General features: G+C 49.7%; 1 protein-coding gene across 2 annotated transcripts; it reads left to right on the forward strand.

Moving 5' to 3' along the window:
- The first annotated feature begins 31,549 nt into the window (after window positions 1-31,549).
- ATP6V0D2 (ATPase H+ transporting V0 subunit d2) lies at window positions 31,550-60,644 on the forward strand. 2 transcript variants are annotated; one of them, XM_036264083.1, is made up of 8 exons: window positions 31,550-31,818; window positions 43,451-43,622; window positions 48,158-48,336; window positions 50,680-50,759; window positions 51,950-52,027; window positions 56,674-56,850; window positions 57,789-57,866; window positions 60,036-60,644. In XM_036264083.1, the coding sequence occupies exons 1-8, from the start codon at window positions 31,689-31,691 to the stop codon at window positions 60,195-60,197; spliced, it is 1,056 nt and encodes a 351-aa protein (XP_036119976.1). In that variant the 5' UTR covers window positions 31,550-31,688; the 3' UTR covers window positions 60,198-60,644. The 2 variants fall into 2 exon arrangements, with proteins under 2 accessions (XP_036119976.1, XP_036119977.1); XM_036264084.1 differs by lacking the exon at window positions 60,036-60,644 and adding an exon at window positions 59,863-59,937 and having other exon boundaries at window positions 57,789-57,892.
- Window positions 60,645-60,948: the final 304 nt, after the last annotated feature.

Here is a 60,948-nt window from a genome sequence, read left to right on the forward strand (position 1 = left end):
GCATTTGCCGCGGTCCCGTGTCGGGGCCGTGGCCAGGGCTCGGGATGTGTCCGTGGGAGTGGAGGGACAGGCCCGGACCGGACCCAAGCAGTACGAAAGCCCAGAGGGCGACAAGCCTGGGTTCCCGTGACGACAGGGTCAGGCGGAGCAGTCTGTAGGAGGTCAGAGTGTGCCACCACCCAGCCACCCTCCGTCCCCAGACAGGGAAGAGAGGCGGCATGAGCTCGGCAGGACCCCCTCTGCAAACATCCCCCCATGGGCCAAGTTCCTTGAATGAATGGGAAAGAGTAAAATGGAAATCAGGAGAGTTTAGGTTAGCTATCTGCTTTCTAAAACTATTTCTCAATTTGGTTTACGTTCCCAAGGGCCTTGTTTATTTGGCCTCTTTGGTTTATTTGGACAGAGCGAGAGGGTCCGGAAGGCAGGGCGCTCGCCGGGCCCACCCTGCAAAGACGCCCTGTCCCGTTCGGTGCGGATGTCTGGAATCCAAAAGAGGGGCCGAGCCAGGCGTTTTGTCCTGGTTTGTGCGTAGAGTCTCGGCTTGTTTCGCAAGCCTAAGGACTGCACGCCGAGTGCTCTCTGGAGCCGGGGCCAGGATCAGCTCCTCTTCCTTGCGCACACCCCGCTTCTGTCCCCTGCTCTGGATGCCGAGGAGACGGTCACGCCGAGGGGCATGCAGCACAGGTGCACACACTTAGCATCGACGATTGAAGCTTCATTTTCTGGGCATCGCACAGAAATCATCAAATATTTTGCATACAACCTCATAGGCAGAATCTGGTCCTTCTTAGAGTTTGTCTTGGCTGTTTCAAGTGGATGTGGACCACTGCCTGGCGACACCAGACGGAGGCCAGGTTTTCTCGGTCCTCCCCAACCCTGTTGTCTGGGGGCATCACTCTCCTGACTCTTGAAATAATGGATGTTTGTGAAACTTACAAATGGTTTATTTTCTTTCTTAGCTTCACTAGTTTCTCTTAGCCAGAAAGAATTGGACTCGGATGGTGTCATGCTGTTCCATCAATAACCTTTTAAATATACATGTTCTGAAAGCACACAGCCGGGGAGTTGGTGGGTCATTACGGAGCTTCTGGGAGAGAAGCCAGCGCCTTGTTCTGCCCCCAAGGGCAGGTCTGCGGAGCTGCGGCCGCAGTGCCTGCAGATGGAATCTGGTAAGTGCAGCGAGGAGGGGCAGAGAACAAGGTGGGGCTGGAGCCGCGAAGGCGTGCTGGAGGAGAAGGGAGTGAGTGGGCAGCACATTCAGTGCAAGAATAATGTGTTCCTTGCCAGAGAGAAGCAAAACTATTTCTTTGGGTAATACCGAACTTTGTTTTATTGATGAATCTGCAAGTGTGTGGGCTGTAACCAGGGTAACCGAGTGGGCAGTTGGTAAGTTCCTGGTGAGAGGCTGAGGAAGGATCCTTCTGTGCAGGTCCACCCTGCACACGGAGACCTGGTGCCCGCTCACCTGCGGCGGGCGGGGCTGCTGGCAGCCCAGGGATCCGGCCTCCCTCCTCAGGAAAGGGGAAGGGGGAGACAGAAAAGAGGAAATAGGAGGAAAGTAAAGTCAGGCCTGCTGGGGAAGAACTGGAGTCTGTTTTTAGACACACACACAACTAACTACTTAATAAGAGTCTGTGCGGAAACAGCCCTGGCATCACTGCCCATTGTCCCCCCAGTCCCTCTGCACACTCCACCTGCCGCCACACAACTGCTCCCCAGAGACAAACGTGCCCTTCTCCTGCGGCCCCCCCGCTGGCTGAGTTCTGCATGTGAGGCTCCAGCTACAGCCACCAAAGCCAGCTTCCTTCCTGGGCACAGGAAGGCGCCGGGGTTGCAGCAAGTGGCCCCTGCAAGGGATTTCTGGTTTGGGAAGGTTGGCGGTGTTTGACGGGCTAGAACCCGTGAGCTCTCCCTGCACACGGTTGAAACAGCCTGACCCGATGAGCTCACGCAGGAAGCCGCTGACGCTCAAGTCCCTCGCAGGAACCGAGGAGCTGCCTGAGCCCAGCGCCTGCGACCCGCCCGCTCAGCAGACACAGCGGAGACGGCTGGAGACAGGCGCCTGTGCCCGCGCCCACTTGCTGCTCAGGCGCCGGAAGGGAGAAGTTTCAGCTGTTGACTTCTCACTTTTCTTCTTTTTTTTCTTTTGAGGAAACATCCAACCATGTTGACTTCGGGGAAAAGCCCCCACAGCATCTGTGCAGAGAGCTGTGTAAACGCAGAGTGTGGAATACCACAGCCACGGTCACAGGCAGAACTCCGCCGAGCTGTGTCCACTGGGCAGGAGCTGGGCCGTCTGCTCCTGCGCACACGGTCCTTTGTTTAAAAGTAAATGGACTGGGCCCGGGCTGGGTTGGCTCTGCAGTTAGAGCGCCAGCCTGTGGACCGCAGAGTCCCGGGTTCGGTTCCCACTAAGGGCAGGTACCTCGGTTGCAGTTCGTCCCCAGCCCCGGTTGGGCTCATGTGGGTGGCAGCCACTCGATGTGTCCCTCTCACATCGATGTTTCTCTCCCCCTCCCCCCGCTCTATCTGAAGATAAATGCAAAAATGTCCTCCGGTGAGGATTAAAAAAAAAAGTAAATGGACTGGGTGACCCCAGCTGATAGGATCACACAGATTGTAAGTTATGGTCCCATGAGACACGATCCTTTTCACAGGTCTTGTCCTGCCGGGGTCCCGCCCGGCAGGAGCCGTAACACTGGGGGCCCTCCCCCTCCACGAGGACACACGACACGTGTCCCACAACCAAACCAACATGGGGTGTGTCCTTCCCGTGGTCCCTCCCCGAAGGTTTCTCCAGGGCTGTAAAGCAGAAGAATTCAGTTCAGCAGGCAGAATGAAAACGGAGAGGCAGCTCTTCTTACATATTTTTGAACCTGCTTGAGACATTTTCCTTCATTAGACAGGAGGAGACCGACAGAGACACAGGGGGGTGGAGAGAGGTTGTAAAGTCCATTGCAAATGGTGGGACAGCGTGGAGGCCGACGCCATGCACATCAGGAGCAAACGTCTCTGCGGCTCCCTCCGTGGGGAGGTGCCTCCCCTGGGTGCTCGCACCGAGCGCGTCTTCGAAGCTGCATGGTGCGACCCAGATGCCACGGGCCATTTCCTCACCGGCAAGGTCAAGGTGGTCTGCAGGCCGAGACTCATAAAGCTGAGCTAGACGGCCTCACAGGTCACCCGGATGGAGTCTTGAGGGGTTAGCTATCCCCCAGGACGACAAAGAAATGAGTAACTCGGAACGTGGCTCGTCTCTCAGCTGACAGACCATGTCTCAGCGTCGGTCACGGCCACCTGTCCTTGGAGAGTTCGTGGTTTCCGTTCCATTTCCAGTGAGCCCCCAGAACAACCCCTTTTCTAACCAGCAGCTCCACTGCGGACCAGGACAGAGCCAGGCTGCAGGCCCACGGGGCCGCCTCCCAGACGCCCCTCTTTCAGGCAGCGGGATGAGACTTACTGGAATCAACTTTGTCTCCTGGGCGTGTGGTCGGAGTCTGAGCAGGTGACGTTCCGGGAGAGATCCTGGATCACTGTTCTTCGCCGTGGACACTATACAGCGGCACTGAGTGGAGAAACACACCTCTGTTTTGTTCAACGTAACTGGGGTGTTTTCATCCCAATGGGGAAAAGTGGCCGTAGAAGGTGGTTTTCCCCTGAGGCTTATTGGCCTGGCCTCTAGGCCCTGAACTTCTCCTCCCTGGCTCCCCACAGGCCAGAGGCCACACCTCACTCTCTGGACACTGGCCGTCTCGAGACTCTGCGGCTCCTACAACCCGAGGCCGCGGAAGATAGGATCCCCCGTGCACTGCATCATGCTCCTTGGGACCCACCCCCGCCCTCCACCTGCTGCAGGGCCAGAGACACACCTGCAGGCACTGAGCAGAGGTGACGCCGCCAGACCCCGAGGCCAGGTCACCTTCCCTGTGAGCTGGGGTACTCCTGCTGGAGCCCTGGAGCCTCCTGGGAGCACCCGAGTGTCCAGGTGGCCATGCTGGGAGGAAGCCCAGTGTGACTCCATGGGGACACCTGGGGACGGCCAGGCCTCTGGAAGACAGCACCCAGCCACGGCCTCCAGCTGCCCGAGCGCCGGGCCGGACCGCCCCGCCAGGCTGGGTGCGAGAGACATTCAGTCCCTGCTCTAGGCCGAAGGTCACAAGCCTCACAAGCAGCAGACATGTGACGGGGACGTGGCATCTAACCGCGCAGAGGCCGCATGTTCAGAGCACCTTTGACTCCTTTCCCCTCCTCGTGCCGTGGCGTTGGCGGGCGTCAGCTGTTCATTTTATTGGCCACTTCATGTTTCTTCCGAGGAAAGGCTCCCTGCTGTGTCCGTCACTCAGGCCCCGTGTTCCAGACCTTAGGACACCGCCGGACCCCTGAACTGGCCTGTGTGATGCCTCCAAGGCTGGAGCCGACGTTCCCTCCCCAGGCGCTCGGCCAGCCGGGGCCCGCGGCCGGTCAGGCGCCCTCGGCGAGGTGCAGCTTGACGCTGTCTGGCCAGACGGCCCGTGTGAAAGTGAGCAAGAAGAGCGGACCTGTCGTGGGGCAGGCGACCTGGCAGCCGCCAGGGGGAGAAGGTGAGGGACGTGTGGCCTGTCCCCGGAAGGCTCCGCGTCTGAGGAGGGGACCGACTCAGTCGATGTCATTGGCGTGACAGGTGCTGGGAACACACAAGCCAGAGCAGGTCGTGATGGAGGGATCACACCCTCGGATCCTCACCTCCAGGAGGGCCAGCAGGGTGGAAGGCCACCTGCCAGACTCTGCCCAGTCTGTCGACACGCCCCTCACAACAGCAAGGTACCAAACACGCTTTGTTGAAGACCGTGAGCCAATCCAATTGCCCTTCCCCTCCAACAGCCTGAACTGCCCCAGCGCCCTCTCAGCCGTGGGTGCTGAGGGGCCGTCCCGGCGCCCCGCAGCCGTGATCACCCAGAACACACACGTTCATGGAAACGAAAGGCCTTGGGGTGACCTTCACGCAGATCCACCTTGGGACTGCTAACTACAGCACCTAATTTAGGTCACCCCCATTAATGGTCCACTCAGCTCTTACCGAACGAGATGTTGAGGAAACAGTAGCAGGTGCCAGTCTTGTCCTAGGTCTGTGCTCTGGTTCACAGCCCAGCTGAATATTAACCACCAGTTAGTGGTTCGGCGTAGGGCGGAGCCCAGGGTCACCCGAGTGGCAGGTTTGATGGAGACACCGGACATGCACTGAGGCAGCGTGGGGCCTTGCCGAGGCCCCGCTGGGACCCAGGTCTGGGCGCACACAGCCTGGCCTCCCTGTGTCCTTGCGCGGCCGTGGGAAGACAGGCAGGACCTGCACGGTGTGTGGACGCTCCTGAGTCCAGCCAGCACACCTGCATGACTGCGAGGGCTCCCCTCCCCTCTCCTTCCCTCCCCCGCCCCGCTGCCAGGGGCCCCTGACGGGAAGCAGTGCGCTGCAGCCGGCAGAGTGTGTCTGCCCCTGGCCGCGCTCCGGCACCCATGCTCGCCCTGTTCCTGACCCACAGAGCTGCGCGACCGACTTTCCATTTCGTACAAGAAAGGGGCGTTCAACAGCAGTATATGGCTTCCCTTTGGCTTTCAAATGTATGCTCATGGGATTTCCAAGAATGTTCCGGTCCTGTTCCCTGAACGGCCGTGACGCTTAGAATAGCACGATATAGGAACTGGTAACTAGCTATCGGTGCCACTTTATTACCAGTTAATAGAGGAAAATGAGATAAAAATAAGTATTTGCTGGTTTCAGTTGGTTCCAGGAAACAGGTGCTACAGTGATACAGTGACAGGAAGCAGGCGTTCGGTTTGTTGGAATTGGTCCCTCGATGTCTTTTTCCAGGGGCCACTCTGGCTGCAACTATGGGCATGCGTATTTCTGAGAGAGCAAACTCGGACCGCTTTCGGCTCTTACTCAGATCTTCCTGAGCTCAGATGAAGCAGCTATTAATGTTTATTCCAAAAGGAAACGGGGAGGACCCGGAAACCCAGGATCCCAGTTAGAGAGCCCCTGGGAGGGGTCACCACCCTCCACACGTCCCAGTCCTACGCTCTCTCTGCCCAATGTCTTCCTTCCGTCAGGGGCTGACTCCTCTGGAGAAGGGGTGGGCTGTTTGCATCACCCACGCACCACCTAGTGGCCACCAGTGGGAAAATCCACCCAGAAAGGTACCGCCTGGGAGCTCTCCGTAGCACAGCTGACACAGTTCAGCGCTTCATCTTTGGGATGACACCTAATTGGAGATGCTGCTTCTTAGAAGTCAAATGGTCTTTGATCACCTCTGAGCTGAGCTGGTCAGGCGATGAGCTCTGGCCAGGCAGGGAGTTTCTGGGGCAGACGCTGCATTTGCTGCGACAGCTCCAGCTGTGTCAGGCCCGTTTGATCACTGCACCCCCACCCCCCGGAGCCCGAGTCCTGCGGGGTCAAGTGCTCCGACTATGGGGCCAGACTGGCTGGGATCAGCTTTCTGGCTCTGCCCTCTGCTGCCAATGACCTCTGGCAGCACTGCCCGAGCGCTCGGGCCTCCTGTGAGCCGCGCCTGTGCCGAGGACACCAAGTGAGGACACACTGAAGTCAAGCATTTTCAAACATGTTTGAGACGCCGTTACGACTGTCATCTTAGGGGTTGTTAGGGATCGTGAACCTCAGAGAAACGGGGCACTCTTTCCCATCTACCCAGTGCTTCCTTCGACCGGCAGCAACCGGACGCCTTTCCCCACCACCAGCCTGCTGCCGGGCTGCTGGGCTGCTGGGCTGCCGGGCTGCTTCCGGAAGAGGCAGAATTTGCCAACGCCTGTGGGAACTTCCGAGGCCAGGAGGGCCACAGGAGCCCACTCAGGAACTGATCACCAGGGTCCTTCAGATAGTGGGGGGCTGCTGGCAAATGGATTTCTGTCTCCGTGGAGATGGGCCCCGAATGGGCTCCTCTATCAGCCTTTCGGCCCCTTCTCCAATTATGTATTTGACTATTTTTCTGCTTTCTGCTGGTTGTCCTTGAGCCATCAACTGCTCATTACAGGGAGAGTGACTTGCAATAAATTCATGTCACTGTTGCGGCTGGCGGGCCAGGGGACGGCCGGTCACTGCGGGACGCGGAGCTCACAGCCTGTGCCGAGCTCTAGTGCAGACAGCAGGACGTTCCAGGACCACACAGCCGGTACATGAGGTTATTTTATTTTTAATCTTTTCAATTCTCTTTTTTAATTCTCTTTTTTTTCTTCATTGACCCTCTCCACCCTGCCCGCATGCTCCTGCCCCCCATTCAGGCCGTCGCCGCACAGTTGTCTGTGTCCATGGCTTATGCACACGTGCATATAAGTTCTTCAGTTAATCTCTTCCCATCCCCCACCCCTCTTCCCTCTGAGGTTCCTCAGTCTGCTTCCTGCTTCCATGTCTCTGGCTCTATTTTGTTCATCAGATTATTTTGTTCATTAGATTCCACATAGAAGTGAGATCATGTGGTATCTCATGGTCTGTCTCTCATTGGCTTGTTTCACTCAGCATAATACTCTCCAGGTCCCTCCATGTCGTCTGAAAGGATAAGAGATCTTTCTTTCTTACAGCTGCGTAGTACTCCATTGTGTAATGCACCACCGCTTTTTATCCATTCGTCTACTGATGGACACTTGGGCTGTTTCTAGCTCTTAACGATTGTAAATAGTGCTGCTATGAACATAGGGGTGCATATATTCTTTCTGATTGATGTTTCAGGCTTCTTAGGATATGGTAGATGAGTTTTGATGGGCGGAAGTGTAGAGGAGCTGAATTCAGGTTCTGCTTAAAGAACTGAGGCCCACGGCAAGGTCCCAAGGACTAAGGTGTCCAGGGGGAGGTGTCTAGGCAGTTATGGGGCAGGGTGTGAGTACTGACTGCTGGGACATGACACACCGCAAATCCTCTATGTTTGTCCTCAGCCTGGGACCAGCCGTCGACACGTTGCTGTGGACACACGCTCTCGGTCTGGGCCCTGCCATCAGCTGCAGGCGGGAGCGCCGTGGCCTTGAGGGCTGGAGCACGTGCTCCGGCCGTGCCTCTGTCCAGTCTGTGCAGAGAAGAGCGAGTTGCCGTACGAAGTCAATGGCTCAGTTTCTATGCTTTGCTTTCTTAGTGTTGAAACACAGTCTCCCTGTTCAGACATCCGTCCAGCAGCTGTTTTTGAGCATCGCTCTGGGCTGAGCACGTAGGAGTGTGACCCACTGGGATTCAGTGACTCAAGTGGGTGAATGTCAGCTCTCAGGAAGCTTCCGTTCTGGGGGAGAGACAGATGAGATGACATGTAAAATAAACTAACAACGAACCACTGCGTCGTATGAGGGCGGCTTGGAGTCGAAGGGTCAGGAACTAACTCTTTCTGAGAACTTCAAACCTAACCTAAGATCTAAGAAGAGGAGCCAGGCATATAAACATAGTGATGTCAACATCCTTCCGGCCAAAGAATCAGCCAGCGAGAGACGGACACAGACATGTGCCCGGAAGAGAGCGTTCCCCACTGAAAGTCTCCTCTCTGCCTGGACGCCCTGCCTGGTCTCCGTGAGAGCCAAGGATGGGCAGCGACTGGTCTCTGGTGACTCCAATAATTTTCTGCCCTATTTTGAAAATGCCACTACAAAGAGGAGGGTGGGTCCTTTCTCGATGCTGCTCTCCTCCCAGCAAAAGAGCCTAGAACATGTTTCTGTAGCAGCTGTTGGGACTTAGTAACGTCCCTGCTCTGTGCTGGACCCTACAGGCCTGACGTGGTCCCAGGTCACTCTCGGGATAAGGAAAGAGTTTCCTCCAGTGTGCAGGTAAGTAAACCAGGGCACACAGCTGTCCAATGGCAACGCTGAGGTCAGACTCGGAGTTCTCTGGGGACTCCTTAAAGGACAGAGGAGAGGAGCTGAGGCCACGTCAGTGTTCTGGAACGCAAGCTCCGCCCTCTGGGTACGTACAGGTGGCTGAGGGCTGAGGGGGTCTCCAGCTGTGCACATGTGACCAGCACACACACATGCACACACACAAACACACACTGAAAACTCCAGCTGTCTCAACCCTTCTGATTTCTGGGGGTGCTACCCCGCGATGCCGATGAACGCTGCTGTTACCAGAGGCAGTACATGTCCAGAAAATCAGAGACTCGGAAGTTTAAAAACAAAATGCAAAGAAAAAGAAAACGAATTTAGAATGTGCAAAATGGGCAAAGGAAATGATCCATTAGAAATGGCAATGTCACTTAAAAATGTCATCTCAAGGTTTGTCATCTAGAAAAACAATTAAGCATAAGGAGCTGTCTTCGCTCAGGTAAGAAGTCACCTGAGAGTCAGGACTTACATGTTTGAGGAGGAAGCATCCAAGCGTCTCAAGGGACAGAGGAGAAATTTCAAAGAAAAAAATGAACAGTGTGCCCGGCCGGTGTGGCTCAGTGGTGAGCATTGACCCTGCACCAAGAGGTCACTGGTTCGATTCCCGGTCAGGGCACATGCTCAGGTTGTGGGCCCGATCCCCAGTGGGGGGCATGCAGGAGGCGGACAATTGATGTTCTCTCTCATCGATGTTTCTACCTCTCTCCCTCTCCCTTCCTCTCTCTCTAAAAAAAAAAAAAAAAATCAATGAAGAAAAAATTTATTAAAAAAAAATGAACAGTGGCACATAGAATATTCTAGTATCTGTTCAATATAAGCCAGCAGACATTTTTAAATGACCATAACCGACCCTCACACCCTTCCCTTTGATGTGAGCCCCGGGGTAGATTTACAGAGAGCTGGGAGATGTACTGTCTACCAATTTCCAGTTAAAGCCTGGGAGGGCTCCACTGACTTGTGCCTACAAGCTGGGACCCGGGGCCCCTGCGGTGTGAGCTCCACACCCCCCTCCTCAGGGACCCGGGGCCACTGCGGTGTGAGCTCCACACCCCCCTCCTCAGGGACCCAGGGACCCTGCGGTGTGAGCTCCACAACCCCCTCCTCAGGGACCCGGGGCCACTGCGGTGTGAGCTCCACACCCCCCTCCTCAGGGACCCGGGGCCACTGCGGTGTGAGCTCCACACCCCCCTCCTCAGGGACCCGGGGCCACTGCGGTGTGAGCTCCACACCCCCCTCCAGGATCAGGGCCACTGCGGTGTGAGCTCCACACCCCCCCGCAGGGACCCAGGGCCCGTGGCAACCGCGGCTTAGCTGACCAGCACAGCTTCTTTTGTGGCTAGCAGACCTTTCCTTGTCTAGGCTAGCCAATCTCTTAGCTTCGGGAGACTCCTGTTCTTCAAATCAGAAATGCTTGATGGCATTTTTAAACAATTGTTAACAAAAATAATTGGGCTTATACTCTAATCAACTGGCACATGCCACATTCAAAGCCAAGTAAATCACACACCGTCAAATGCGTAGATGTGTCAGTAGACTACATATTTCTATGTCCTTAGCGAGATGCCAAATATCAGATGGAGGAGCAATGGGTTTCTAGTTTTCTCTGGACCGCAGGCCGACGCTCTAACCGCTGAGCCAAACTGGCCAGGGCAGGTTTCTGGTTTTCTAAACAAGGAACACAGCGAGTAGAAACTCTGAGAAAATAAAAACGATTATAGCACACCAAAAAATGTTCAACAAAAGGCTAGCAGTAAGTACCTAATCATTGACGTTCCCAAGGGAAGAAAGAAGGCAGGTGAGCAGAAATCGTAAAGAGCAGAAATCAAGGGCATTTAAAATATTTCACAAAACTGAAGGACTTCGAGTTGAAACCAAAAGACTCCCTGAGGACCCCACATGATGAACAGCAACAAAAATCGGTGGTCGGGAAAGTTTGCAACACCGGGAATACAGCCGAGACCAGCGTTTCCCTGAGAACTCGAAGGTCATGACCTGAGGATCAGGTAGAAGATTAACTTTGTCCTCCTCAGGCAACAGCAGGAACAGGGCAAGTCATCACATTCTTTGCGAACAGAATGTCCAGTGCACATTCCATCCCAGCCACGCGGCCAATCAGGAGACGCGGCAGAGTAAATACCTTTCCAGACATCCGAGGTGTTTGAACTTCCGCCAAGGTATGTGGTCCTCCAGCTCCGGAGTTTTCCCAGGAATCTCTGGAGAATGTTCACCGAGAAAGAGAATAAGCAGAGAGAGGGGAAGACCTAGGGTCCAGGAGGAAAACAGGAAAATTAACAGAAAGCCCAAGTGCGGGGCCGCTTCACATCGGCCGGGAGAGCCGCTGGGCCAGACCGGGAGGATGACTGAGCAGTGTCCAGAAGAAAGCCAACGAGCAGAGAAAGGCAAGTGATAGATGTGCACGTGAGGCAAAGTCCATTAGGGAACCACTGCAGGACTTCAGAAGAGTATACAGAATGCGGTACACAGAAAACTAAGCAAATATAAAAAATAGCTCAGGGGAAGTCGGAAAGTTATGCAAAAATAGGAATGTAATCACAGCGCATTATGCGAGTCACACTGCGAGGTCACAGTAATGCAGTCGGTGCAGATTGATCTAACCCAGCGCTGCAGCCCCTAATGGACAGGGAGTGCCTGAGAGACCACACCCTCGTCTGTGTACAGGAACACTCTCATCTGTGTACAGGAACACCCTCGTCTGTGTACAGGAACACCCTTGTCTGTATACAGCCTGGTCTGTATACAGGAACACCCTTGTCTGTGTACAGGAACACCCTCGTCTGTGTATAGGAACACCCTCGTCTGTGTACAGCCTGGTCTGTGTACAGGAACACCTCATCTGTGTACAGGAACACCCTCGTCTGTGTACAGCCTGGTCTGTGTACAGGAACACCCTCATCTGTGTATGGCCTGGTCTGTGTACAGGAACACCCTCGTCTATGTACAGGAACACCCTCGTCTGTGTACAGGAACAACACCCTCATCTGTGTACAGGAACACCCTCATCTGTGTACGGCCTCGTCTGTGTACAGGAACACCCTCGTCTGTGTACAGCCTGGTCTGTGCAGAGGAACATCCTTGTCTGTGTACAGGAAAGGCGACAGCTGTTGCTGGGCCTCCAGACACAGGACCGCGAGGTCCTTGGAGAAACGGCCGGTTCCAGGTCTGGAGTGAGGACCACACAGACAGGCCCGGGACACCTCGTCAGGCCTGAGATTGCATAGTGGTGGCCGGGCGTTCACTGTGGTGATCTCTCTGCCTTTGTTTGTGCTTGAAACTGTCCATCATAAAAACTGAAAAGTGGTTTGGGAGTATCACGGGGGAGCAACGGGAGCGCTTCTAGCCAGTGAACTTCAGGACCGTGGGCTGGGTTACAATAGGGATATAAACTGAACAACGAATGAATTGTTAAGTGGTTAATTGAAGAGGCAGAATCAGCAAATCTGGGCAAATGAGTGAACTTTTCTGGGACTCAGATTTCCCAACGTGTGCGCACACACACAGGCGCACATACACACATACATGTACACATGCACACGCACACACACATACACACACATTGCATGTAGCCACACTTAATTATATGCAGTTTCTTGGAGAAGCCACCTCTGTTAAATAGTCCTGTGTCCACTCCCCACGCACCCCAGTCCAGGCTGGCAGGGCCGTAGCCCTTGTAGATAACGGGGGGAGGAGCCTGGCCGCCCATCGCTCTCTGTGCCTCAGTCTATTAGTTACGCTGCGTGAATTCCAAGCCCTGGGAAGATCAATCATGTCCAAGAAGTTATTAGAGCGAGAGACTGTGCCCAGGGGGCTGCGGGAGTCTGCGTGCTGCCTCGTGGTTAATGTCGTCACTTTGACTCTGGTTCCGGATGGATTTAGTTTTCACAGCAAAAAGAAAAGAAAAAAACAAGTCCAGAAACCTGAAACGGACCAAACTAAGAAATAAATGACCAGGAGAAGAAAAGCACGATTGTATTTTATCATATCATATTATATTATATCATATTATTATATTAATTCTATTGTATTTATTATATTTATATTATATTATGTTGCTGTCAGATTCTTGAGAGCAGGAACCGTATAATTCATCTTCATATCCAGAGATGATACTGAAAATGTTGAACAAATGATGTGGGCGAGGCTGACCGCCCCCACCCGTGGAGCTGCCTGGTGCTGGGAGACACGGCCCCGCCCACCCTTCGTGCCCAGCACTGTGCCTGGCATGGACAGAGGAATGAGCAAATACCCACATGCCCTTGGCAGACCACCCCAGCCGAGCCCGGCCCCCTAGGACACCTACTATCACTCTACTGTGTCCTTCAGACTCAGTGTCCTTGCACAAGGCTGGGGCGGGGGCTGCAGGACCACGGAGCCATGTGACCATCCCCAAACTGTTAGCCATAGACTCAGCTAGCCCAGGGCTCTGTGACGGTCACCAAAGCCTTGAGAATCACTGAGACTAATCTCAGTGACACAGAAAGCCGTCCAAGCTACATGGGCTCCCACCCTGCCCCTCCCTCAGGTCTAATCTTCCCCTGTGCCCCCTGCCCCGCCCCCACCACAGCCAGAGGCCTTGATAGCCGCCACCTGCACCGAAACCAGTGATTGCCTGTCGCCCTTTTCAGGGCACCGACTTTGCGGTCCTGACCAGCACCCTCCTGGGGCAGGGCCCAGACTCGCCTCGAGACTCCCCAGGCCTGGCTGTCGGCCTCCTGGGCAGCACCCCATTGCTGTCGTCAGGGTTTGCTTTGCGCTCTTCCTAGAAGAGAGGGATCAGGAGAAAAACTGAATAAAAGCAAGGAGAAAACTGGAAATATAAGAAAAATGCGTTAAGACCTTTAGGTCGTGTGTGGTCTGCGCCCTGGTGAGCCCGGGCCCTGAAGCCATGAGCAGGTCTGGCGGAGAGAGGAGGAGGGAGGCGGAGATGCGCCTGGGTGAAAGAGGCGGAGGGAGACGGGCTCCGGGATCTGGGGTGGGAGGCATTTGATTTTCTGGGTGGGACCAGAGCATAGTTTAGGGGCTTCAACCCACCGGGCATCTCAGATGCTGATGAGCTCTGATTTTTATTTTTTTGACGAGTATATAAAGAGTAGAAAAACAACTCATTTATCTCCTCTAGAAAGAAAAGACCATAGGGGTTCATTTAAATTATTTAAATCCTGTTTCCATAAAGACTGTTGCACAGATGGTGCCTTCGCAGCTGGTCGCTGGGGAGCACTGATGTCAGTGTGGCACCTCAGCAGGCACTCAGCGATTCCTTAGCCCTGGCGGAGGTGAACCCGTGCGCGCGTGTGTGCGTGTGTGCGTGTGTGGCGTTGCTCGAGAAATACTCTACGCAGGCCAGCTCTACAATGTACATGTAAGGAGAGACATGGAAGAATTGGAATGAGGATTTGCTTATACATAAACGGCATCCCCGCACCTGAGGGCTGGGGAGGGGCGGAGGTGATGGTGGAGGACCCACCCCCTCCCGGACACACACCTGCAATAGTCCAAGTAGGACAGCCGCCCAGGGAAAGCGGAGAGTAGGGAGGGCTGGGCAGGAATGGGCAGCCGGAATCCTCTCCTGGCATCTCTGACCAGCCTGTGGCCTTGATCACAGGAAGGTGTGGTACACACACAATGGAATACTACTCAGCCATAAAAAAGGATGAAATACCACCGTTTGTGACAACATGAATGGAGCTTGAGAATATCACACTAAGCGAAATACGTCAATTGGAAAAAGCTAAGAACCCTAGGATCTCACGCATACGTGGGAGATGAAACTGAAACCCATAGACACAGACAACAGTGTGGTGGTCACCAGAAGGGAGGGAGCAGGGAGTTGTAAAGGGTAAAGGGGGACAAGTATGTGGGGTCAGAAAGAGATTTGACTTTGGGGAGTGGACACAGTGCAATATACAGATGTGCAATATACAGATGATGGATCATAGAAATGTACACTTGAGACCTAGACCATCTTATTAGCCAATGTCACCCCAATAAATTGAATTAAAAAGTTACTTTAAAACTGCGAGCACTGACTGGGAGCGGGAGGCGCCGGAGATGAGTGTGTGCCTTCCGTGGTGCCCACACTCACCGCTCACAGGGACACTCCGCTGAGGCCGCCTGTTTGCGGTCGCTCAGTACGTCCCGTGATTCTGTGCTGGTTCTGCTGCTGGCCAGGCTTGTCCAAGCGCAGGGTTGGCGTTTTCCCTCCCACACTCCCCTTTGCCTGTGAGGACTGACGTGCTCACCCTCTGCTGCAGGAGATCCATGTGTCCTGCGACCCACCCGGGTCATCGTGTGCCCTGCAGTGAAGGGACAAATGCGTCAACAAGCTGGGCTTCCCGGAGGGCGTGCCAGCCTCGCTGGGCACCAGGCACGGGGTCTCAGCCCTGCTGTGCCCAGCTCCTCCCACAGGGCCCAGCCCCCTTCTCTCCTGCACCATCCCTCCAGTCTCCTGTGAGAAGTCCCTCCCCAGCCCCTCCTCTTCCTAGACTCCCTCCTTCTGAGCTAGGGGAAGGGAGGAGCAGGGCTGAGCTAGGGGAGGGGTACAGCCAGGGCTCCTCCATTTTTTCCAAGTCCATTTGAATTCATAGCACCGGGCTGTTGGCCTCGGGGCCTTCTTCCTGAGCTCGTCCAGAGTGTGGCTTGTGTGACCCAGAACAATAAGGAGGACAAGCTGTGTCTCCACCTTTTGTCCCCAGAAACCATCTCGAGTCCATGGGAAGAAGGGCCAGAGCAAGTCGGCGGGGGCAAGCAACCACAACGTTCACAGCTCGAGAACGATCTTACCAGGCGCGTTTAAATCATTCATGGGCACTGCAATCCCTTAATAGTAATGGACTCAGAGACATTTTAAAACAGCATTTAGTAAAATATTTCCAAGTCTGACAGTGCGACAGTGGGGCTTACTCCTCCAGACAGGCTTCCTGGGCCGGAGAGCCTGCTGTGGTTAAACTGAAAGCTTTGCAGCCTTTTAGACAAAAACCTGAAATTTAAAAAAATCGATGTTGTCCTTTCCCAAAACCATTTACCAAATAAATGAATTACTGTGCTATTTTGAGCGCGAGCTGACCTCCACGAGGCCCGGGGGACACTTTAATACACTCACTGTCTAACAAAGCAGACAGCCGGACAGAGAACAGGAGGGTCATTCTGTGTAAAGAAACGCCGGATGGCCAAGAACACCAGGAGCTTTTCACCGAGCTGGGTGCATGGTTTTCAGAGGAGTGAGCTCCTCAGGGCCCCCGACTCGAGGAGCGTCCCGTCCACACTGAGATCCCACGTTTCACTGGGACCGCGCTGCCAAAGGCTGGCACGTCCTGGAAGCCCATCCCAAAAGCCACATCAGTGACCTCTTTCACCCACAAGTGTGCCAGCCATTCATTCCCAAGGTCTGTGTATAGGAGCAGCTCAGGCAGGGCCCACAGCAAACGGCCCTTTCTGCTTTCGACGGAGCCTCCGCTCAGCGCCTGGTTGGATCCGAGGTCCCTTCATTTCAGGTGATGAACCTGAGCTTGCCTGACCTTTCAGCGCCCAGGGGAGGCTCCGAGTCCAGGAACCGTGACTCACCCTCCTCTCCCGTCCACTGTGACAAAATGATGACTATCAGCACAGCCGTCACACGGGGCTGCCACGAGACCTCGGATTCTTTCTTCCTTCTTTTAATGGGCACGTGGGTCTCCTTGAGGTTTTGGAGACACTGGCAATAAATAAATCAATAGTATGTAAATAATTACATTTAGACGACATTCTAGGAAAAGCAAAACTGTAAGAACAGTGGTCCCAGGGGTTGAGTGTGGGGGCGACTTCAACATGTAGCAGGAGGGAGTTTGGGGGTGATGAAGCTGTTCTGTATCTTGATGGTGGGGGTACCCAGGACTCAGCATTTGTCAGCAGTCATAGAACTGCACACCCCAAAACTGAAGTTCTCTGTATGTAAATTTTTTTTTTAAAAGTGCACAGAGGAGTTTGGAAAAAATAGTTGAAATCACAGGCTTTGTCTCCCATTCTTCTTATGACATCTGGGGAGGGCATCTCTTCTGCTCTGTTATTCAGATATCGCCTGATCGTCTTCTGTAACTGACTACTGTGGCTGTCACAGCGTTTACAGCAGAGCAGGTGCGCCCAGCCTGTCCAGCACGAGCAGGACGTCTTCGTTATTTCTGACCTCCATCCCCTCCTGACCATCCTCCTTGAGCCCTTGCCGGCCACCACGCTTTCCCCTGAAAGTGTCTGTTTGTTTTCCATCCTGAAACTCTGGTGTTGACCAAAACGCCCCCCTCCCCTCCTCGCGTCATGGAGAGTAATCATCTGACCACGCAGATTGTTTACTGATAAAAGTCAGCGGGGTTTGGAGTTCTCACTCATGCCGGTGTCTCCTGAAGCCAGGCTGCTCGTGTGCCCGAGCAGAACGGCCCCTTGGGTGGAAACTGCGAGTTAATGAGGCACCTGTCTGCAGCTCCGGGCACGGTGCCCGTGTGCCCGCCTGCTCCTTCCTCGGGTCCATCTGAGCGCCTCCCATCCCCCCGAAACACCAAATAATGGGACTGTGGTCAGTCCATTTCCTACAGAGAGTGTGTGTGTGTATGTGTGTGTGTGTGTGTGTGTGGAGTTCCATCAAAAGAATGAGGAATGGAGTTTTCTGGAACACCTCTGCAAAAATCTCTCTGACAGAAGAAACAGTACCTTTTCTTTCCAATAAAGGAAGTTCCTAGTTGGTACATAGTGTCGCTGAGATCAATCTAGGGTACTATCTCTCCCAGTGAGAGGAGCCTTGGGTCATTTAAGTAGCTATTCCTACAGAATATCCCTCACAGTGCTTCTGTGTGGTCAATAGAAACAAAACACTTGGCGGTCCCCCAGCTCTCTCTCCTGCTGGCCCGTTTTAGGATCTCGTGGTGAGTATCAGATGTGTCGGCGTAGAGCTACATCAGTTTGCCTTTGTACTCTCCACACCGTGATTTTCCTTGAGCTCCTCCCCTGGGAACCACTTAAACTCCTGCGGATAATTAGGGACCTGTTCCTACATTCACAGGGAAAGCAGTTTGGCCAGAAAACAGTAGGTTGATTGGAGTTTTGGGCTCATAATTGCAGAAACTTCAAAGCCACCAGAGCCCCGCAGAACCTCTGAGAGGCTCACTTGTCCCACAGATCTGTATTCTCTCCACCGACTCAGGCCGGGATTGTATTTCTCTGTGGCCTCGAAGCGCCACTGTTGCCTTGACGACAAGGGAGCCACTGACGGGAACAGAAGGGAGTGGGGGCCGTCCCAGCACCATGGCTCCCGGTACCTGCTGCAGTCTCTGAACCCCGACTGGCCGAGTGCCTCGTGGGGACTAATCCAACATTCACCCACGTCAGCGGTGGGTTGTTACAAAACGTTCGACCTGTGACCACAGCCCTCCCACAGTGATCCTGACAGACCGAAGGCCCTGCCCCGAGCTTCGAGGCTCCTCAGGACCTCAGTACGTTTTTGAACTGAGATCATATTCTTTGACCATGAATGTATGTTGTCCTAACTGATTTCCCACCATGGTTAATGAAAAAAATATTTGGACATGTGCTTACACAATTACATAGAGATATGTGTCTAATGACAGGAAACTGAAAAACAGGCAGTTTCCCTGTGTTTCTGAGTTTCTCTCACTGGTCTTGCACTTGATCTTGTTCATGTTTCATGGATTTCTAGGATTAGAAATGCAAAGTCAATAACATCATCTTTTACTCTGAAGTATATCATAATAATCTCTCCAAAGTTACTATAAGAAGAATCCCTGGTGTGTAAGACATCCTGAGATCAAATATGTCGGTATCGGTCACTGTCAGATTCTCCATCCAGTTTCCAAACGCCAGAGCGAGGTTTTGGAGCGAGGCGAGCCTGCCTTCTTCAGAATGCCACTTTCGGAACCGCGGGGTCATCACGTCTTAGCATCAGTGAGTATCCGCGTTAGTGAGACCGAGTTCTCGTCTGTCGGGAGGGGAAACATCACACAGAGCAGAGGTCACCGTACTAGTCACAGTCTGGCCTCCGAGAGTCGCCCCAGACCAACCTATACCTTGGCAAGGCGTCACCTTGCTCCTGCAGGGGGCGCCTCGGTGCCCCCAAATCAGGCCCAGTGCTTGTCCCCCGAGGCGCCGACGACTTGCACCTGCTTCCTCAACACGTTAGCTCCCATGTGTGCTTTTGAATATAAAACGCCCCAGATGGCTCCTCCTTTTTTAAGTCAATGCTCATTCATTTTTTAAAAAATCGCCAGGAAGCCCTAACCAGGTCCAGGCGCGCGCTCGGCACTGGGAATGTGTCCGTGAGCGCGGCGGACGGAAGCGCCTGCTGCGGGGACGCGCCGCCTCGGAGAGAGACGGGTCGTTCAGAGCGGCTCGTTCTCGGGCGGCATCTTCCGCGCAGCCACCTGCTAAAAGTCATTTTCACCAATAAACCGTCGCCCCGGCTGGTGTGGCTCCGTGGACAGAGCGTTGACCCTCAAACTGTAAGGTCAAGGGTTCGAGTCCTGGTCAAGGGCATGTACCTGGGTTGCAGGTTTGATCCCTGGCCCTGGTTGGATCATGTTCCAGAGGCAACCAATCTGTGTCTCTCACGTCACATCAATGTTTCTCTCTGTCTCCCCCAAACCCCTGCTTCCACTCTCTAAAATTCCATGGAAAAAAATATCCTTGGGTGGTGATTAACAAAATAAATAAATAAATGAATAAATCATAACTTTTATGTTGCTATAAAAGATTAAAGATTTTATTCAATTCCATCAATGAGGTACCACAGAGATGTTACAGCTGATCCAAAAGAGAACCCAAAAAGCAGACCCAAACTTTACAAAAACAGATAGTGCGACATTCTCTTTGGGAAAGTTCACCAGAGCCAAATTACTAAGTTTCCCTTTCTGAGATTAACGACTTTGAGTCTCAAACCCCAGAAGCCCGGGAAACCTGACAGTCCAGTGCCAGACCAGTGGCAGGGCCTCAGAGCCTCAGCAGGAGGTCAGGCCTGTCGCCAGTGTTCTGTGTTCATCACACGTATCCTATTTGATGATAAACACAATCCACAAGGAAGTCTGGGTAGCCGCACGCTTCTTGCTAAGTAATATAATTCAATAAGGCTCAAAGAGCAGGGAATTAAGTTACCGGCACCAACCTGGCTTCCAGAGTGCGACCGAGCTTCTTTGGTAAACTCTGCGTCGGAGAACGTGCCCCTAAGCAGCACCAGAGCCTGGCTCTGTCGCCGACGTGGCACTCCTCACAGGAGTGTCTGCTCCACAACACAGACCAGAACGGCACGGAGTCCGCACGGAGCTGCGTCTGCTCCAGCTAACAGTGTGCCCGAGGGGCTGGGTGTCCAGCTGATGTCCCCATGCACTCTCTCGACCTCGGGCTTGGAGAAAGCACTGTGACCTCGCTGTGTCCTGAAGTCACGGCTATTTATTGAATACTTACCATACGTATGCACATATACACAATGTAATCCCCTCAACAACTCCATTGTGTAGAAATCGGTCGTCATCCTTGTCGTCAGACAGGAAGTGGTGTATCTGAGACCAAGGTCAGGTGATGTTAGTGGAACATCTAGACCCCTCCCTTTCCTCCAGTGCATCTCACTGTGCTCACGGCAGACTCAACAAGGTCCAGGGGCTGTGGAGTGTTGAAAAGAAGTATGGAAGCCCCGGCCAGGTGCTCAGCTGGTTAGAGCATTGTCCCGATACAGCAAGGGTGCGAGTTCGATCCCCGGTCAGGGCACATATAAAAAGCAACCAATGAATGCATAAATAAGTGGAACAACAAATCTATGTTTCTATCTCTCTCTTCCTCTCCCTCTCTCTATAAATCAGTAAGTAAAAATTTTAAAAAGAAGTGTGGAGTCCTGGCCAGTTTGGCTCAGCATTTAGAGCGTTGGCCCGCGGACCCGAGAGTCCCAGGTTTGGTTCCTGCTAAGGGCACGTACCTCAGTTGCAGTTTGTCCCTGGCCCCAGTTGGGGTCGTGTGGGTGGCAACCACTCGATATGTCTCTCTCACATCAATGTTTCTCTCTCTCTCTCTTCATCTCTCTCTCCCTCCTGCTCTATCTGAAGATAAATGCAAAAATAAATAAATGTCCTCGAGTGAGGATAAAAAATTTTTTTAAATAAATAAAAAAAAGAAGTGTGGAGACTTATCAATATCCTGAAAAATGTGAAGCTTTGTTTGGGTAATGAAATTATAATAAAGAATTGCCGAATCCCAAAGTGTTTGCCTCACGTCAGGCCCAGTCCTAAATTCTTGACGTGTCATTTAAACCCTACAACAGCAGTTCTCAATCATGGGTCACAACCCCTTTGGGGGTCGAACAGCCCTTTCACCGGGGTCACCTAAGACCATCGGAAAACACATACTTCCGATGGTCTTAGGAACTGAGATACTGCCCCTCTATCCGTCTCCAGGCGGGTCTGCCCACATGCAGATCCGCCCACATGCAGATACACCCACATACAGATACACCCTCATACAAGTACCCGGCATGATGACATCATCGCACCAACCCCATCACATACACCCCGTACAAATACAGGTGCATGTGACAGGGTTGGTGCCATAGTGTACTGATGTGGACCAGTCACACATGTGTAGAGAGCAGCTACAGTGTAGAAAGCAGCTACTCTGTTAAAAGCAGCTACTGTGTTGAAAGCAGCAGTATTGGAGGTAAAACGACACTTCATGAATTATAATTACTGGGTAAATGTAAAATCATTTTCTGTAAAATCATCAAATTACTGCAAAAAAAAATATATCTACACCATGGAAACTTAATCTGGATGTTGATCAGTTTTTTTATATTCAGCAGTGGTTGATGTGAATATTGCCCCCTTGTGATAGTAACAGGTATGTAAAAAAAAAACAACAACACAGAGAATGGTAAATCAAAGGAAACTTTAATGAACCCTATTGACTAAACTATGCCATGTATCATCTTTTGTATTATTAAAGCTATTGTTATATATTATTTTCATTAGCAAACCATCCCATTCATTAGCAAATCATCCCATGATCGTATAGAGAAGAACATTAAGAAAATATAGTGAGGATTTTTTACAGTATGGTTTTACCTCAATAATTACAGCAGGAATTGAGAAACCACAATGGGTTATTTGTTGTGAAGTTCTATCAGCCGAATCTATGAAGCCAAACAAACTAAAACACCATTTTGATAGCAAGCATCTGAGCTTTGCTGGTAAAGAAACCAACTATTTTAGAAGCAAAGCTGATGGACTCAAGAAAGCCAGACTTGACACTGGTGGCAAGTACCACAAACAAAACGTAGCAGCCGTTGTGGTACCCAGAATCGCCAGGGCTATGAAACCTCACACCACTGCTGAGGATTTACCGTTGCCAGCGGCCAAAGACATTGTTCAAGTTATGATCAGAGACAAATTTGTTAAGAAATTGAGTGCAATTTCCTTATCTAATGACACTGTCCGCAGAAGTGTCATACATGACATGTCTGCTGATATTCTTGATCAGGTAATCCAGGAAATTAAATCTGCTCCACTTCCAATATTTAGCATCCAGCCTGATGAATCTACAGACGTTGCAAACTGTTCACAGTTACTGGTTTACACGAGGTATATTAATGATGGCAACTTTAAAGATGAGTTTCTTTTTTGCAAACTTCTTGAAACAGCAACTACTGCACATGATGTATTTGACACAGTTGGTTCATTTCTGAAAGTGCATAAGATCTCTTGGGAAGAGGTGTGTACAGATGGTGCTTCAGCTATGCTAGGATGTCGATCTGAATTTCAACATTTGGTACTAAATGAATCATCAAAAGTCATCAGAACTCATTGTATGATTCATCGGCAAATATTAGCAACGAAGACGCTGCTACAAGAGTTACACGGAGTAACAAAAAATATCATAAGTTCTGTCAATTTTGTAAAGGCGAGCACTTTAAACAGTCAACTGTTTTCGCAACTGTGCAATGAGTTGGGTGCACTGAACAATGCTCTGCTATTTCACACTGAAGTGAGAGTGGTTGTTGACAGGAAAAGTTTTAAAATGTGTTTTTGAGCTTCGTGATGAACTCAAACATTTTTTTTTTATCCTCACGTAGGACATTTTTCCTTTTTTTTTTCAGATAGAGTGGGAGGGAGAGAGAGGAAGAGAGAGAGAGAGAAATATTGATGAGAAAGGGACACATCGAGTGGCTGCCACCCACACTACCCAACCAGGGCCGGGGACAAACTGCAACCAAGGTACGTGCCCTTAGCGGGAACTGAACCTGGGTCTCTCTGGACCGCAGGCCGACGCTCTAACCGCTGAGCCAAACCGGCCAGGGCTCTAAACGTTTTGTAATCAGAAAGCAAGACCTCAATTCGAAGCACTTTTCAGTGAAAAAAGTGAACTGCAGAAAATAGCATACTTGGTTGACATCTTTGCCATCTTGAATGAGTTAAATTTGTCACTGCAAGGATCAAATGCAACATGCCTAGATTTGTCTGAAAAGATGCGATCATTCCAAATGAAACTTCAGCTTTGGCAAAAAAAATGGATGAAAATAAAATTTACATGTTGCCTACCTTATCTGCTTTCTTTGAGGAACATGACGAACCAGACAAAAGGATGACAATGATAATTTCTGTGAAAGAACACTTGCACATGCTTGCAGACAAAATTTCATCGTACTTTCCACATCTACCTGCTACCCATTTGCACTTGCCAGATGCCCATTCACAGTCAAAGTTGAAGATGTTCCTGAGACAGCACAAGAGGAGTTCATTGAACTTATTAACAGTGATGCAGCGAGAACTGATTTCTCTACAATGCCAGTTACAAAATTCTAGATCAAGTGTTTGCAATCATATCCTGTTCTGTCTGAGACTGTGTTGCGCCTTCTTCTTCCATTTCCAACAACATGTCTTGTGAAACAGGGTTTTCCAGCTTGTTGGTTGTCAAGTCTACATACAGAAGTAGACTCACTGTAGAAGATGATCTTCGCTGTGCTCTTGCAAAGACTGCCCCGAGCATTTCTGATCTGGGGAGAAAGAAGCAATCTCAACCTTCCCACTGACGTGGGCTTTTTACTCATACTGTTGCAAAATGCAGCAATGTAGTTTACTGTTGTTATATTAAGACTGTTACCCATGCTACACCATGCTTCAAGACAAAATTTCATTTATTTGTAATTGGAAATAAATATTTCACAATATATAATTATATATTGCTTTTGTGATTAATCACTATTCTTTAATTCTGTTCAATTTGTAACAATGAAAATACATCCTGCATATCAGATATTTACATTACGATTCATAGCAGTAGCAAAATTACAGTTATGAAGTAGCAACAAAAATAATTTTATGGTCGGGGGTCCCCACAACATGAGGGGCTGGTTAAAGGGCCGCTGCGCTGGGAGGGTGAGAACACTGCCCTACGACGACCAGCTGGGTGGCCGCCATGACTCCTGTCTCAGATGAATGTCAAGTACTATTAAGCCACGCGGGGAACTGAAACCTTATTTACCGTGGGCAGAAAGGCATTTGGAGGACGAATCTAGAAATAGGTCAAATTCCCTTCTTTTCTCTGCCCAGCACTAGAACGGAGACCCCACCAGTACCCATTCCTGCAGCACTGGCAGGACTGGGGAACGGGCACAGAAACCCTGAGTGAGGTTGAGATGACATGCTGGAGCCCGCTGCCCTGTCCTACCCGTCATTCAGCAAGAGATCATCTTCCAGAGAGCTGCAGCCAGGGACACAGGAGAAATAAGAAGCTTCCTTTTTGCATAAACGTTTGTTCTCCCGAAGCACTCTGCGTGTATTTAAGCAGCTACAAAATGCAGACTTAGAGCCATGGCTCTTCCTTGGGACTACCTCACAGCCGGGATGGGACTCTGAGAGCCACCAGCACTTTAAGGGCACCTGAGGTGTGTCTTAAATGATTGTGGATAAGACACGCCCCAGCGCGCTGGCCCCACGTGGAGCCACACCGGCAGGAAGCGTGGCTGACAGCGGCTGGAGGCCGGGCAGCGTCCAGAAGACAAAGGGGACAGGAGAACCAGGCTGACCCATGACCCCTCGAGACTGAATTGTTTCCTTCTGGAGAACTCGGACAAATCACCAGCCTCGTCCACCGCGCTTTCCTGCCTCTGAAAGGGGAGTGATGGGACCTCTGTTTCTGGGGGTCCTGGGGATCCACGTGATGAGTGGAAGGACTGAGAGGTGTTCTGTGCCTGAGCATCACCAAACAACACTCCCCATTTATCTTGCTGCTATGAGGGGTTTTGATCTGAATTTCAAATAATAAGGTTCATCCCTAGAAAATCAAATCAATCAATCAATCAAATCAGATACCCATGAATAAATACGGTGAAAATATAAAACCAAGGTGATGTGATGAGAACTACTCTGAGGAGGCCCGGATGTGAGCTTGGACCTGAGTCAGCGTCCTGAGGCCAGTGCAGAGGCAGGGCCCAGGCAGGACACTGTGGCTGTCATCAGGACTCAAGGTAGCACCCAACAGTGAACTGTGCCTGTCCCCCAGCCTCAGGAAAGTCACTGCCTGAACTTCTGTCTCATCTTCCTTAATACATCGTTTGGGCTACCGAAGTCATTTGCAAGTCAAACATCTATACTGCTCTCCCATATATATGCTCTTTCGACTTTGGATGACATTGCCATGTAGTTATGACTTCATCAAGATTGCCCCTGCTAACATGGTGGGCCTTGTCCGATCAGTTGAAGGCCTAGAGAGCCTTCAACTGTGAGATTTCCCGGAGAAGAAATTCCCCCTCAAGATGGTAGCAGGGAAATGCTGCCTGAGTTTCCAGCCTGCCCACAGCCCTGCACACCTCCCACTCAAGACTACAACATCCACTCTTGCCTCCTGTTGGTGACTTGGTAGTTGAGCCTGTTTACTACCCTAGACCCTCACAGGAGGTCCCACATTATATGTGTTCAGTAGCCTGCCATCTAGTGGTGGCAATAGAGAAGTACTCTCTGGGGGACAGTTTTCCTTCCAGAAAAAAACAAAAATAACCCATTTGAGAATATGGCTCTAAGGTTAATTGTATAATAATAAAGTAATATTTTTCAAAAATTATGAATAGTTTATAAATCACTTTTAAAATGGTGGAATGAATCACAAGCCAGGAGTCAGAATATCTTTCTTTTATCCCCCAGTTCTGCCCTTATTGATGTATGATTCTGATATTGCTTTAAAGCAATAAGGCTGTTTTTGATGTTCCTAAGTTTTTTGTCATTTCCAAGACATTTTACAATTCTCTCTGTGTGGCATTTGACTAATTGCCATCCGTGTGACCCCTACCAGGGCCAGGAGCGAACTGCAAACGAGGTGCATGCCCTTGGCCAGAACCAAACCTGGGTCTCATTGGTCCGCGGGCTGACGCTTTAACTGCTGAGCCAAACCAGCCAGGGCTCTGGGTGGCATTTGAAACACTCCTACATCAAAAAATTTCCAGAAAAAAGATATTATTTCAAATATTTTTAAAGCTATTTTGTAATAATTTTTAGAGAAATTGGCAAACCAAATAAAATCATCACTTTTAAAAACCTTGTATCTTGCACAAATAGAACTAGTTGATTGACATTGTATGGAGGTACTCTTTTCTTTACTAGGAGATAGATATTTCTAGTACTTGGACATTTCTGGAAATGTAATGAGTAGCCTCAAAAAAAGCCATGAATTCATCCCAATCTCTGCAGCTGTTATGACATATCAAATGACCCCTGAGGTCCCCTCCTTATTCTAAGATTGTACATTTTTTTAGTAAAAAAAAACCTTTCTAATTACAGATATTTCTGTGACATTTTTCTAGACTTCTAATAATGTAAAATAATTAATTTACTACCTGTAGTAATTAATTTTTCTTAGTTAATCATACTTTCTCATAGAAATACTGTTCTCAGCATAATAATGCCATCTGTCCTTTCTGCTGGTGAATTTTCATCACTAGTTCATGCAGCCACCATACAAGCGACCACTGTAGCAAAATAGGTCCTGGGATGTCTGCCATTAAGACTAAAAAAAATTAAAAATGTGAAATATTTGGAGAGAAGAAGAAAATATTGAAAAGCTAATAAATTTTAAAATACATATGTTGCCCGGCTGGTGTGGCTGACTGGTTGAGCGTCGACCCATGCCGACGAGGTCGCCAGTTCGATTCCCGGTCAGGACACATGCCCAGGATGTGAGCCCGATCCCCAGTGGGGGCCATGCAGGAGGTGGCCATCTCTCTCATCGATGTTTCTATCTCTCTCTCCCTCTCCTTTCCTCTCTAAAATCAATAAAGGAAAAGATAAATAAACCTTTAAAATGCATATAAATTCAAAAAGATATAATTTCTTTCAAGTTGAAAATGAATGCTTCTATAAGAGTGTGGTGTATGAGGTGTGCAACATTTAAAAAAATAATTAATGTTATAAATCAGAATCTCCCAAAGAATACTACTTCTTCAGGTTGCTAGAGGCAGGACGGGCCCACACTGAGGGACCAATTGGTTGTCTAATTGGTTGTTTGAAAAATGCTGTTTCAAGGTGAAGCAAAGGGCTTCTTCTCAGAGCCTTCCCGCGGTAACGCGCCCTCTGACGCGCCCAGGTGGTGCCGGTGGGGACTGATCTCCCAGACCTGTCTGTCCACAGGGCTTTTCACCCCCCCACCCCCGTTTCACTGACCGTCTCTCTACATGATCCATCTCTGTGAATAAATATGGTAAATGAAACCAGACTGTGACATAACGGACGAAAATATTTTTTTCATAGTCATTTGCTGTTTAGGAGGAAAGAAGGGTTTTCTTGCATCAGTGACGAGCTTGGGGAACAGCGGGGCTCCGGAGTCTAAAGAAATCTCTGAAAGTCAGCAGCTGGAAGCCCCGTTGAAACTGTGTGACAATTTCCCCGAATGGAAGGAAGATGAAGCCACTGCAAGGACATTTGCTGTGACACGCTGACCCCTTGTGGCTGTGCACCAACATGACCCTTGGAAAATAATGGCACATATTTGGGAGCTTGAATATTTTGGAGTTCACCCAAACTGTGATTAGTGTCAGTTCTTCGGATTGCTACTAGGGGCAACCCTACCTCAGATATTCCGGTATGCATTGCTGTGGTGAGCAGAAACAAAAAACAATAAACATAGAACAAACTATAAAATATAGAGAAAAGAAATTTTTTTAAAAAAAGAGAAGAGAAATCATCTTGCTCAGGCAATTGTTCATTTCTCTGCAAGTCGGAATATAAAATTTGGATGAAAGTGTTACTGGAAAGGGGACCGGGCCGAGAGGATCTGCCCCCTGCTGGCCGGTAGGGTGTGGGTTCTTGACTTTGTGTAGGAAAAGATTTGCAGCACAAGTCCAGGTGATTTTGGGAGTGTGTTTATTAGAGCCAGGACAGTGAAACAAGGAAGGGCCTAGGGTAGGAGAAGCAGCAGGAGAGTGGGGGGGGGCTGCTTTGGCTCCCTAGAGAAAGGGGGGGGCAGGTCGAGCTGCCGCTGCCCACTGCTCCCCTGGTTGCAAGCCTCCTGGGTCCCTGAGAGCTTAGGAGATGCTCACCTGTCAGGAAGAAAAGGGGGAAGGGAGAGGCGGGGATGTGGTCCCAGGCGGGAGAGCATGCTGGTCCTCTGTTTTGGGGGTTTTAAAGGCTGGGAGTATAAGGGGGTGTTGTGGGAGGCTCTCAATAGAGTATTTATCAGCGTTTCCAGCTGTGCCCTTTCAGGGTCCTGGTCCTCACTGATGGGTCAGTGCCAAGGCAGGGGGTCATAATCACTGCAGCTAATCCTGGCTGCGCCCACCTGGTTTGGCTGCTTTCTGGGCCTGGAGCTGAAATACAACCGAGGCCTAGAGGTCATCTCCAGAGTGGGGCCTCTGCATCCACTGTAAACTGCTTGGATGGTTTGTTCAGCTCGTCTCAGTTTCCCCATTCCACGTGGCAAGGAATGTCCCTGTCTTCTCACTCTCCTGCCTCCAAAGTACTAATGAATGAGCTTTTGAAATAAACAGTCATTCCAGGATTTTGAACTTTTTACCTTTGCGTTACAGTGATACCTACGTAGATACTGTATCTAAACACTAAGTGACGGCTGACTCCTTCCTAATGGGTTAAAGCTCTTGCCATTGGAGCAGTGTTGTTTCCAGAATCGAAAGAGGGTCACTGGAGAAGGGGAGACCTTCACCATACCTGGCCCGGGGGCAATTCACACTCTATAAAGGCAAATACGGTTTCGGTTTCGTTAAAACACAAAATTAGGGCACACAGCACATTGCCCATCGCTGAGGGCTCAGAGCTCACAGCCAGCCAGCTCCTGAAATACCCAGCCTCTTGGGGAAGAAGAAAATGCTAAGACACCTTTCAAAGCTTGTATTCCCGCAAATCAACAAAGTGTAAAGAGTCCCATCCCTCAGCTCAAGCATAAGAACCCTTGTGGCTGCCAGGGACGGTCCTGGCGACTGCAGAGCCTCCTCCGTGAGGAGAAAGTGAAGGCAGGAGTGCCCCCATGTGAGGCCGCATAGAATAGGGCACCTGCTCTCGGGTTGTCCTCACTGAGTCCCCCTGGAATCCAGCGGGGCTTTCTTGAAGAATGCACCAGAGTTGATTCATGTGGTTTCAACACTCAGTTCTTTGGCACGATGTTTTCCTTGGACCGGTGTGGGAGGTTTGTTTTGCTTTGATTTGTTCTAATCAGAAAAAGTCAAGTACTGGAGGAAGAAGTTAAGCAAAGGTGACCTTGGCCCACCCGAAGCCCGGCCGAGCGGAGCTGGCTGCGCCTAGCACCACCGCCTGGGCGGCCACCTGGCCTTCCCGCAGCGTGGGTTCACGCCGCTCTCCTCGGGGCGCAGTCGATGCAGATGCTGGTCTTCACCCCAACACCCCTGAAGACAGGCAGGGAAACGGCAGGTGCAGGTCTGGGAAAATCGTGCACCACGAGCCTGGCACAGAGACTGCCAGAGTTAAACCCAAACTGAAGGACAGATGACAGGGCAATGAAACAGAAAACATACAGCTAAAGTACCGTGAGAACATGTAATTAAAATTTTCCTGCTCACTGACCCCTAGAAACCAGGGACCTTGAAGGAGGAAGAAACCTTCAATCTTGTCCATGTCCTGCAAGAATAACTGCCCCATTGTGAGACTAAGGTCATTTACTCCCGAAGCAGGGCTGCGAGCCGCTGACACCGCTTCCGCACTGCTTGCTTGCCAGGTGCCATCACGCTCTCGCCACCAGAACCCCGCTGTCTATCCAAGCGGGCCTCCCGCTGGGCTGGTAGGAGGGGACAGCCCCGCGCTGATAAAGCGCCCTGGAGAGTGGGGAGTGAGCGGGAGAGGGAAGCACTGGTCCCGCCCTCATCACCGGAACCAGGCGCCGAGAGCTGACGCCGAACGTGTGGGGTTTATAGAAGTGTCCCAGCTGGTGACTGAAGAAAGGAGGATGGACTGCAAGCAGTCATTGTGTGGCCCCAGAAGAAACCGGGTGTGTGGTGATCCTCACAGCTGCTGACGCCCAACACCAAAACAGCGAACACGGGGCGCTCCAGGGATCCTGCTGCACGTATTCAAACGTGTAAAGTGTTCTTGAAAAAAAAAAAAAAACTAACATCAAGTGATCCCTCTTCCAGATCTAACTACCACTTACAGGAGCGAGAGGAGACAGGTAAGTTGAAGGACACCTCCAGATGGCATCAGCAAACCCAAGCCGTGAGCACCCCGTCGAACAGGTGACCCAGTTTCTTCCACAGGAAGCAGGGGGAGTGGGAGGGGAGGGGACCTAAGAGAGCTCAGGGACACATACATCGATGTCACCTCTCCTCAATCAAATACATCAAGCGTAAAAAAAAATTTATGTTGAGAACATTTGAACATTGACGATATACTTAGTATTAAGGGATAACTTTGTTATAAGAGAACCATGATGACATTTCGGACTCCTTCCTGGAATGTTTATGGATAAAATCACAGGATGGCTTGTATCTGTTGGACAGTGGTTCAGAGTGGGGAGGAGGGGCGAGGGGTTGGCCAGCCGACCAAGAGGCCAATCTGCCCTCCACTTGTTTTCGTAAATAAAGTTTTGTTGAAACGCAGTTGTGCTCATTCATTGACACATGGTCTGTGGCTGCTTCCTCCACAGTGGCCAGGTTGAGTGCTGGCCACAGAGGCGCTCTGAGCCCACAGGCCGGGAATACTGACGCTGGGACCGTTGCGGAGAAAGCCTGCCCACCCAGGTCAAGCCAGCACGTTGGCCCTGAGCGGCCATCACTGAGGCTGAGGGATGGACACCTGGGGGTCAATCGAGGTATTGGTTCCTTTTGTGTAGGTTCGAAGTGTCTTATCACAGAAAGTTTTACATTTTTAAACAAACACAAACACACCCAAAGGGCTGGGTTTGCTCCTCAGGATTCTTTAATCCGCCTGCCCCCAAGGGATTCATTTACATAACTTAGTTTTCTTTCAAAGGCCCTCTCTGTCTTCACAAAACAGCCCTGAAGAAACTGAGTACTTACTTTGAGCTCAGCTGAGGGGATATTTACAAAACATCCCGTGTTTCCCCCTTTCGGGGCAAAGCTGGGGAGGCTCTGGGTGGAGCCCAGCCAGCCCTGACCCTCCTGCTGCCCGTCCTGTAGCAGCAGCTTCACAGGTTGACAGTCGCAGAGTCACTGTTGCTGTCAACACTGCTGAGCGCTCTGTGGTCAGAGCCACTGAAACTGGAGGAAACTAGTCACCCAAACCCTGACTGTCAGCTGAGGAACGGCTTCCTGGTAACTCCTGTGCCCCGCGCTCTCCCAGACCAGTGCCAGTCTGAGGGCTCCCAAGACGCCGCTGTCCCCGCCTGGCCAGCCCTGACCTGTCCCCATGCTGGAAACCGCAGAGCTGTGCTTCAACGTGGACCATGGTTACCTGGAGGGCCTGGCCCGAGGCTGCAAGGCTGGCCTCCTGACCCCGCAGGACTACGCCAACCTGGTCCAGTGCGAGACCCTGGAGGGTAAGCTGGTCTCCCCGGCTGGACAGGGAGGGTGCTGCTGCCCACGGACGAGGACCCAGGTGGGGGCAGGGAGCTGGGCGCAGGTTCTTATTCCCAGGCCCAGACCTCAGGGGCCGGAGAACTTGGACCAGAGAAACAGTTACATCTCTGTGTTCAGTATTCTCTATGTGAAAATTTTATTTTCCTTTTATCATAATGTAGGTAGGTACTTTGTCACCAATAGAAAGTCAATATTTTATACACTTCTGGTAGGTGCTTTGAAATATCACTTATGTTTTTACTATTTCAAAAGTGTGGTAGCTATTCCTTTCCTTAATGGTGATGTTTAACATCTTAATAATGTTGTGGCGCGAGAGAACCCAGAGACCACCGGAGCCAAATTAAAGCCAAATGGAGAGCAGAGCCGGCCGGCGACGGATCCCGAGTTCTCGGCAATCAGCCCCGACTTTCAGCTACTATTTTATTTCATAGGGGGCTTGTTACAACCTCTGCAACTGGCGTTTCTTGTTGGCCTTGGGGGAGAGCAAGCCAGTGCAGAAGCCGAGGCAGTTGGCGATACGCGGGAGGGGGCGGAGGTGGGAGGGAGCTGGGGGAACTGGGTCAGCACACATCTATCCTGCTGTTCATCCTGCTATTCGTTCTATTTTCTAAGTTCTAAAAACTAACAAGTTCGCTTAGAGGACACACTCATTCAGAGGAGCACAGGCCGGCTGGCCCTTCCTCAGGTCGCCTCTGCAAGCTCCGTGGTTGGCCTTTTGTTGATCTCATCAGGACGAGGTGATAGGAGCCGTCCATTCCCCGCCGGTTTCAGGGGAATCGATTCATTGTTTCCTCACCTGACTTTTGAATTCTCTGGTAATGGGTGTTTAGGACCATAAGTTTAACTGTCTGGGTTCTTTCTCTGATATATCTAGTCAACCAGTTAATAATTATGGGGCCAAAAAGTAGCCCTAAGAGCAACAATAGAAGAGGTCCTGCTATCGCTGATAAGAGGGTTGTAACCAGAGACCAATGATATAGCCCCTCGAACCAGCTGCTCCTGATTTTCTTAGTTCTTCTCTGTGTTGGAGCCTTTGCCCAACTAGGGAGAGGCCGTCTCGTGTGATGCCGGAGTGATTAGCGCAGAAACAGCAGGTCCCCCAGAGCCATGCACAGACCTCCTTGTACTAAGAAGAGATCAAGTCCCCTTCTATTCTGTGATGTCAGCTAAGGAATTTAGGGACTTTTCTAATAGGTGATAGAGCTTTCTAGATTGAGGGGTCTCGATCTATCTGTTTACTAAGTGCCTTAAAATTCTGGTCTCCCGTGACTAGTGCAGTTGTACCAACGGCTGCAGGGCCTGCTGTTCCTAAGCTCGCTAAGAGGAACTAATATGGGTGTTGCCCGTTTTTCCTTCCAGCTGAGATTCCAAAATGTTCGTGCCGCCTTCACCGGAGTAAGAGTAGACCTGCAGGATTACATAAATTAGAATACACAGTCCAAAGTCATCATGTGAGTTAATACGGGGAGTCAGTCTGGTAGTGCACGTGAACCAAGTCTCTTCTGGGGCTACGAGCAATCTGGGGTGTCTGTCTTCTCGGGGGTCCTCTGGCAGAGGAATTAAAATATAAGCTCGGGGTTCCACAGGATGTGTTAGTGGCAGTAACGTATCCATCGTGGGTCCGAATAAGGCTCCACAGATACTACGTCGGCTGCTGGGGATCCCCCCGCAAAGAAGCCAGTGCACCCGGTCACATCCATGTCCGTCCGACACCGGTCCTCCCATACACAGGACGCAACAGCCAGGCTCCGAGAGCCGCCCGCCCCGCCAGCAAGGCAGGAGGAAGCGGCAAAGAGTCATCTTTTTTATTCTTTCATGTCAATTTTCCATTTTCTATCATTCATAAATCTTAAATCCTTATTATCTTCACAATTTCTTTTTTACATGTCAGTAAATTGTTGCACCATGAAAGAAAAAACTTTCTCAGTTAAACCGAAAAGAGCTTGATCTTCAGGCCTCTGAGGTTTAATCACGTTCTTTCTTTAAATAATCCAAGCATGACTTTACCAAATATCTCATAGTATAAGCCCCTTGAGAGTGAGGACTGTTTGTCTGTTGTCCCCTCACCGTGCTCCAGTGGGGAACAGACTGTGCTAAGCCATCTGCACTGATTGGTTTCCTTTCATAGGAGAGAAAACAAATCCTTGAGGAATTCCAGGTCCTATTGGAAGGACTCAAAACTAATTCCAGATCAAGAAAAAGTTCTTAAAATTCAAATCCTGAGAAGGTTGTCAAACATATTTGACCAAAAGATTATATAGTATTATTATGAAACAGTACTTAATTATTTATTTATTTGAAGTGATAACAACAGATGTTAAACATAAACATAGGTCAGTGAAACTTCAGTTCTTATGATTAAGAAAATGGGTCTTTAAGGAATCAGGTACCTGATTAACATAACATAGAAACATTTCAATAATATCACTTTTGCTTCCCAGGCAAATACTGGGGAACAAAAACTTTCCTTTTGGCTGAAAAAGAAGCAAATAAATTCTATATTATTTTATATTCATGTATATTATTAAATTCATTATTTACCTTATGATTTCCTTCTAAGATTTCTCTTAACAAATCTTTTACCTTTCGATTGGCAAATATATTCATATTTTCAATAGACATTTTTTGAATCTACAGATCATTAACAGATCCAAATCTATCCTCTAGCTTTTCTGTAAGAAGAACCCAAAGTAGGCAAACTCAGGTTAATTAACATTTTAGTGTATCCTCAGGAGGGTCCTGAAGGACGGATATATTTTCCTCAAGGACCCGGGAGGAGTTAACTGTTCTTCAGGGCAGGCAGAGGCATTGTTAACAAAACTGTTTTTCCTTTCTTTTGAACCTCTGGACACTGACATTTCTTAATATAATTGGGTTTGTCTGTAGTTATATCAATCCAAATGTCAATATATGGCATTTGATCCAGGTGTCCAGGGCTCCTGTATATTTTCTGATGGACCATAAAAGCCAATTGCAAATTGAAATTACCTTTGGGTGGCCATTAACCCCGAAGGCAGGCCATTCAAGTTCACATAGGGTTTGTAAGGTCCCAGAGCTTACCGGGACATTATATTACTGGGACATTATAGCTTTTGCCCTAGTTTTGAAATCTTTAAAATTATCCAATAGGCATTGCAATGGAGGTTTGTACCAGACTGACTTTGGCCCATGACAACAAAAGGAAGTGCAACCAGACAACAGCAGGCAATCCAGAGGGCCAATAAACAAACAGAAAAACAATACAGACAGGGCTGAAACCGAAGTTACTGAAACCAAAACAGAACTGACAACTGACATAAGTTCCAGAACCGACTGAAGACTGAAGTTAATGGACTGAAGTTCCCTGTGACGTCTCGCAGGGGGACCTGGCCGGGGAAGTAATGCCGTGTCCAGCCTTCCCCTTGCCACTGAAAGGCGCCTACCAGACTGAACAGAAAACAGTACTCACCGGTGACATTCCAGATGACTCAGAGGAGTCCAGCCACTCTCTCAGAATTCAATTTAGAGCAGGATTGGAGACCGGGCTAGGGAAACTGGGAGGGCAGGCTGAGTCCCGAGGCAGAGGAATGTCCCTCCGAGGCCTTCCCCCAGAGCAGTCCCCCCTGCAGTTTTGATAGCTGGCCTAGTGGTCTGGTCTGGGGCTTCCCTGTAAGGGAAGGATCTAGCTGGGGCCTCCAAATGTTGTGGTGTGAGAGAACCCAAATTAAAGCCAAATAGAGAGCAAAGCCAGCTGGCGACTGATCCCACGTTCTCGAAGATCAGCCCCGACTTTCAGCTACTTTTCTATTTCATAGGGGGCTTGTTACAAATCTCTGCAACTGGCATTTCTTGTTGGCCTTGGAGGAGAGCAAGTGAGTGCAGAAGCCGAGGCAGTTGGCGATAAGCAGGAGGGAGTGGAGGCGGCGGAAGGGAGCTGGGTGAACTGGGTCAGCACACATCTATCCTGCTGTTCATCCTGCTCTAAAGTTCTGAAAACTAACAAATTTGCTTAGAGGACACATTAATTTAGAGGAGCACAGGCCGGCTGGTCCTTCCTCAGGTCGCCTCTGAAAACTTCATGCTTTGCCTTTTGTTTATGTAATCAGGACGAGGTGATAGGAGCAGGCCAGCACAATAAGGGAGCACAGTGTTATACATTTTTAAATGTCTTGATAACTATATTGTAATACATTTGGTTTCCTTTGAAATCCTATCTATTTTCATTCTGCATATTTATAAATATTCTTAGGAGAAAAACATCACCAGATTGCTTAGGGATCTATGGCCAAAAAAAGCTAAGAACTTTGGTCCAGAGAATTTTATTCTCTCGCTAGTCTCTCTGTATCTATTGACAAGAGAGCTTATTTGAGGTTTGTCTTTAATTGAAGCTTTAAGAAAATCCACCGAGGTGAGGCCAGGGTCCTGCCTTGACCTCTGCCAGGTCAGGGGCCGAGCTGGGCTCTAGCCTGAGCCCAGAGTTCTCACGTGTAACACGTACCGGTCGCGCACGCTGTGTTGAGCTGTTTGTAGAAATAAATGAGGTTGTACATGGGAGAGTGTTGTTAGAACTGGGAAGCACTATAAATGGAAATAGTCTGTGTTTTGAAATCAGCTTATTGAGGTCTGGCTAATATATAAAAGCTGTACGTATTGAATGTAGACATTTCAATGAGTTTAGAGAGAAGTCTGCACCCGGGAAACCATCACCACAGTCTATGAAAACCTATCCATCAGCTCTAAATACTTCCTCCCACTTTGTTATCGAGGGGGGTGGGGGTTAACTACGGGTCTGTGCTGCACCCAAGATCCGCAGGACTTACTCATCTTGTAAAACAGAAACTCTCTCTCCTTTGACTCCACCCCATTCCTACCTCTCTGGAAATTATCTTTAAATTACAATATTTTCAAAACCTTACCAAAGACTTCACATCTATGATATAGTATTTTTATTCTTAAAACAGCTATAGTTGCTCCTTTTGAAACATACTCATAAAATCAGTAGTGTATATGTCCAGAAAGAAGTGCTTTAGACTTCCAGATTATTCTAGAAAAAGCCAGAAAGCAGAGATCATGCAGGCTGCCGGTAGTCAGGAGAGCACAGAGAAGGCGGACAAGCCCAAAGGCGACTGCCGAGCATCCTGCAGTCTTGCTGGTGGTTCTGGGCTGTGACGGCCAGAGCTGAGGCCCAGCTGCCCAGGCTGAGAGGGGCCATCTCCTCTCATCAGCCATGGAAACAGCCAGAAAACGCTTCCAGATGCTAACTAACTCTGTTGGCTACAAATAATTACAATAGTCCCAACTCCTAAGGCACTAAAGCATATTACATGAGGAGTTTGGGGACTGCAGAGTCTCAGCCACATATTGAAAATCCGCATCAATTGAGGTAGAAAAACATTAATGGGACCCAGGGCAGAATGAGTGTTTCTGAGGGAAGTCATTTGAATACATTCTATTTAGTTTTGTCAAGCTTTCAAATGGGCTAAAAATGCAAATTTAAACACCAACAATACACAAAATGTCTTCAGGATACATAACAAGGTTTGGGCAGCTCACTAAAGAATTCAAAGAGGAACCACCTTCAGCTTCAACTGGGAGTGAAGGAAATGTCGGACCCTTGACCTGAAGAATAACATTCTTAGTAAAATACAGACGGGTGCACACACACAGAATTTTCCATCTGATGTCAGGGGTTGAAGGAGTCATCCCTGCACCCTGGTTGAACGCCCTCTATGTCCACATGGCTTTGCTGTTTTTCTGTCTCGTGTGTTTCTTTTTTTCCTCCCAATAATTTTTTTTTCAACCATTTTTTGCACAGTTATGTCTTAATCCGTGCCAACCCACCTTGTGGGCACTCTCAGGAATATCAGTGTGAATCAGGAAACTATGGGTTATAATGACTGCTGAGAAAATCAGTCTAAATACAGTAAGGGTTTCATGTCCTCCGTGAAGAGCAGAAGCTGTGGCTAATCTGACGCTCCTGACATCCTGTCAGGAATGGAGGACAGAGATGTTGTTCACTAAAACATCTGTCTCTGAGTTCTAGTTAAGATCCGCGAATGAGTCTTGTTTGTCAACAGCTCCACTGTGACACAGAAAGTAATGTCTGCCTTCCTGATTATTTCATAGGATGTTGGTTAGTAGGTAACCTGTGAATGGTCATGTACCTGTTGCACTGAGAGACCATCGCCACCTCCCTAGCCTCCCTATCGTGATAAAAGTTAAGGATTTGGTATTGTGTTGACTTCTCTATACAATATGCACCATAAAATGAATAAACAAGAGTGGTAACAGTGTCACGAGCATGCTGTGTACTAAAGCAACACTTGCTGTAAAAGAGAACCAACTGGGCAACGATAAATCCTCTAGTCCTCAAAAGGAAGATATCTTGTTACCAGCCTATTGTTTTAGAAACACATAAGGTTTCAGGTGGGTTTGGAAGAGAGAAAATGCAGATTGTCCAGACAAGCTGTGCAAAGCCCTAGGGCTAATATTCATGCAGACCTGTGCGAGTGTGGTCAGAGGGACTCATCTGTTCCCAGGCCTGCCCCGTGTGACAGTGAGCTGAGCCCTGGCGGGGACCCTCTGACTCAGTCCCTCCAGAGGACAAGAGAGGGAAGTTAGTCTCCTGGCCTGTGCCAAGGGTCTGGTAGGAGGCTGTGTCCACACAGAAGACTTTAAGTTCTTTACAAGAGACTTGAACCAAAATAATGATGATGAAGGGGCATAAAATATTCTGTAAAAGAATGAACACCACTGTTTGTATGAAGACGTGATTTCTCGCTGACCCCGCCTCCGGGGCCACTGACCTCTGCTGTCTCCGCAGTGTTGCTTTTCCAGAAGGTCCAAGCGGCGGCCCCGCCGACTGAGGTCCAGTGAGGTGCTCTGTGCCTTTTCGTGGCAATGCTATCTTTATAGATCTTAAAAAGGACCAATGAGCCTGTTGCAAGCATTCTTTCCTCGTCAGAAAGACAAGGTGGTGTAATGAATACTTTGGAGTGCGAGAATTTAGGAACAACATCTTTTCTACAATGTTTGGTGGACGTGTCCCCAGCTCTCGGGTGTGGTGAGAGGGCTCTCTACCATCCTTCTGCGGACGGGACAGAGAGGAGCAGACTATGCCTCACTAACAGTGACGTCCCACGAAAGGACACGAACTTCATTCCTTTCCAGCTGTGCCTTCAAGTACCAGTTAATTCAACAAGTCTGTAGTGAGCATGTTCTAGCTGCAGCCAAGAAAATGTAGATACAAAAGGTACAGACCCGGCCCTGGCTGGGTAGCTCAGTTGGTTAGCGCATCGCTGGATACACGGAGGTTGTGGGGCAATCCCTGGTCAGGGCACATATAAAAATCAACCAATGAATGCATGAATAAGTGGAACAAAAAAATCCATGTTTCTCTCTCTCCCCCCCTCCTCTCTCTAAATCAATAAAAGATAATTTTATTTTTGTTTATTTTATTTTCTGTTAATCCTCACCAGAGGATATTTTTCCATTGATTTTACATAGAGTGGAAGGGAAAGAGGGAGAGGGGAGAGAGAGAAACATCCACGTGAGAGACACATCTACTGGTTGCGTCCCGCATGACTCCGACAGGGGTTAGAGATGGAGCCTGCAACCCAGGTATGTGCCCTTGACCCGAAATCGAACCTGAGACCCTTCGGTCCACAGGCCAATGCTCTAACTGCTGAGCCAAACCAGCCAGGGCAATAAAAAAAAAAATTATTTTTATTTTTTATTAATTAATATATTTATTTTCGTTACAGATGTTTCTCCTTTTCCCCCCACTGATTCCCCCCTCCTCCTCCCTCCCTGCCCTGTCCCCAGCTTTGTGTCCATGTCCATTGTTCATGCACACATGCATATAAGTTCTGTGGTTTATCTCTTCCCCACCATCCCCTCTTCTGGGGATTGTCAGCCTGTACCCCACTTCCACGTCTCTGGGACTACCCCATTCCTCAGACTGTTATGTTCATTATATTCCACAAATAAGTGAGATCATATGATACTTGTCTTTCTCTGTTTGGCTTGTTTCGCTTAGGATAATACTTTCCAGGTCCCTCCATGTCGTCTCAAAGGATAAGAGATCTTTCTTTCTTACAGCTGCATAGTACTCCATTGTGTTTATGTACCACTGCTTTTTTATCCATTCGTCTACTGATGGACACTTGGGCTGTTTCCAGATCTTAGCTATTGTAAATAGTGCTGCTATGAACATGGGGGTACATATATTCTTTCTGATTGGTGCTTCAGGCTTCTTAGGGTATATTCCTAGCAGTGGGATCACTGGGATCAAATGGCAGTTTCATTTTTAACTTTTTGAGGTAACACCATAGTGTTTCCACAGTGGCTGCACCAGTCTGCATTCCCATCAGCAGTGTACTAGAGTCCTCTTTTCTTCACACCCTCTCCAACACTTGTTGTTTGATGATTTGTTGATGGCGGCCATTCTGACAGGTGTGAGGTGATACCTCATAGTTGTTTTAATTTGCATCTGTCTGATGATTAGTGATGTTGAGCATTTCTTCATATGTCTCTTAGCCATGTGTATGTCCTGTTTGGAGAGGTGTCTATTTAGTTCCTCTGCCCATTTTTTAATTTGGTTTTTTGTCTTCCTTTTGTGGAGTTGTATGAGCACTCTATATATATTGGAAATGAGCCCCTTATCTGATATATCATTGGCAATGATGCTCTCCCATACAGTGAGTAACCTTTCTGTTTTGATGATTGTATCTTTTGCTGTGCAGAAGCTTTTGAGTTTGATGTAGTCCCATGTGTTCATTTTCTCCTTTGTTTCTATTGCCTTAGGTGATGTATCAGTAAAAATTCTGCTGCGTATGATGTCTGAAATTTTGTTGCCTACAGTTTCTTCCAGGATTTTTATGGATTCATGAGTCACATTTAAGTCTTTTATACATTTTGAGTTTATTCTTGTGTAGGGTGTAAGTTGATGGTCTAGTTTCATTTTTCTGCATGTAGCTGTCCAATTTTCCCAGCACCATTTATTAAAGAGGCTGTCCTTACTCCACTGTATGCTCTTGCCCCCTTTGTCAAATATTAATTGAGCATATTGCCTTGGGTCCATTTCTGGGTTCTCTGTTCTGTTCCACTGGTCTATATGCCTGTTCTTGTGCCAGTACCAGGATGTTTTGATTACAGTGGCTTTGTAGTATAACCTGATATCTGGTAATGTGATCCCTCCAACTTTGTTCTTCCTTTTCAAGATTGCTGAGGCTATTCGAGGTCTTTTTTGGTTCCATATGAACTTTTGAAATAATTGTTCTAGTTCTGTGAAGTATGCTGTTGGTATTTTGATGGTTATTGCATTGAATCTATAGATTGCTTTGGGTAGTATGGACATTTTAATGATGTTAATTCTTCCAATCCATGAACAGGGTATGTGCTTCTACTTTTTTATATCTTCCTCTATTTCTTTTTTCAATGACCTGTGGTTTTCTGCGAATAGGTCCTTTATTTCTGTGGTAAAGTTTATTCCTAGATATCTTAATTTTTTTGCCGCAATGGTAAATGGGATTATTTTCTTAGTTTCTCTTCCAAAAAAAATTTTTAAAGATACAGTCTCTGCCCTACAAGGACTTCCATGCTAGAAAAGAGCTCCCCCTGGAGGCCATCTCCCTGGCCTACATCCCATTTCCAGGGCCATCACAGACTTCTGAGGACACTCTGAACCGTACATCATAAGAATTCCTGAGAACCCCTGAGTACCCTGAACTGCAGCGTACCCTGAACTGCAGCATACCCCCAACGAGAATTCCCTCTGTGCTAGAATTTCTGAAAGAATTCTTCCCATTTTACCATTGTGATTACTGGTGTTTGGGATATGATTCCAAAGTTGGGGGACAGTAGGTTGGGAAATGCCAGTGACATGGGTGCTGGGGAGGCGAGTTGAGCTGGGAGACATTCTGGGCCCACGGACAGCTAATGCGCTACTGCTAAGGAAAAGGAAGCGCTGTGGTGGGCGCGGTGGGCGCAGCCGGCCTGGCGCGGTCCTCGGCACCTGGGGGGAGGCTGGAACTGAGGCGGGGAAGCGTGAAGCACCCAGGCCCGATGGCCGGCTGCGAGACACTGAATGAGGATGGGCCTGTCTGGGCTTCAAACACTGCACGTGGAGACTGCGACCAGTTATTTCTCTGGGCCTCCGCTTCTCCGTCTATGACCTGGAGTTACTGTTAAGGCTGAGAGACAATGTCGGCCACACTGCCGTGTCTGTGAAGAGGCCGTCGGGTGGCCAGACCCCCGGGTTCTGCACCAGGCGTGTGAAGGGTGGTCTCAGAGGCCGTCACTGGAAAAGTAGGCAACATCTCGTCACTTAAGGCGGCCGTAAACAAGCAACCACAAGAAAGAAGTCGGGTTTTACAGACATTGATATATTCATTAAAATCAAAGTAATCATAACACATGATGGTCAATTTCAATATGTTGGTTGAAAAAATTATGGTTTAGGGAGTAAACAGCACAGTCCTTAGCCAACTGAGTCAAACGATTTGGGATGTAGTGCCTACAGGCGAGAAGAGGTTGACATTACGTGGCAGGTCTACATGCTGGCTCCCCTCTGCCGTCTCGTTCAATCCCCACAGCAACCCCGAAGCATAGATTCTGCCCCTTTTGTAGACAGAAGACTGCAGGGCGTGGGGAAAGCAGGGCCTGAGTTGGGACGCACCCTTGACAGGTGTCTCCTTGGCCTAAGCCACCTGCAGAGTGAAAGTTTGCACACTCCCTTTTCTTTTTTAAGTCCTCACCCGAGGGTATTTCTCCACTGATATTCAGATAGAGAGGGAGGGAGAGACACATCGATTGGTTGCCTCCCACTCAAGCCAACCCCCAGGGGGATCGAACCACTGCCCTTGACCCCACTCAAGCTAACCCCCAGGGGGATCGAACCACTGCCCTTGACCGGAATGGAACCCAGGACTCCTTGGTCCACAGGCCTATGCTCTAACCACTGAGCAACCGGTCATGGCTGCACTTCCCTTTCACAGAGGCCCAAACAGCCACGGAGAGCTCAGGGCTCGCTCAGGAGGAGGCCACCATCAGTGGAATCGAAGCCCATGATCTGGCAGCCGAGCACATGGTTGTTTAAAGGCTCCTGGCCTGGGCCTGTGGAAAAGATGTTAGGTAAGGGAAGGAGGCCCACCTGGGCACGCTCCGCTGCTGTCTAACTCCACCCGGGCCTCGGTGTCCTCATCTGTAAGGAAGCACACCAGTCCCGCAGTCCTGGCGGATGTTACTGACCAACGTCTCTTTCCCGTCAAGCTGGCCGAGCAGCGGTTCCCAGCAGCACATCCGGTAAAACACACTTGCCACCTCTGCCTGGGGTGCTCGTTAGCGTCCTTTTTAGCTGTGTGCAAAAATTCCAGGTTTTCTAGGTCATGGAAACTGTCCACTGTACTGGAACACCCATATTGATGAGGATTGTTTACTGCTTTAGGGAGATACACTTGTCTAAATCACATATAGACCTTAGGTTGCGGTCTGCTCAGGTAAGAAGAATTAGATATGTTTTTATCTTAAAGTTAGTATACATTAATTAATGTTGCAAAGGTCATTCTTGTGTGTTTCGAATCTCACCTGCTTCGGGGTTTTATTCTACTTCAGATCTGAAAGTTCATCTGCAGACCACTGATTATGGCAACTTTTTGGCGAATCAAACAAACCCTCTCACCGTTTACAAAATCGACATGGAGATGAGGAAGAAGCTGTGCAGAGAGTTTGAGTACTTCCGGAACCATTCGCTGGAGCCCCTGAGCACATTTCTCACCTACATGACGTGAGTGGTGGCGGGAGTCCCGGTGGGAGGCGCCACGTGTGCAGGTGGGGTCTTAGCTGTGGTTTGGGGCTAAGACCTTCTCTGTGTTTGTGAGTTTGAATACATTCACACCGCAGCAACTGATAAACTCAGGGAACCGCATTCCCCCTGTTGGAAAACAGATTTCACCCACTTCTCAGCATGACCAGCAGGTGGCGGTGGTCCAGACAGCAGTTTTCCATTTTCATTTTTGAGATGACCCATGGAGCTGATGATTCAAGTGTTTGGGTGGTTGAGACCGCCAGCAGACACCATGTGACATTTTTGAAATCTTCTTTTCCTGTATTGATTTTAGAGAGAGAGGAAGTAAGTGAAAGGGAGAAAGAGAAACATCAATGAGAGAGAACATCGACTGGCCGCCTCCTGCATCCCCCCACTGGGGATTGGCCCACAACCTGGGCATATGCCCTGACCAGGAATTGAACTGGCAACCTCTTGGTGCAGGGTTGATGCTCAACCACTGAGCCACACCAGCCAGACACCATGTGACATTTTTGGATCACTTGTCAGGGTGGGGCTGAAATGTCACAAATTGTTCTTCAGGCCACCTCAGCCCTTTCCTGGCCCCCCGGCGACAGGATAAGGAGCCCCCACCATGGTTATGCATGTCCGTGTTTATCGTTCCGTCACCAGGCTACCGTCTTTCAATGTGAAGGCCGTTCATTCTAAATCATGTGAACTTGGACACGATAGGAAACGGCACTTTCATTCACCCAGCTAATAAATTATACCCAGTGCTCGAAACGTGGAGCCCTCCAGCTGACAAGCTGGGATCAAAGGTGGGTGGGAGCTGAGCTGTAGGCTAGGTATTTACAGCGGTCTGCCCAGTGGGTGACTGATCTGTCCTTGGCTCTGTGCCAACTTTCCCTGTTGGCTTCAGTCAGCCCCCAGGGGTCGTGACTGACCGCAGTAACCTGTCTGCAGAGTACTGGCCGTCACCTGTGCCAGGAAAGAGGTCTGAGGCCCTGCTGGAATGGCCAGAGAGACCCAACTCCGCCTTGCTGCTGAGCCAGACCGCTCCTCCTTTGATCTTGTCAGCTTTATCTTTTCAATGGATAAGAAGAACATGTACATTTTTTTAATAAATTTTTTTCCCATTATTGATTTTAGAGAAAGAGGAAGGGAGAGAGAGAGAGAACATCGATCAGCCGCCTCCTGCACGCCCCCACTGGGGTTCGGGCCCACAACCTGGGCATGTGTCCTGACCGGGAATCAAACCAGTGACTTCTTGGTGCAGGGTCGATGCTCAACTACTGAGCCACACCAGCTGGACAACATGTGTATTTTTTAAGACTTTTTTTTTATTTATTGAATTTTTTGAGGTAACATTGGTTAATAAAAGTCATATAGGTTGCAGGTGTACAATTCTTAACACATCATCTGTATATTGTATTGTGTGTTCACCACCCCAAGTCAAGGCTCTCTCCTTGACCCCCTGTTCCCTCTTCTCCCTGCCCACCCCTTCCCTCTGGTATCACCACGCTGCTGTCTGTGTCCATAAGTTTGTTTGCTTATTTAATCCCTTAATTTATGTAGTGCTCACTACAAACCAGCACTCACAGTCACTGTATGCGTATTGATGATTTAGTATTTACAGCAACCTCCTAAGTGGCACTGATGTTCCTGGCACTTCACAGACGAGGGGACAGCCAAGACTGGGCTTTGGCACACGCTCTCCGAAGGCCAGAGGCCGGAGCTAGCCCCTCCCAGACTCGCTGCATTTCCAAACCTTCTTTTGTAAAGAAAAGATACGTATGTGTGCAAACAAATATAAGTATATGTGTGTGTATATACTTATACATACATAGTTGGTTTATTGTTTGTTTTAGAACAGAGAGATCTCTTGTGTGTATTGCATAATTCAAGTTGTCTTTTCTTATATAATCTATTAAAAATTTTCTAGATAGTACATATAGAGCTATCTTTTCTTTTTCTAAGATTTTTATTCATTTTTACAGACATGGGTAGGGAGATGGAGAAAGAGAAAAACATCAACACGAGAGAGAAATATTCATCAGCTGCCAACCCGGGCACGTGCCCTGACTGGAGATCGAGCCAGCGCCCTCTCAGTGCAGGGCTCAAACCAGCTGAGCCACACCAGCCAGGGCCCTATAGCGCTGTCTTATTCGAAGCCTAGCTTGTGTCCCATTGTGTTGGGTGTGCCATCAGTTATTGAACTGGTCCCCTTTGTTCACCGAGATGGTTTCATTTCTTTGCTATTTCATTCAGTTCTACCACAGACTTCCTTGTACATACCTCAGGGCTTTCTCGTGCCGGGATTTCTTTAGCGCGGATTTCGGCAGCAGCATTGCTGGGTCACTGGATCTAGAGTTTAGATTCTTCCAGCAGATGCTCTCCCAAACTTGTGTGTCTCCCATCCCTTCAGCCCTGTCTTTCCTTCCTTGCCATAAGAAATATGGTTTTCTCAGACCTGTCACGACTGTCGTCGTGAGCACGACAAAGGCAAGACTGCTCACCGCGGCTCCCGACGGGAGCAACGGCGTCGGAAACGCTGTGCGTGCTGACCCCTCTGCTGGGCGAGAGCACTCGTCGGTGTTTCCCTATGGGTTTCGTAATGTTCACAAACATGGCGAGGGAAGGGTGACCTTCGAGCAGCCTCCCTAAAGTTACTATTCTCCTCAATGGAAAGGATAGAAAAAGCTAGGACTCGGCACTGTGACCCCAGAAAAGGAGCTCGGGGAAGATGCCAGGTGGCTGTCATGTCCTTGGGTTCTGCTTACCCAGTGGGCACCAGAGTTGACATGACTGTACGAACAGACAGAAAATGTATTAGTTGATCGAAAAAAATCATCATTGTGTCTGTGTTCTATGCATGCATGGTTCAGGCCTCTTGGAGGCCAAACTATGTACTAAACAAAGTCTCTGTCTTTAAGGATATTAAAACTAGTAAAGATCAGTAGGAGTTATCTCTAAATGACTGTACTTGTGATGACTGTGTAAAATAACTCATCCTCATGTTCACCATTGTTAATGCCAATGCATATTGAAAATTAACTTCAGTTTGGCCAGTGTGGCTCAGGGGTTGAACATCCACCCATGAACCAGGAGATCACTGGTTCAATTCCCAGTCAGGACACATGCCCAGGTTGTGGGCCCGATCCTCAATGGGGGGCATGCAGGAGGCAGCCAATCGATGTTCTCTCTCATCGATGTTTCTGTTTCTCTCCCTCTCCCTTCCTCTGTCTCTCAAATCAATAAAGGAAAAAGAAAATTAACTTCACCCTGGGATAAATATAAATACAAAAATTTAGAGAGAGACTAAAATCTAGCCAGAGGCTATTTTATTTTATTTTATTATTTTTTTGATCCTCACCTGAGGACATACTTAGAGGAAGGGAGAGGGAGAGATCAACATCAACCTGAGAGAGAAACATTGATCAGTTACCTCCCATGCATGCCTCGGGTGACCAGGGATCAAACCCAAAACCCAGGTATGCGCCCTGACCGCAAAAAGACCCACAACCTTTAGGTGCCCAGGATGATGCTCCAACCAACTGAGCCACTCTGGCCGGGCGACCTGGAGACATTTTAAAAGCTTAATGAAAAATGTGTTATTCGAGCCCTGGACCCTCCGAAGGAAGGTCCGTCCCTGCACTTCTCGGCCTCAGTGCTTGGACTGTGCTGGGTGCTGAGCCCGGGAGTGAACAAGCACCCAGCACACCCAGGCAGGGCTCAGCTCGTAAAGAATCACATGGAATAGAGATCGGGACTCCTGGGGAGGGGGTTGGGGGCTAGGAAGTTCACTATCTGGTCTCATAGGAGGAGAAGACAGAATCTTTTTCATAAGTAAGTATATGAAGTATTTAATAAAATATATTTACATTTAAAATTTTTTTTTAACTTTTTCTTTATTGATTTTTTTTTTTTTTTTAGAGAGAGGAAGGGAAAGGGAGAGAGAGATAGAAACATCGATGAGGGAGCACATCGATTAGCCCCCTCCTGCACACCCCCACTGGGGATCAGACCCACACCTTGGGCATGTGCCCTGACCGGGAATCGACCCGAGACCTCTTGGTGCAGGGTCGACGCTCAACCACTGAGCCATAGAGGCAGGAAATATATTTCATTTTTAAACTTATTTTAAATATTTTAAATTGTGAGTCCTTGATGATGGGCTTCACGGCAGGCTTACATGGCCAGTTTTCCTAGTAGGACAAAAGGTCCCGGGTGGGTGTTTCTTGGCTTTTTCGGCCCACGGTCCACCCACTGATGAAGCAGGTGCTGGACACGCTCGCTCCACCCCACCGCGTGACGGTTTCCGCGCAGGGGCCGCCCTCTGTCTGTTAATCAGTTGCTAGGACGCTGACTGCTCCCTCCAGCTCTGGCCCCCGGAGGCAGGCCTGAGCCACTCACAGCTCACACCCAGAGCCCCAAGCAGGAGACTCACCTGCCTCCCCCAGGGCGGCGGCGGGTGCTCCCACGCGTGGGTGCGCCTGCGCGATGCCGTTGTCCTAAGGGCGGGGCCTTCCTCACAGGTGCGGCTACATGATCGACAACGTGGTTCTGCTGATGGTGGGCGCGCTGCAGGGCAAGTCCGTGAAGGAGATGCTGGGGAAGTGCCACCCGCTGGGCCGCTTCACCGAGATGGAGGCGGTCAGCGTGGCCGAGACCCCGTCCGACCTGTTCAGCGCCGTCCTGGTGGAGACGCCCCTAGGTAGGGAGGAGCCGCCCCATCGGCTCTGCTGTCGCTGGGGCTGGGACATGTGCGCCCAAGCACAGCTCGCCCGGGACAGCCTCCCCTCTGGAGACGGCTGGCGGGAGGGGACGAAGGACACCCCGAGTCCGGCCCTGCTTTCTCTGATCAAGACCAACAGGGTTGCCTGCCAGGGTCCCCTGCCAGCCGCGCCTCAGACACGGAGCGGAGACTGTCTGCCATCTCCACACCCTTGCCCTTGGCACCAGCCCCAGCACAGAAATGATCGCACTTGCAACTTTCCAAAACATTACTTTTGTAGCTGGGTTTTGCTTTTCCTTTTTTTTTTTTTTTTTTTTTAAATCAGTAGCTTCTTTTCTTTTAATTAATTTATTTTTGTTACAGATGTTTCTTTTTCCCCCACTGATTCCCCCTCCCCCTCCCTCCCCACCCTACCCACAGCTTTGTTGTCCATGTCCATTGTTCATGCACACATGCATATAAGTTCTATGGTTTATCTCTCCCCCACCACCCCCTCTTCTGGGGATTGTCAGTCTGTACCCCACTTCCATGTCTCTGGGACTACTCCATTCCTCAGATTGTTATGTTCATTATATTCCACAAATAAGTGAGATCATATGATACTTGTCTTTCTCTGTTTGACTTGTTTCACTTAGGATAATACTCTCCAGGTCCCTCCATGTCGTCTCAAAGGACAAGAGACTTTCTTTCTTACAGCTGCGTAGTACTCCATTGTGTATATGTACCACAGCTTTTTTATCCATTCATCTACTGATGGAAATTTGGGCTGTTTCCCAACAAATCATCAAACAACAAGTGTTGGCGAGGGTATGGAGAAAAGGGGACTCTAGTACACTGCTGGTGGGAATGCACACTGGTGCAGCCACTATGGAAAACAATATGGTGTTACCTCAAAAAATTAAAAATTGAACTGCCATTTGGCCCAGAGATCCCACTTCTAGGAATATACCCTAAGAAGCCTGAAACACCAATCAGAAAGAATATATGTCTCCCCATGTTCGTATCGGCACTATTTACAATAGCGTCTTTTCTTTTAAACGTCTGTCTACACGCGGCTTCCCTGGACACACGTGGCTGGGGGAGCCTGGGAACGCGGCTCTCTGGAGGCGCTCCGGCCAGCTCGGATGCCTGAGGCGCATTGGCGTGCGGGGCCGGCCAGACACTCTCCACTGTTGGCGGGTGGATGGGAGCAGTGCACCCTCTGTCACAACACTTGCCATTTTGGACACAAGTTGTATGGAAAAAATGTGTCACCAAGTGTCCTGTGCTAAGGGCGCTGGTCACAGAGAAAGGGGGTGGGTCTGGAATCTGCCCCCGTGAGCAGGAAGCCCGGCTTTGCCGGGTCCCAACAAGGTGACCTGAGCCATTCAGTTCCCTTCAGTTCCCCACTGAGGAGTTCTGAAAATGAAGTAAGGCACTGAATACGGACTCCATGTTTGGCTCAAAGGAAGGGCATAGATGATAGGTGTTGCTCTTAGATAATGGGGAGACTTCAAAAAGTCAGCCTGGATGTGAACAGCCCCCAGTGTCATGGGGACTCGCTGAGTTACAGTGTATCCCATGTGCTGCCAAGGGCGTACACATAGTAAACGCTTAATAAATGGTCACTGCCATGACCGTCACTCTTAAGGGGTTGATGGCATCTGTGGGTTGAAACTCCAGGGCCTCAGGGATTCCACTTCCAGGAATATACCCTAAGAAGCCTGAAACACCAATCAGGAAGAATACATGTACCCCTATGTTCATAGCAGCACTATTTACAATAGCTAAGATCTAGAAACAGCCCAAGTGTCCATCAGTAGACGAATGGATAAAAAAGCAGCGGTACATGTACACAATGGAGTACTACGCAGCTGTAAGAAAGAAAGATCTCTTACCCTTTGAGATGACATGGAGGGACATAGAGAGCATTATGCTAAGTGAAATAAGCCAGTCAGAGAGAGACAAATATCACATGATCTCACTTATTTGTGGAATATAATGAATAAAACAGATCCAGAGACATAGAAAGGAGTACGGTTCAGACTGACAACCCTCAGAGGAGGCTGGGGAGGGAAGAGATAAACCAAAGAACTTATATGCATGTATGCACAACCAGTGGACATAGACAATACTGGGGATGGGGTGGGATGGGGAGGAGGGTGTCTAGGGGGGAAAAGGAGAAACATCTGTTCCAAAAATAAATAAATTAATCATAATAATAAAAAAAAAAACTCCAGGGTCCTTGTCAAGTGACTGCGGGGGCATTGCACTCAGGAGACATTTTCTACAGTTTATGGTCATGCTTTTGACTAATTCATTTGTGATGACTTCTGGTTTCAGCTCCATTCTTTCAAGACTGCATGTCTGAAAATACACTCGATGAACTGAATATTGAAATACTGCGCAATAAACTGCACAAGGTAACTGTTTTTCTTCACTGCTCAATATGTCCTCACCAGAGTTCTTTGTTAGAGGTGACTTTGCCCATCAGCCAACTCCTGCTACTAGAAGTGAGGTGTATTCCGGAGACATGCAGGTCAGCTTCCCACCCAGAAGGGGGCAGAGAGGAGCTAACGGCCTGTTCTCTGTGCCCTCCCCTGCCCCCTCCCTCTGCCTGGAAGTAAAGTGTTGGTTGATGCATGGATTTGAAAACAGCCAGCGTTTACAGTGAGCCCCCTGTTAGGCAGAGTTCGTCCCTGTCCTCCCTCCTGTTAGAGTCCCTGAGTGCCCAGTTAACCTATCCACACAATTTTAACCTGCAGACAGTGGACAGCACAGCAAGATGCATAATCTGGCCACTGACCGTCTGAGTATCTCCATGTAACAGGCACTGAGTAAAACCTGCCTTTTCACTTGGACGACTACAGCGTCTCTGGACGTTCTCACAGAACGGCTGGATGAATACAGGCTGCCATGCCATCCATAGCACATGTTTTGCTGAATCACGTGGTCTTCTTAAAAGCATCACTGCAGGCAGTTCCGTATTATAAAGAGTTTACGGGCATCCTGCAGGCATCCCAGAACAAGCTAGCAGAAGCCACTGTTTGAGGCAATGCATAGGCATTAACTCACTTTATCCAGCAAAACTGTGCTGTCCCCATTGCGCAGAGGAGACAACGGAGGCGTGGAGGTGAGGGCACGAGGCGAAGCAGGTTCGCCAGTGAGTGAGAGTTGGGCACTCGGCACAGGCATGCTGACTGCTGCCCAGACGCTGTCTTCCTACTGTACCCTCCGTGCCCAAAGCCACTCCAGATTGAGAGATGAAATGTCAGCACAGGAACTACAAGAGTTACTTGTTGAGCTTGTAAAAGAGTCCAGCATTCTTTTGTTAGAGTAGCAAGAAGTAACCATGTGAGTGCATCCCAGATCCATGCAGAAAAGTGGTTGTAAGTAACCTCAGGTGTGATCAGTACAATTCTATTCTCTTTCAGACTGTCCGGCGTGCTTTAATATGAAAATGCATTCTAAATTTTATTATAAAATATCTCCCTATGGGGGAAGTGATCTGACGTCCAGTTAAGCGTTTAATAAGCCTTGAAAAGCTGACCTAGAAATTTCCACCAGGAGCATATAGTCATGTTACTGTTTTATGATCTTTATTCTTTTTAAGTCTTACCTGGAAGCATTCTACAAATTCTGTAAGAATCACGGAGATGTCACAGCAGAAGTTATGTGTCCTATTCTCGAGGTAAGAGAGTCCTTGAAGGTAGATGCCAAACAGAAGGTTTATGTTTTCACATGCCTCCTGTATGTCACCCTATGGGTGCTGCTTTCTCTCTGAAGCTCCTTTACGTACAACAAGAAAAGCAAGATATTTTACTATATGTATGCCCATTGATGTTTTTGGGTAACAGTGGTATTCTCCAAGTTTTCTACATTGAAGGGTTAGTTTGGAATTAGAAAAGAATAATGCTTATGAAAGTTTGATTTGATTCTTATGGCTGCATTGTATGAAGAAGGATCATAATTAGTTAAAATTTAGTACACAGTGGCAATGAGTGTGTTACAGGAGCTCAGAAGGGTCACCCAGCTTCCCTCCAGTGAGGAAACATTAGGCCGCTGGGACCCCACAGCTGGCACTGAAGTCGCGGTGCGCAGCGTCCCCTCCAGAAATCCTAACATAAAGGCACCCAAGCAGCCCTCAAGCACCCCAGTGCTGGGTAGAAAGACTCCAGTTAGGAGTTCAGCGCTGGCTTCTGGCCCTCCAGCTGATGGTATTATACTCTAATTCCCCTTTGTCATCACACATTTCATCTGTGTTCAGAGGCCTCTTGTTTCAAATGTTCTCTGCGAATGCACAGGAAACCCGGGCGTCAGAAGGGCCTCGGGCATGGGCACCGCTGGCCTTCACCACGGCGCATGCCGAGCGCGCCGGCCTTCTCGGGCACGCGGACTTAAAAATCAGTATCTGTATTGTAATATACTGTAGAATGCTATCTAGTACTTATATGTCGTATAGAGAGATATATTATTTATATAATACATTATTCTATATTGTGTTAAAATATATATCAATATTTAAATAAATATACACCAAAATAAATATAAAACTTTTTTACATTGATTTTAGAGAGGTAGAAAAAGAGAGAAAGACATCAATTTGTTGTTCTGCTTATTTATGCTTTCATTCGGTGATTCTTGTTTGTGCCCTGACTAGAGATCGAATCCACAACCTTGGTGTATTGGGATGACGCTCTAACCGACTGAGCTACCCAGCCAGGGTGATGCATAATCCAATTTTAAGTTATAAACTCTGGGCTTAGAAAAGCCCCGTGAAGCCAAGTTTTATCTCTAATCATTAGATTATGTTACAATGACCTAATGGGTGGATAGATCCTTGACTAGTTCAATGACCTCTGATTTCAACAAAAACCTGAGAACTACCCTTTAGAAAAAAAGAGGTGGAAAAAAATAAACAAAAAACCTGAATAACTTCATCTGCACATATTGTAACCTAATGTTCTGAAACTGCCACGGTAAAATCAGTTCCCCTAAAAACAGCTGTCACCTAAGTTTTAAGTTGAGGACACCACCGTCCCCACTGAAACTCTTCAAGCAGAGCAACTCCTGAAGTGGGAAGTTGATCACTGGAGAACCCCAAAAGACCTGTGTCCTTACCAGTCCACACAGGTGGGCACCATGCATCAGTGACACTTCCTCACGGTATCGTGGATGTCAGCACATGTGGGAGTGAGTGTCCTTCAGACCTGCCGGTCACATCACACAAGGAACCTGGGGACCCCAGAAGCTCTCTCCCTTCCTCGTCATAAATGTCACCCTCGAAGACGCCACATTATTCACGGTTCAAAGGATGGTTTCCACACGGCCTAATCCCGTGGGTTAGAAATGGGCCGTATACTCGACACCAGCAAAGGTGTGAGACAGGAGTTGTGTTAAAACCGACAATGACACTGTTCTGACTAACAGGTCTTATGTGGCTGCCCTACACTCTGTATATATGTGAATTCACCTGGACTTCAGAGTAGCACAAAGAGATGAGTAGTTTGGGGTCTAGTTTTCAGAAGGGGTGACTGAGGCACAGGGAAGGCTGGGACGGGCCTCGTCGGTCGGCGGCAGTGGGCAGGGCCGGGACGTGAGCGCAGACAGCCCGGCCGGGCTCCGGGCCTGCGCGGCCCTCCGCTGCGCTGTGTCATCTCTACACCGAGTGCACACTTCTCTGTAAAGTGAGGGCCGAGTATCAGCAAGGTCCCACTGCATGTGCTCTGGAACCTCAGAGCCCCACGAGGATGAGGTCTCTGTCAAAAGACTTGTCACTGGGCAGGTCTGACGGAACTGCTGCCTCCCGGTGGTCTCAAGCCCCTGGACACCCACGACACTTCACGTTACATTGGGTTTCTCTCAAGCTGTGTTAAAAATAAAAATCCATCGAACCATCTTGATACATTTATATAGAAACATCAGTTCCACATGGCACTGATTAGGACCAGATTTGTCAGATTTATATAAACGTATTAGATCGTGTAATTACCTCCCCCTTTATTTGCACAATCCGAGAGTTTATAAAGTTCCCACACGTGTGTTCTCGTGTGCTCCATGTGACAGGAGAGATTCACTGTGTGGGAGAGCGGACCTGGGCTTCCACGCAGACATTTGACCTAATTACAGGTTGTAACTTTGTATAAAAATAAGTTCACTTACATTCAGGGCACAGGAGCCGCCTTTTAGTCCTGCGCTTCTGACAGTCCCTCTGGTTAAAGGAACAGTGACAACGAGCACAGAATCTGTGTGTCTCATCTTCCTGGTCAGTGCGCAGGCTGACCAGACCGGGCTTGCTGCCAGCTCACGGCACTGTCCTCCAACTCCATGGCCACCAGCCCCACCCTGCTCCCTCCAGGTGCGAACTGGCAAGAACGGGTCACCTGACAGCCCAGCTCTGTCAGGTGCACCTGAGTGGTTTTTGAAGAAGTCGGCAGCACACGGTTACCTTCTGCAACAACAAAGGTTGTGGTTTCATGATGAATGCATGTTTGTAAGGACATGTGAAGGAAAAGACGGGACATCTGATATACCTGTGCCACAGGTGCCAACACCCTGCAGATGACACAGGCTTTGGAGAGATGGACCTGCCCCAGGTGCTCTGCTCCAGAATCGGTGTGTCAGGTGTCAGGTGTCTGGCTGGGCATGGCCAAGGACGTGCAACCTTGTTCAACTCCAAATAACAGTCTCTTTTAAGAGCACAGACGCACACGCCCGCAAAGAGCCTGTAGACTGGAGGGATGCAGTTGGAATAAAAGGGAAATTACAGTGTGATAGGGTCAAAGGAAACATACCAGCTGAAGAACACAAGAGGGCTTTTTACGAAAAAGGTGGTTTCCTATGGGACCCTCAAAAGCAGGTAGGATTTCAGCAAGCTGAGTTAGGGAATGGGGTCAGGGGTATTGTAGGCACAGGAAAGATGTGTTCTCCAGGCGGGAGCTCAGTGAGTGGACTGTCCTGTCCCGCTGTCTCCGTCAGGGCCCTCTCCTCCGTCACTACCTGCGAAGCCTGTGTCCACTGTCCTGTCCCTCCCGTGTCTCCACCGCGTCCCTGGCTTGGAGCTGTGACCATGCTCTGCGGGCCTGCACAGCTGCCCAGGACCATTTCTGTCCATAAACACTACCATCTGACCTCGAGGAAGAGCCCTCTTGCCCATCTCCTGTCCCCCTGCGAGTCTGGCGTTGCCCACAGGCTGGTTCTATCCAGTGTCCGGCTGCCTCGCCTCTGGCTGGCCCAGAGAGGTCAGGAACTAGCTCCCTTGGCGTGGGAAACGCCTCACCCAAGAGTCCAGTCCAGTCTGCGGCAAGCTGCGCCGGTGACCGGTCAGTGAGGAGGAGCGGGTCAGAGGGTCTCTGAAGCAGCAGCATCACAGAGCACGCTGTTGGGTTTGGTGCACATTTATGCTCTTCCCATGTCTCGCGCTCTGAGTGCTCAGAAATGCACAGGGAACAGGGATGACCTGGTCCCGCAAAGGGTTAGAGTGTAGTGGGGAGAAAAACCCACGCAGGTTTTAAAATGAAGTATCACGGACAGGGTGGGTGCCTCAGGGACAGAGAGTGTCTCAGCCCATGGGCACCACGGCCAACAGCCAGGTCCAGGCGAGGTGGGACGTCAGAGGGGAGAACCAGGAGAAAGGAAACTCAGAGACCAAAGGGACGGAAGGGAACTCCAAGGAAGGCTGAGCGGCAGGTGAACCGCAGAGGCCTGCGTGGGGGCGGGGGGGCTCCGCTCCCCATGGAGAGGACAGGCTGTGAGCTCCTGCGACCGCCTGAGACTGCACCGGGCCAAACCCGTCACTTACAGACGGAGAAACTGAGGCCGAGAGGGAGCTAGCCTGCCCTGAGCCGCAGCATTCTCATCTGCTGAGTTAGATTTCTTGATATGTAACCCAAATGGTCCTGGCAGGGTTTCATTATGTGAAAAGTCCTGCTGACACCGATGACCCGAAGAGGATGTGAACAGGTTGGGCATTCACGGTCTCTTCCCACCCCGCCAGGCGTTTTCACATACACGTCTTGTTCTGTCCCTGCGTGGACCCTGCCGGTAGGCATTACTCTGTTTTTATGGAAGAGACATTGGAGACTAGAGGGCTATGGGACAGGGACATGAGTGAGTGAGTGTCTGGGAGCTGAAAGTCAGTAGGGTTTCAAGAGCCACTGGCCATTGGCCCTGCGGTGTGATCCTTCCTTGGCTAAGAGTCTCTCATCCCTAACACACGACTGTATTACAGTTGGACACAGATCCGAAAGGAGAGCAAATCATTTCGAAAACGATGTGTCTCTTTAGGGCTGTTTGCAGATGGTGAGATCTCACTGACTGTGTCTCTTACAAACTCAGTTTGAGGCCGACAGGCGTGCGTTTATCATCACTCTGAACTCCTTCGGCACGGAACTGAGCAAAGGTGACCGGGAGGCCCTCTACCCGACCTGTGGCAAGCTGTACCCCGAGGGGCTGCGCCTGCTGGCCCAGGCGGAGGACTTCGAGCAGATGAAGAGGGTAGCGGACCACTACGGGGTAGGTGCTCCCCATCCCCCACCCCCGGGTGACCTCGTCACCTGTGCTCTAGAAGTCAATGGTGAGGCTGGTAAGGAGGAAAGCTGTAAAGATGTCTCACTGCGAGCTTCTGGCCAAGCAAGTCCTGGTGAGGCTCCGAGGAGCCTTTGACAGGCTTGATAAAGCAAATTCCCCAAGAGATGGGGGTCCTGGAAATGCGCCCTCACATCAGGGTTGGGTAAGCTAGCCTGACCCAGCATTTTCTGAAGCACCCTATGGGTAAACGGCGAGGAACCCTGGATAGGGGTACATTGGCTGACTTCGCCCTGGGCTCTGGCCAGAATGGGGAGTGGAGAGAGGCACCCCGCCCAAAGCTCCTCCACTCAGGTGGCGCTCCTCCTCCCATCCCATCCCTTCCGACTCAGACCACTCCAGAGCTGCGAGGACCCTCCTCTCATCCCTCCCTGCGATTCCCAAAGCCCTCTGGAGACATCGACGCCCGCAAACCGTGCTCAGACTTCTGCAGCATCCCCTGTCCCTGTGAGGGGCTGTGCGCACAGTACTCGAATGTGAGCATCCCCAGGCTGCCGTCTTCCACGCTGAGAATCCCACATGGACGGCACCGGCTGCCGCCTCGAAAGCCTGTGAGCCCACCTGACGGAGCAGCATAGAGCCCTTGAATGAGGCTGACAGGCCCTGAGACCTGCGTGTGGGAATGAGCTCGCGCTGCGTGCTGAGGAGGATGCTTCGCGCTCCGACCCCCTGGGTCCACGCACGCGATGGGCTCCATCCCACCCACAGTCCCGTCTCTGGGAGATTTGGAGACCCGAGATTTACAAAGACATATCCTTCTGGCACTAAGTTTTTTAAGTAGGTGCATGGTTTCTGTATCACTAGGGAAAGACCATCACCCACATTGAGGATTTGTTAAGAAATAGTCTCTTTTCTCTCTTTTCAAGGTGTACAAGCCCTTGTTCGAGGCTGTGGGCGACGGCAGTGGGGGGAAGTCGCTGGAGGACGTGTTTTATGAGCATGAGGTAGGACAGCCGTGGAGACGCTGCCGGTAGGCTCCTGCTGTTGCCCGGGTTTGAGGGTTTGAACCTCTCCTTACGCTGGGAGTTAGTCAGGTCTCTTCTCCGGGGGGACTTGTGGTTCTTCTGTGGTGGCTCCCTGCAGAAATGTCCTGTCCAGAGAGGCGTGCACAGAATGTCGTCTGGGAGGTGTGTGGCTCTAACACGTGAGAGAGAAGCACCGATGTGAGAGTGAAACATTGATCGGCCGCCTCCTGCGCACCCTCCACCAGGGATTGAGCCCACACCCCGGGCCTGTGCCCTGACCGGGAATCAAACTGGCAACCTCCTGGTACCAGGGACAACGTGCCACCAACTGAGCCACACCAGCCAGGGCAAGAAATCTTTTTTTTTAATCCTCACTAGATATTTTTCTATTTATTTATTTATTTATTTATTTATTTTTAGATAGGGAGGGAGGGAGGGAGGGAGGGAGACACATTCATGTGAGAGAGAGACATCGGTTGGTTGCCTTCCACATGACCTAGACCGGGGCTAGGAATCGAACCCTGGACGCTTTGGTCCATGGGCCCCTGCTCTGGTGCTGAGTAAAACCAGCCAGGGCAGGAATGATTCTTGTGGAAATCCTCAGAGTCCAGATCATTCTCTCCCCAAAAAGGCAGAGGGTACCTAAGTTACCTACAGTCCATTTCTGGGTTCTGAGCTGTTCACCAAAAGGACTTTATTTTTTTATTATATTGTATTATGTTTTTTGTGCCAGGTAAGGTTTCCTCAAATCTAGTGTATTCTGTTCATCTCCCCAAAACACTGACCCTTCTATTTCAATGGATCGGAACCAAGAGAGAACCTGAAATGGACCCTAAATGAGGTGCCACCCAGGCCCCAGCAGGCAGAGCGGGTCGGGTCGTCCTACTGAGACGTTCACGGCCCCCTCTAGGGACGGCAGTGGGAGCAGCTCAAGGGTCCTTGTGCACTAGGGTGCTCAAACCCCACTCTGCCCGCCTGCTGCCTAGGGGCTCTTGGGGAAGCTGTGTGGGCAGGAGGGCCCCAGTCTGCCCCAGCGAGGCCCCAGCTCCGGGCGGCTCTGCCAGAGGGTTTCACAGCTGCAGGAGGGACTTGGTACCTCTCCTTCTGTCAAAATGGAATAGGATACAGGAGTCATTCCATTTCAGGCTGCACCCCAGTTTACACTACTGTTTGGAATATTTATTTTACTTATCTCCCTTCTATGGAAAAAAGAGACAATTGAACTATAAGCCAGGTTGCAGCAGAGCATCCTAGGATAGCGCTCCACAGCTGAGTCCAAAGTCCAGGGGTCGGGACGCTGCCCTGGGGTCAGACAGACTGCAAAGCTTTGGCCAAGGAAAAATACTTTCCCTCGATGGGACAAGCCCACTAGCTAGAAGCCAAGTAAATATGACTCCAGAGGTGTGTGTACACACACCCCACCCCCAGGCCCTCAGAATCTGTACTCACAGGGCTGCTAAGATTTAGAGATTGCCTTGTCTCCTACAAACTTAACTTTTATTTTTAATTTTTTTTCCTTTATTGATTTTACAGAAACAGGAAGAGAGAGACAGAAACATGGATGAGAGAGAACATCGATTGACCGCCTCCTGCATGCCCCCCACTGGGGATCGGGCCCACAACCTGGGCATGTGCCCTGACGGGGATCGAATTGGCGACCTCTTGGTGCAGGGTCAATGCTCATCCACTGAGCCACACCGGCCAGGCCAAACTTAACTTTTTAAAAAAAATTATCTTTATTGTTGAGAGTATTACAGCTGTCCCCTTTCCCCCCACTGACCCCCTCCACCCTGCTCCCACAACCCCAAGCCTTCACCTGACTTCTGTCTGAGTCATGGGTTACGCATACATGCAAGTAAGTCCTTTGGTTAGTCCCTCCTCACCCTCCCCTCCGCTCCCCTCTGAAGTCTGTCTGTCTGGTCCATGTTCCATGTCTCTGGATCCGTTTCATTTGCCAGTTTATTTTCTTCATTAGATGCCACATATAAGTGAGATCTCGCGATACTTGTCCTTCTCTGACTGCTCATTTCGCTCAGCATGATCCTCTTTTAAATGACCTGCCTGCATGTGTCTGCTGGAGCACAGGCCCGTCTGAGGCGGCTTCTCTGTCACGGGAGCCCCCGGAGCGCTGACGACCTCTGTCCGCAGGTGAGCATGAACGTGCGGGCCTTCAGCAGGCAGTTCCACTGCGGCGTGTTCTACGCCTACACCAAGCTGCGGGAGCAGGAGATCAGGAACATCGTGTGGATCGCAGAGTGCATCTCCCAGCGGCACCGCGCGAAAATCCACAGCTACGTCCCGATTCTGTAGCCCAGCGGGCCGGGCCGGAGACCACGACTGGGAGAGGAAACCACCGAGCAAATGAAAGCGCTTGTGTTGGATGATCGAGGCCACACCAGCGGAAGCCACCGGCCTCCATGAATGGCAGACCCCACACACACATGGTGAACCACCCCGGAAACACAGCTCCCTTTCCCCCCGCCCTCACGTCTTGTTTGCACATTGCTGTCTCACTCTTCCGGGGCCTTAGGCATTAGTGTTCATTAAACTGTGGCACGTTCCCTACTTTTATTTTGTGTTCAAAATCAAATGTGCCCTATCCGGTGTTGCTCAGTGGTTAGAACACCAGCCATGCACTGAAGCGTTGCAGGTTCTACTCCTGATCAAGGGCAGGTTCAGTCCCCGCTCCCGTCAGGGTCTTGCGGGAGGCAACCAGTCGATGTTTCTCTTGCACATCAATGTTTCTCTTGCTTCCTCTCTCTCTAAAAAATCAATAAAAACATATTTAAAAACAGTAATAGCCCGGCCAGTGTGGCTCAGTGGTTGAGTGTTGTTGACCCTGCACCAAGAGGTCACCTGTTTGATTCCCGGTCAGGGCACATGCCCAGGTTGTGGGCCTGATCCCCAGTGTGGGGCGTGCAGGAGGCAGCCAATCGATGTTCTCTCTCATCAACGCTTCTCTCTCTCAAATCAATAAAGATTTTTTAAAAAACAATAATAATAATTATAATGCATGTAGGCCTGGTAGCTCAGGAGAGCTGCCCAACTCTGAATCAGATTC

Source organism: Molossus molossus, unplaced genomic scaffold (genome assembly GCF_014108415.1).
Source record: "Molossus molossus isolate mMolMol1 unplaced genomic scaffold, mMolMol1.p scaffold_m16_p_16, whole genome shotgun sequence".
Lineage (NCBI taxonomy): Eukaryota > Metazoa > Chordata > Mammalia > Chiroptera > Molossidae > Molossus > Molossus molossus.

Coding starts and splice junctions, on each gene's coding strand:
- ATP6V0D2 (XM_036264083.1), top strand. CDS start 31,689: ATGCTGGAAACCGCAGAGCTGTGCTTCAACGTGGACCATGGTTACCTG. Junction 31,819..43,450: donor CCAGTGCGAGACCCTGGAGG/GTAAGCTGGTCT, acceptor ATTCTACTTCAG/ATCTGAAAGTTCATCTGCAG. Junction 48,337..50,679: donor CCTGGTGGAGACGCCCCTAG/GTAGGGAGGAGC, acceptor TTCTGGTTTCAG/CTCCATTCTTTCAAGACTGC.